The sequence below is a fragment of the Archocentrus centrarchus genome, chromosome 8, assembly GCF_007364275.1.
Source record: "Archocentrus centrarchus isolate MPI-CPG fArcCen1 chromosome 8, fArcCen1, whole genome shotgun sequence".
Taxonomy (NCBI): Eukaryota; Metazoa; Chordata; class Actinopteri; order Cichliformes; family Cichlidae; genus Archocentrus; species Archocentrus centrarchus.
This window is the reverse complement of record NC_044353.1, coordinates 13,911,773-13,981,781: the sequence shown is the minus strand read 5'-3', so window position 1 is coordinate 13,981,781 and position 70,009 is coordinate 13,911,773. Positions and strand designations below refer to the sequence as shown.

General features: G+C 42.0%; 6 protein-coding genes across 9 annotated transcripts in view; 1 reads left to right on the top strand and 5 right to left on the bottom strand.

Annotated features, from left to right (window-relative positions):
* The window catches only part of cdr2l (cerebellar degeneration-related protein 2-like), a 6,986-nt gene extending 2,806 nt beyond the window's left edge, over positions 1-4,180 (top strand). The window contains 4 exon segments of the mRNA XM_030736191.1: positions 1,608-1,756; positions 2,110-2,274; positions 2,525-3,228; positions 3,231-4,180. Coding sequence (XP_030592051.1) covers positions 1,608-1,756; positions 2,110-2,274; positions 2,525-3,228; positions 3,231-3,463 — 1,251 coding nt within the window. The 3' untranslated portion in view covers positions 3,464-4,180.
* arhgdia (Rho GDP dissociation inhibitor (GDI) alpha) lies at positions 4,178-17,641 on the bottom strand. 2 transcript variants are annotated; one of them, XM_030736193.1, is made up of 6 exons: positions 17,545-17,641; positions 8,887-9,088; positions 7,104-7,187; positions 6,575-6,651; positions 6,363-6,426; positions 4,178-5,887 (listed from the first exon to the last, which is right to left on the bottom strand). In XM_030736193.1, the coding sequence occupies exons 1-6, from the start codon at positions 17,620-17,622 to the stop codon at positions 5,685-5,687; spliced, it is 708 nt and encodes a 235-aa protein (XP_030592053.1). In that variant the 5' UTR covers positions 17,623-17,641; the 3' UTR covers positions 4,178-5,684. The 2 variants fall into 2 exon arrangements, with proteins under 2 accessions (XP_030592053.1, XP_030592054.1); XM_030736194.1 differs by lacking the exon at positions 17,545-17,641 and adding an exon at positions 10,344-10,453.
* A 1,406-nt stretch (positions 17,642-19,047) lies between these two features.
* Positions 19,048-22,128, bottom strand: alyref (Aly/REF export factor). Its single transcript, XM_030736192.1, has 6 exons — positions 21,747-22,128; positions 20,180-20,338; positions 19,929-20,076; positions 19,754-19,817; positions 19,471-19,663; positions 19,048-19,371 (listed from the first exon to the last, which is right to left on the bottom strand). The coding sequence occupies exons 1-6, from the start codon at positions 21,990-21,992 to the stop codon at positions 19,357-19,359; spliced, it is 825 nt and encodes a 274-aa protein (XP_030592052.1). The 5' UTR covers positions 21,993-22,128; the 3' UTR covers positions 19,048-19,356.
* A 2,518-nt stretch (positions 22,129-24,646) lies between these two features.
* Positions 24,647-28,170, bottom strand: mcrip1 (MAPK regulated corepressor interacting protein 1). Of its 2 annotated transcripts, none has more exons than XM_030735903.1 (5): positions 28,069-28,170; positions 27,339-27,434; positions 27,080-27,198; positions 25,519-25,623; positions 24,647-25,413 (listed from the first exon to the last, which is right to left on the bottom strand). In XM_030735903.1, exons 2-5 carry the CDS (start codon positions 27,344-27,346, stop codon positions 25,349-25,351), a joined length of 297 nt encoding a protein of 98 aa, XP_030591763.1. In that variant the 5' UTR covers positions 27,347-27,434; positions 28,069-28,170; the 3' UTR covers positions 24,647-25,348. The 2 variants fall into 2 exon arrangements, with proteins under 2 accessions (XP_030591763.1, XP_030591764.1); XM_030735904.1 differs by having other exon boundaries at positions 27,339-27,429; positions 28,069-28,165.
* A 3,180-nt stretch (positions 28,171-31,350) lies between these two features.
* On the bottom strand, positions 31,351-33,631 carry ppp1r27a (protein phosphatase 1, regulatory subunit 27a). Its single transcript, XM_030736374.1, has 3 exons — positions 32,887-33,631; positions 32,491-32,641; positions 31,351-32,134 (listed from the first exon to the last, which is right to left on the bottom strand). Exons 1-3 carry the CDS (start codon positions 33,320-33,322, stop codon positions 32,014-32,016), a joined length of 708 nt encoding a protein of 235 aa, XP_030592234.1. The 5' UTR covers positions 33,323-33,631; the 3' UTR covers positions 31,351-32,013.
* Positions 33,632-44,335: 10,704 nt separating this feature from the next.
* On the bottom strand, positions 44,336-58,423 carry pecam1a (platelet and endothelial cell adhesion molecule 1a). Of its 2 annotated transcripts, none has more exons than XM_030736850.1 (15): positions 58,303-58,423; positions 58,166-58,189; positions 56,915-57,208; positions 55,317-55,613; positions 54,980-55,243; positions 54,577-54,858; positions 53,726-54,025; positions 53,361-53,639; positions 52,993-53,125; positions 52,821-52,885; positions 52,622-52,675; positions 52,330-52,419; positions 52,195-52,251; positions 51,554-51,576; positions 44,336-44,615 (listed from the first exon to the last, which is right to left on the bottom strand). In XM_030736850.1, the coding sequence occupies exons 1-15, from the start codon at positions 58,352-58,354 to the stop codon at positions 44,475-44,477; spliced, it is 2,355 nt and encodes a 784-aa protein (XP_030592710.1). In that variant the 5' UTR covers positions 58,355-58,423; the 3' UTR covers positions 44,336-44,474. The 2 variants fall into 2 exon arrangements, with proteins under 2 accessions (XP_030592710.1, XP_030592711.1); XM_030736851.1 differs by having other exon boundaries at positions 44,336-44,612.
* Between the last annotated feature and the right edge of the window lie 11,586 nt (positions 58,424-70,009).

Sequence of the window (70,009 nt, the reverse complement as noted above, 5' to 3'; positions counted from 1 at the left end):
TGGGTGAGGTCTGGAATTCAGAAATAAGCAAGGCATTGACTGGACTGTAGCATATGTTGCTCCAAAACCTGTGTATAACCTCACTGGACACTTGGTTAGGTACACCTTGCTAGTACCAGGTTGGACCCTCTTTTGCTTTCAGAGCTGCCTTAATTCATATCTTTGACAAGGTGCTGGAAACTTGGTCCATATTGACATGACAGCATCACACCATCACACCACCAGCCTGAAGCATTAACACAAGGCAGGGTGATCCATGCTTTCATGATGTTATGCTGACCTGGTTGCCATCTGAATGTTGCAGCAGAAAATTGAGTCTTATCAGACCAGGTAATGTTTTTCCAATCTACTATTGTCCAATCGTGGTGAGCCAGTCTGAACTGTAGCCTCAGTTTCCGGTTCTTTGCTGGCAGGAGTGGCACCTGGTGTGGTCTTCTGTTGCTGTAGCCCATCTGCTTAGATTAGCTTAGACGTGTTGTGCATTCAGAGATGCTCTTCTACCTTAGCTGTAATGAGGTACTGTTGCCTTCTTATCTGCTTCAAGCCCTCTGGCCATTCTCCTCTGACCTCCGGCATCAACATGTTTTTTTCACCCAGAGAACTGCTGCTCACTGGTTATTTTCTTTTCTTATTTTGGACCACTCTCTGTAAACTCTAGAGATGGCTGTGTGGGGAAAATCCCAGTAGAAAACAACCATGCCACATTCAGAGTCACTTAATTCACTTTCTTCCCCATTCTGATGCTCGGTTAGAACTCCGGCAGGTTATCTTGACCAAGTCAGTATATGTAAATGCATTGGGTTGCTGCCATGTGCTGATTAGATATTTCCATTAACAACTAGCCGAATAGGTGTACCTAACAAACTGGCCAGTGAGTCTTTCAGCATTAATGATGCCTTTGCTGATATGCAAGTTACCCTTGCTATTTGCATTAATGTGCCCCCATACCATCACGGATCTTGGCTTTGGAACTGTGAGCTGATAGCAAAGCTGGACAGTCCCTCTTATCTTTAGCCCAGAGGATGCTTTTCTCCATGAGTTCCAAAAATTTCACATTTTGATTAGTCACACCTCAGGACAGTTATTCACTTCACCTTAATCCATCTTATTGAACTCAGGACCATGAAGAGAGCTGTGGCTTCTGTTTCTTGTCTGTTTTTTTTTTTCCTTTGAGTTTTTGGGTTGTAACCTTCATATGAGGATGCAGTGACAGCTGTGTTTTTTGGAAGATCACAGCCATGTGATGGTGTTTTTCTCTTTAATTCCTTTTAATTACATTATTTGATGTACATTTTCCAGTGTCCCAGCTTTTTGGAAACATGGATGTAGATGCCTCTTACCTTACACCGTAGAATTATTTCTCACGTTTCTGGCTGGCAGTTGCCATGAAATGAACTCAATTTTTAACTGAAATCAAGCTGGATCTCATTTTGTGTGAACTGTTAGTTGCATAAATGTGTGTATTGTTATAACAGATTTGTCATTTGGTTTAGTTTGCATTCTTACTAATATTTCCCCCTCTGCTTCCAGTACCACTCTGTTCTCCAGATGAAAAACATTAAGTCGCTAATCCTCTCATTTTAATAGAAAATATGCATCTCTTGCAGTACCTCTCCAAGCAGCTGGAAATGTTGAGGGACATGAACGAGCAGCATGCAAAGGTGTACGAACAGCTGGATGTGACGGCCAGAGAGCTGGAAATCACCAATGAGAAGCTGGTGCTGGAGAGCAAGGCATCGCAGCAGAAAATAGACAGGTGACCCACAGCTGCTCTTAGCCCACACGATTAAACTGTCACATTTACTGTGTAAAAACAGTGAGCCTGATGTAACGATCGCTTCGCAGTCATTTGCAGAATAAGGCTCTTGCTGTGCTAACGGACCACTCCCTCTACCTGAGCTGCTACTTTTTAAATAATCAGATTTGAATAATCAGGCATTAAATTATGCTGTGTCACTGGGCGAAAGGCTAAAAATACTTTTCAGTGGTTCTAAATATTTGCATTCTTTGTTTTGTAAGACTGACTCATGCTGCAGAGGACTTATTATGACATAAAACAGAAAAAATGTTGAACTGTGTGTTTGTGTGTGTCTCTGTGTGTGCGCACAGACTAACTGGAACCATGGAGACCCTACAGAGTCAGGTAGACAGTCTCACAACTCGGGTTGAGGAGTTGCGAACTTTGGAGGAGCTGAGAGTCCGCAGGGAGAAGAAGGAACGTCGCAAGACCATCCACTCTTTCCCCTGCCTCAAGGAGCTATGCACTGCTCCAAGGTCACTAAGTGTCAGGAGTTTATTTGGATCACAGAGAGCAGCATGAGGCTCTGTAGTGAGGCAGCAGATCAGCGCCTTGTTGGCATTTTAGCTGTCTCTAGTATGGTGCTAATAGTAACTGATTCTTATGGTTTGTCTTATTGCAGCTAAACTTTATATGTATTTATAGTATGACTGTGCAGGGCATATTTAAATGAGATCTGCTACAAATCCAGCTCATTTAGTGTTATTTATTTATTTTTTTTGTAAGATATGAGGATGGATTCATGCTGGCCAATCCAGGTAGTGTGGACCTGGCTGAGAGACAGCCACTGGATGAGGAAAACGACCGTTTGAGAGACATCGTCTCGTCCCTACACTCAGTCATGGCCGCAGAGCGGTCCAAGCGGGAGAGTGCAGAGAGGGAGTGTGCTGCTGTGCTGCAGGAGTTTGAGCGCCTGGAACAGCGACTCTTAGGTGCTGAAGGCTGCCAGCTGCGGGTTCAGGAGCTGGAAGCTGAGCTCCAGGAGATGCAGCAACTCAGGAAGTCAAGGGTGTGTCTGATTGGAGACATGGAAGACGGCCTAGAGAATCTACTCAATAATGGCCCTGAGACAGACACTCCAGAGGAGGGCGCAGGGGAAGAGGAGGTAGGTGAGGGAGGTGCTGGAGAGGCTGGGGGAATGGGGCAGCAAGGAGGCCCGGTGAGAAAAAGCTGCAGCGACACAGCCCTGAACACCATCTCAGCTCGTGACGCGACAGGTAGGCGGCAGGGAAGTTACGCCCTCCATGCCAATGGTGTGCGCAAACGGGGCATGTCCATCCTGCGGGAGGTGGATGAGCAGTACCACGCTCTGCTGGAGAAGTACGAGGAGCTGCTGGGGAAGTGCAGGCGTCATGAGGAGAGCCTTTGCCATGCTGGGGTGCAGACCTCACGGCCAGTCTCCAGAGACCCCTCGATGAAGGAGTACAGCATGCCACGGCGGGCCCTTCAACATCCGGAGATGCTGTCGCCGCCCCTCCCACGCCTCCCCAAACTCCTTCCACCCCAGAAGCACTGGAGGGGATCAGCAGGCAGGTGGAGCAGGTGGACAAACGGTTGAGCCAAAACACCCCAGAGTACAAGGCCCTGTTCAAGGAGATCTTCTCCCGACTGCAGAAGACAAAGAGCGACATGAACACGAGGAAGAGCAGAAAGACTAACAAATGAGGTAACAGGCCCTGATACGACATGCACTAAAAACATCTTACTTTACCTCACTGTTTAAAAGGCTTCTTATTTAACCTTTGGCCACCCTTCAGTTTAAGGACTGCTGTATGCTGTTTCATATCAAACTGCCAAAGGGATGAAAAACTGCTCTGCTGTTGTGGATGAAATGCATTTCCTGACTGTAAATGACAACCTATCAGAACGGGGGGGTGGGGGTGGTATTGTGATGTATTTGTAACTGAGGTGTACCGATGCAGAAGTTACTATTTTGCATTTATGATAAACACTAAAGCCAAATAGGCCAACTTTCAGAGGCTTTAAAACTTACAGCATTTAAAGCATGCATTTGACTAATAACACTAAAGAAATGCAAAATCTGTCTTTAAAATTAGATTAAAAAAAAAAAAAAAAATCACAAGCTTTTGAATGGCTTAAAGGAGCATTTTGAACTCATTGGACGGCACACATCCTTCAAAACGGCTGCCCAAGTGTACCTCCTGAACAGGCGGCGATGCTTCTGCATCTTTTTCAGGGATTTATTTAATCATTTCCACACTGTGCTGCCACATTATCAGTAGTTCCTGTAAAAGGCCACTTTAATGTTTCCTGTTGATTAAAATAACAACTGCATCGACCACGTTCTCTTTTTTCTGCTTACAGCTCAGGGAGGAAGTTTGTTCTGAATAAAACACGACACACACACACACACACACACCCAGTCTGAACACTTTAATGTGAACACAGATCAGTAAACTGTAGGTAATACAAATAGCACACATCGAGTCTCACTCAACCCACAGAGGAAAAACATCAGTCCACGACACGTGAGAGCTGAACAAAGCCAGACAGACTTCACTCACAAACTTATGGAGTGTAAAAAAAGAAACACACTTTCATACAGCAGGAAGTGTTAACCATCAGTGTCTGGTTAAGGACTCGGGTGTCTATTCTGGTTCAGAAGTCAATTTATAGATGATGCCGAGTGCTGCCGCATCAGCAGATGCAGCACGTGGTTGGTTGGAAGAGTCTGGAGGCACAGTCAGCAGTGGTAATTGTTAACTTGAGTACAAGGTGAGCGGTTCAATAGGGAACTGAGGTAACGCACTGGATTTGATGTCCTCGGGAACATAAGAGGAGACTGGGTGATATAAAGCTATTAGTACAACCCCGGACTCTTAGATTTAGAGTTCATTTATTAGATTTTAAGAAACCTACAAAGTACTGAAATGAAGGTGTTGGTGAATAGAGCTGATAATGATTGACACCCTACATGCAACGGCTTCAACAAATCAATCACAAAACCTGAAATAAAGATATTAGAAGTCCTCAGTCCTGATTCCCTGCCAATGTAATACAAGATCTGTTAAAACAGGCTCATGATGGTCTGGCAAATATAGCATTTAATAATAAGAAGGCAAATGGCTCAACTAGGCTGTCTATTTCTTTTTGTTAAGGCCACATGGCTGCTAAGAAAAACAAAACAAAACAAAAAACTGCCAAAATACCCTGATCGAGAAAAACAGCCACAACTAAAGCAAGGGAATGCAAAGGGGCTTAGAGGTAACTGCTTTCCCTGTTCTCTCAGCAGTTTGCTGGATGCTGAACTATTTGGAAAAAAAGAGGTGGCCTGAATTCCAAATAATTTAACAAGACCCAAGTACAAATAATCAGCTCAAAGGCTTTAGGTGGGCCGTGTCCAGGAGTTGTGTCCAGCAATCACTGCTCAGTGACCATACAGCGACTGTATGCATACAGCACTTTAGCTTCCTGTACAAAGCTTTCCAAGGCAGATCACGGTAAATCGTACAAAACAGTCTGAAAAATAGGAAGGAAAGGAAGTGATAGAGGGGAATTTTTTTTTTTTTTTTCCTATTTAACAGATAATATTTTTTTTCTTTTTAAACAAACTGTAACCTAAACAAATCTGGAGTGAACATAACTTTTCCCCATTTTTACGATTTCATTCTTATAAAAAAAAAGGCTGGCCAGACAAAAATCAATCAGCATTGCTGTGGGAGGAATGATGAAGTGATTGGAATTAGAGAAAGATGAAACTGCAGGAGTGGAGTGGAGTGGGGGAGCTGATGGACGGAAAGAGCAAAAGACTAGAACGATTCAATATCCAGAGGGAGATGGAATGATAAAGGAAAAAGAAAAGAAAAGCAGAACAAAGCAGAGGAAGACGTTGATGGACCAGCAAGTGAGTGTGACGGGAGGAAAATCAGTCCTTCCAGTCTTTCTTGATAGCGATGCTCCATTCCCAGGAGAGATGGTCGTTTTTGTCGTCGTCGGTGAACTTGGACTTAATGTTGTAGGTGCCGCGGGCCAACATCCCTTTTGGAGCTTCCTCCATCGTGGTGAGGAACTCGTAATCCTCGTTTGGTCTGGGGCCGTAGCTGCCAACCATGTAATCGGACTTGTCAACTGCACAGGAAAAGAAAAGGGGACGCAGGGAACTTATGACTCACAGGTATCTGCTATGTGTAACCCTCACCAAATTCAAGTCACTGAACTGAACCTCTCTACCAAGTCTGTTACATTTTGGAGCCTTTTTTTGTGTTTTGACAAACGTAATTATCTGACAGCTGTATTATTCCTCCTGTGTCCCAGTTGTGGTAAGTGAAACTCACAACTAGCCAGGCTCTGATTGTGCTGCACTTGAGATCTTAGGAAAGTCAAAATAACCTGTAGAACAACAACTTGTCTTATACTTTAAAAATCTGATCAAACTTGTTAGTTTTTCCTTTGTACAGATTCTGGCAGGTGGATCATTCTGCTTGGCTTGCTGTAGGTTATTTACAGCACAGCAAAAAAAAGCAAAGAGGAGGTACTCTTATAACAGCATTTCTATGTCACAATCCAGCTCTGGAATTGCACAGTGAGATTTGAGCAGCCTTACCTTTAACTCCTTTCCTGAATATTTGCTGCATGTACTTCAGGCCTGACACAATCTCTTTGTTGACCTGCAAAAGGCAACAAGAGTTATATTCTTCAGAAAGGCCTCTGATGACGAGAGAGTGCTTTGCAACTGCAGTTACATCTCCAACAGCAACAAGCGCGGGATGTAAACAGAGCGCAGTGGTGAGTGTGACAAACACCAGATGCGCTCACCTTGAAGCAGATCTTTATTCTGTACTCAACTCCCTCCTTCAACGGAAACGGGTTCTTCTTGAAGTTCTCCAGGTCCCCTGGCAGAGAAAAGCAGCACAGTAGAGACAGAAGAGTCAAATCAGTGTCAAATTTGGAACAATGACTTCTTTCCAGTTTTATAAAATCACACTGCAGGCTCATAAAAAAATAGTTCTTATGAATTTAAATTTTCAGCACCCTGTTGTAAGAATACTGACCACCAGGGGGAACAATGTCACAAGCCTGTGTTTTGTTAGAGGGGGGCGAGAGTGTCAGGAAATGGCTCGTTAACCTGACTACACAGGAATCAAGTTAACACTAATTAGAGGCCTAATGACCCAGCAGGCCTGCACACACACACACACACACACACGGTTGGGACCACTGGTCTCAATTAATGCAACTATGAGACGTGTATGACAGCTTCACTTCTGCTCACTTCTTTTAGATACCAAGTGGACATCATTAGTTTTCAAACTAAAATCTACACAGACACATCTGCTCTACTTACCAGTCAGATCAAGGACCAGATTGTTTGGAGCCGTCTCGCATACCAGAACCATTTTTGTCACCTGGACGTTGGGGACAGTGGGATCTAAGACGAGAGAAAGAGGTCATAGCATTAGAAACACTCATTGTCACAGTATAGCACCAGAGAGAGGAGAAACTGGCTTGCCTATCTCATCAATTGAATAAAATAACACAAAACGTTCGAAGGAAGTGTTACAAACAGTTGTACACCAATCTCTGAGAAACACGTGGATTACACTGGGTATTAATCAAAGCGGCTGATAGAGATCCAGATTTTTCCCAGCTCTGAGAATCCCCGTGGTATTTCTACTTCTGTGTTTAACTATTTAAAACTGAACGCTTACATTGTATTTAATTTCAGTGAAAGTGGTCTGAAAATTAAATAACCGTATCTCGCTAAACACAAAGTGTGATTACCCTGCGAGTTATAAAAGACATAACCTCCATCTTTCATGCTTCCAAACCACCTGTAATCCGGAAAAGAGCTGCTTTACTTTCCACACAACAATCTGCTCTACTTTCACTAATACTGTGCTAGAATTAGTCAGTTAAAGCTTTTGAACTAACAAAGATTTCAGATTATCAGTACCAATATACTGTATGACATTATATATGTATTTTTTTTTAATATCAATGAACTACTTTAATAATAAAAAATTATGAAAATGGCATAGAAAAGACTGAGTTGACATGGGGCATATTAAACTAAGGTATGTCCTGTAATTAGCATCATAAGTGTCTAACTTGTAATCATCAGTGTGTACCACACTGAACACAGACCAGAAGTTTAAGGTCCACAGGACTGTAGCCAGCCTTCCTGGACGTGGTCGCAAGAGGAAAATTGATGACAAACTGAAGAGACGGATGATACGAAACCAAAGAGCCCAGAGCAACTTCCAAAGAGATTAGAGGTGAACTCCAAGGTCAGGTTCATCAGTGTCAGATAGTGATTGAGGAAGCAAATGCATATAGAGAAGCCACAAAGCTTCCGGGAGAATGTCCTTTGGACAGATGACACAAAACTGGAGCTTTTTGGCAAATCGCATCAGCTCCATGTTCACAGACGCAAACGTGAAGCACACAAAGAAACATGGAGGAGGGTCTGTTATGTTCTGGGGCTATTTTGCTGCATCTGGCACAGGATGTCCTGAATCTGTGCAGGGTACAATAAAATCTCAAGACTATCAAGAGATTCTGGAGCAAAATGTGCTGCCCAGTGTCAGAAAGCTTTGTCTCCGTCCACAGGTCATGGGACTTCCAACAGCATAATGAAGCAAAACACAGCTAAAAACAGCCAGGAATGGCTAGGAAACAAAACACTGGACTATTCTGTAGTGGCCTTCTATGAGCCCTGATCTAAATCCTATTGAACATCTGTGGAAGGAGCTGAAACATGCTGTCTGGACAAGCATGCTTCAAACCTGAGACAGCTGGAGCAGTTTGCTCATAAGGAGAGTGCCAAAATACCTGTTGACAGGTGCAGAAGTCTCACTGAAAGTTACAGAAATCATCTGATTGCAGTCATTGCCTCAAAATATTAAGTTACGTGCACCATCATTTTGTCCAGGCCAGTTTTTTAGTTTGTTTTTTAAAATAATTCTGCAAATATTTTTATTTATTCTTACTTTTGTCCGTTTCTAGTTTTTTCCAAGTATCACTGACCTAACCCGCAAAAAAAAAAAAAAAAAAAAAAAAAAAAAAAAAATCACAGTAATTGTTCCTGAAATCATCGTGCATTTAAGATTATCGACATAGTTACCCACCATCAATCACAGCAGCAGCAGCGCCTCCCAGCAGTGCCTCTTTGTACTTCCGCAGACTCTCGTCATCTTGGTCCAGCTCCTGGATCTCCTTCAAGCTCTTCTGGGCAGGTGGTTTGTAGTTGACTGAGGAGTCAGTCTCTGCGTTGGCTGCTGCAATTGCTGCCAGCTCCTCTGGTGTGGGCTCGTGCTCTGCCATGTTGTGCTAATCACAGCAGGGAAAGTGACAGGAGAGAAGAAAGGTTAGATGACAGGAAAATAAACCAATAAACACTGAAAAACAGAGGTTCATACCACAGGCTACTTCTCCTTTTTACTCTTGCTGTGAAGCAAAGCAGCGCCTGGTTGTTAAGAAATCCAGCTGTTTTCTGGATTCATTATCCAGAGGGACAACAAACCTTGACCTGGGGCGCAGCAGGCTAAAGCTGCAGGTCATGAGGGAAGAAACAGTCTGTTCTAATGCTTTAATACTCCAAATGCTAAACAATGAAGCAATAGCACGTGGCCTGCAAAAACTTTCACTTCACAGCAACTTCTCTGTCAAGAGAAGGGGAACAATCCACAGACCCTGTCATGCACAGTTTCTTCTTCACGCACAGGTGAACAGCTGGCAGGCTTAGCTGACAGCTATGGTGAAATAAACTGTTTAAAGGCAGGCCAGTTTGGTGCATTGGTGGAAAATTTCACATTACTTTTGGCAAGAGGCAAACTACTTTCATAGCTCCATTGTTCTTTTTACACCTCAATGTAAGCTTGCGCAAGTGCACACCCAGGCAGACACGAGCCAGGACACGTGACACTCGAACCCTCGCAGTCTGCTTGGCTGTGGAGCCAGTTTCCCTGAGGCCACAGCGATGACATACAGCAGAGGCTGTTGGTCTAAAGCTGATGGTTATCAGAGCGCCGAGCTTTCTAGTCTCTCCGGCTCAACAGCAAGAGAGAAACAGCAGTGCTCGCGTGACTATTTACACCCAGCTGCGCTGTCACAGCTACTGCTACAACAGTGATCCTGAGCAGGCAACAGCACAACCACATAAGGAGACCTTCGAACACAGACCGGCTTGAGTTACGCAATTTATAACATCTGGTGCACAAATGCAGAGCTGATCGGCACACGCAGCTGGAAGATGGCACTTCATAACACTTGTGTGAGGTCTGTTCTGCAAGCAGAACAACATGAGAACAGAACCTGCAGTCCTTAATGAACTGACAGCACTTTTCTGGTCTCAACCACAGAAAACTCTTGTATACTGCAAACTACATTCACAACCAGAGTGCTTTACTCTGTGGACTTTAAACAGTTCATGTATCATTAAAAACATGAGAGGTCAGAGGTAATTTGAAGGTTCAACTCCAACGACCAGCAACAAAAACACAGCTTTGATGCAATGTGCCCTTCGAGGCGAATATCAAAGCAACTCTTAATTTCTTACCAAATTAGAAGAAGTGTCACTACTTACTGTCAAACGAACAGGCAGCACAGCATCTTTCTGGTCAGCCACATGAATGTATTTATTAATCTGAACGTGTTGCTTTTTCCTGTCATGGGCAGAACATTCCTCTTAGGCAGCGAGCAGCTACATCCTCAAATAGCTCAGCCTGTATATTTGCATGTTGAAAGAACTTCCTGTACTGCACTGAATTTAACCATGCACAGACCTACAGGCCCACACAGCAGAAGAGCACGTATCACTGTAAGGAAACAAACATTTAAAAAAAAAAAAAAAAGTGCAGTATGTGCAGAACTGCTCAAGTAAAAAGAGGAAGGTTAGAGCACAAACTGCTTCTTCTTTAAACTCTTAATTACACATGCTACAAATACACAGGCACTGACTCACATTTAACTGTTGCAAATCAGGTTAACCTGGGAGGAATTGGCACAGGCAAGCTAAGAAATGTGGATAAAGCAAACACACAAAGAAACCCAGCAGACAAACAACCATAAGTGATGACAGCTTAAAAGGCCAGTTTCACCTGCTCAGCACAGGTGGTTACTCTCAGTAACAGAATACACACCTCACACAGCCTCACCAACCACAGCAAACCACACTCAGCAAATGGACAGCACAAAAAAAAAAAAAAAAAAAATTGGTTTGTTGCTCCGTCTCCCTGCCTAACCCTATTCTCTGCTCTATTGTGCTGCCATTTACAGTTGCAAATTTGCCAAACAGGAACTGAGAATGCAGCACAGTTCCCGCGACGCCCTCTCCCCAAAATTGGGCCTCTGTGCTCCCATAAAAGCACAAATTCCTTTTATCCCAGTAGCTTGCTGTTTTGACCTGTCAGCTGTGTGTTTCCTGGTCAAAAATAAGAGGGGGAGAGGAAAGTCAGACCAGATATCACAGTGATGTGTCATATCACTCTTCAAGGCACAGGTTGTTTTTCTCACTTCCTTTTCTCAGCTCTCAATGTATTCTTTGTGAGTTTTGTGCAGTAAGCAGCACTGTGACTGCAGCATACCATAGAGACACTAAGCAGGAAGTGCTCAGTCACAGAAGACCCGGTATGTTTCTCTACTGGAAGCTATTCTGAAACTTTTTTTCAACTCAAAAACTTGTATTTCCCAAATCTCAACTGAGTATATAAATGCATTTTTGGTGGTGGTGGGGTGTGTTATGATTAGATCAACACTTAAGCTCTGGGATGAAATGATGACTGAATCTAGCTGAAGAAGAATGAGTAGTTTAACCAACTACTGCAGCCTGACCAGGTTTTGAGATTTTTCTCCAAATCTCTGAGAGCCCTTGACAGCTCTTTAACATGCCATTATTATTTTTTTTCCATGTACTCTATATAAAATATGGACATTGCTAGCATGATGTTACCCACTGGTTACTGAAGCCAACGTGAAACCTCAAACTGAGCTTCTTCCTTGCTAGCATTTTGGCGCTCTGAAGCCGGATGTGATGAGTGAGCATGCTCGAACTTTTAAGAAATCACAAGGTTGTCACACCCTGCTTTATTTTCCATTTTGACTCCATTGGGGGGGGGCTCATCATTTAAAAAAAAATGAATCTCATATTACCTGAAACTAGCAAGTGAGGCCATAAAATCCTCACGGCATTGTTCATGGAGGTCGTAAACCACATGAAAAGTAGGTTTCTTTTATGAAATCAGATTTGCCCTCTGCTGGCCAAAAGAAAGAACTTCTAAGACATTTCCTGCTGGATTCTCTTTTCCCACCTGGAAGTTGTCCATCTTTTATATACAGTGTGTGACTAGTCACCAGCTGTGATTGTTTTAAGCAAATGCCTGGATGGCTGAATGTGTTTAGACAAGGGTTTCACAGAAAAAACATGTTTATGGTTCACAAAGGAATAGTTTCCACATTGTCTCTAATGATACTAAGCCTTGTATGACTAGGCAGGCAGCCATTTCTGAACAGCATCTGATGAAGCAATCCCAGTGCAGCAAGTGAAATTTCCTTGAGGTCTTCCGCTGTCAACACCACCACATTTACCAACATAAACGCTAAAAAAAAAAAAAAAGATGTTTCTAAGTGTCACAGTCAACCACATCCCCACAAGCTATTATTTTAATCAAGTGTGAAACTGTTGATTCAGCAAATTAAGAAGGACCACGGGCTCCATAAAATAGATTAGTTTTAACACTGGCATCACCACCCTCATAATGACACCCTTTCTTCTGGCTCAAACCATGTGGCTTGCAGCTAAGTGGCTACATACTGAGCTGACAGGAAAAGGCTCCGTCATTGTTCTGCCTGCTGGGAATCAGCACTGAGGTCATGAGATCACATAAACCCAAACTGGATGTGCTGTTCCACTTTCCCTTTTCAGTGTCCTAACCTTCACCTGCACTGCTTTCTCCTGCAGGTGGATAATCTCTCCGCTCGGCTGGACTAAGCAGCACAAATTTACAAGCATCCCGGGCTTGGCAGGAGCCGAAGCTTGAGATTAGGCCTGCTCCTTAGCAACACTGAGCAATAAGGTTTTTCAAAGGTGGGATTATGGATCACAAGGCGTTCAGGGCCAAGAGAGGGAAAGCGTCTGAGTGGAAGCGCCACTGATGACACATCAAGAGGCTTCTCTTTAAATGTGTCATTAGTGACTGTGGATGTTTTTGAGGTTAAGCAGGCACCAGGGAATCCCTGTGGGATGACACAGGCTCTTCAGATGTACTAATGTTTTTATGTGTGGCCCCAAGATTATTAAAGAACTTGATGTTTTAGCAATAAAACAATCAAAATTAAACCAACTTGTGTTATTGTGTTTGTCTTCACCTTTCAGGTTGGATTACCCATAACGTTAGTCACTTGTGAAAAAAAATACAAAGTCATTCCTTCACGTTCACTGAAGGACAGAAACACTGGAAATCAATTTATTTATTTATTTATTTTTTTTTAAATCAATCAAATAAAAACAGCCTAAGTTACAGTCAGCTTTTTATTCTCTACTAGAATAATTAGTATTGGTTGGACATCATATTGATATTAGTAGTGATTTACTCTGAATTTTTCTGGTTTACTTTCAGAAAGCACCATGAATGGTCTTAAATTTCACTACACATTAAAATGAATGAAAAGGTTACTAGTTAAAATGGTTAGGGAGTTTAATCTACTAAAATTTAACCTGAATTTGAAAATCACAGAAACTCATGGTTCATAAACTGTTTACCTAAATTGTTGTCAGTGGGTACTTTGATGGTGACGGCATTGGTGTTAACTCAGCTGGAGTTTGTGCAGTCACATAATCGGGTTGGTGCTTTCACCACCTAACCACTCATAAATATGGGTTTAGAGCCACAGATTTCTCATGACAAACTTTTTGCTTAGATTTTTGAGCACATATGAGGAATTTATAATCCCAGGTCAAAGCAACACAGCTACTGCAACCAAAGCGAGCATGCAAAGATGGCAAAAATGTGTTAGTAACAACCTTTCACTGTCACTTCCCCATCAAATAAAGCTATGTAGATGTGACTATAATGACAGTCATGTATTCTATTCAATTAAAAGGCTGTGTAGGTGCATTATTATGACATACAAGACAAATTTAGCCTCATTCTTTCACAGGAGCAAGCAGTTCAAAGGTAAACTTACTTTAAAAACAAAGTTCAACAAGTTGTCTACAAGCCTTTGGAGCTCTCTTTTCAAAGGACTATGTGACTATGCAAAGTCTATAGAAAAATAAAATTGCTTATAAATTGTTTGCAGCGAGCAGGAACAGAAATGAGGACATCAAGTTCCTTCTGTTGACAATCTAACATTATTGCTATTCAATAAAAGCCAAAGGGCTTAAACACCCTGATTTTTAGAGTCACTATGTGCACTCCAAGTCATTAAGATTTATCATCTCATATATAACCTGCTTGGTGGAGTCTGGAGATGCAGCATAAATGATGGTGACAACAATGGGCTAATGTGGAGGTTACCCCTGAAGTTACCTGGATAAGCCACTTACCATGCTCCACAGTACAGCCCTCTGGCCGTGGAAGATTTGATGAAATCTTATGAGTTTTGTTTGGAGCCACAGCTAATGCAATAGATGCTGCTGTTCAGGTTCTTCACTACAGCCAAAGGGCAGCAGCGCAGCAGGAAAACAACAAATGGCACATCAAAGAGTGAAGCAGAGACAACACCGACCTGCTAACCGGAAAACCCTGAACGAGGGCCCGTTCAGCAACTCAAAAGTATGCTGCTTTCATCTGCACACAGATGCAGGCATCTTAGGAATATTTTTATTAGCGAGACTTTCCAGCAATAATGCACATGTGGCAGCAGGCATGGAAAAAAGGTAAACTCATATGAGTTTTGCTCTTTAGTGAAGGCTGCTTCACTTATTAATCAAAAAGTGGAAGCATTACCACTGATAATTTGTAGCCTGAATTACTGTTTTATGACACAAAGCACAGATTTACCTCAGAGACAACAACAGGACATGAACACTGCTTCACTAAACCTCTGTGAGGTGACATTTAGCTCCTGGCTATAACTCTCTGCTATAAGGTGATGCTTTGATCCTGTCTGCTCTCTGTTCTCGCTCATGCAGCTCTCACTGTGCCTGAGACCTTTGGAGCCCCCCAACACACACACACACTTACTTGTAATTTGCTTAAGTGAGTACTTCTCTGGTTTAGGTGTGCCACCAAAGTCCTAATCATTGACTCAAATCTACACAGTGTGATGTGATTCTAAACCAGCTACCCTGCAACTGTAATACAAAGGGTGCTGTTGTAAGACCACATCCTGCATCCAGTGTCTTTGTAGTTAAAACACTTTTCATGCATACAGACGAAAAATATATAACACATATCAGACAATCTAACTATTATATAATTTCACCATTATCTTGATATAATTTATTTCTTTCCTCTGTAAAAAAAAAAAAAAAATGGTGCAAACAGCACGCCAGCAGCAAACAGCAGGACTGCAACTGCAAGAATTAAGAACTGCACCACACGTAACACAAGCCCACCTGCATACTGTGCATGCAAGTAATGCCGAACCCCCATGTTTGATGAAACCGATTAGGCAGCAGCACATGCTTTTCAATACAAGCAAGGATGCCTTGCATGACAGGCTGCGACAGGGCCATTTTGTCTGTCAAGAAATTACTGCAAGCTTCCTTTTTCAGGCGCGCTTGATGATTCATATCCTTCAAAGCGCTAAAACCACAGATCTGCACAACTCATCTTCTTACTGCTAACCTGCGGGCCTAACTTAAGCTTTAAAAAAAAAAAAAAAAAAAAACGTGAAGAGATATAAATGCTAAAAAGAATCCCTCTGTGTGAAGCCTCTGGGGGAAAAAAAAAAAAAAAATCATGCTATGTCCAACCAAGTTGTAGAGGGAGTGCTAACATACCAAAGCTTTGAGGAAGTGTTGCAGGGCTGATGCAATGAGGGGAACCAGATATAGACAAGTGGGTAACATAAAACAGAAATGCAATGAGATGTAGGGGGAAACTTAAACATATGAGCAGCAAAAATGAGCAGCACAGAGTAAGGAGCGGCTGTGAAAGAGAGAAACAAAACGTGCCTGAATCTGGATCCCCAAGAAGGCCCAGGGTAAATAGGAAGCTTTAAAATTAGCTGGTGAGAAATCCCTGCGTACAGTGGCAGGAAACTGCGAGTGAATGGGAGAGCCAAGGTGCCTGTCACGGTGAAAGGTCAGGGCTTACTCCCCTGTTCCTCGGGCGTTTCAGTACATGCCCAGATCCACTCAGCCTCCACCGGCAACAGTCTGGAGGGAGGGAGCGGACTACTTGATGCAGGATTGCAGCTCTGAAACGGTTGTCTTCGAGAGGAGCCTCGATTTGGATGGTATGAGCAACCAAAAGAATTTAACAAAGACACTTCAGGGGCTGCAAAACTTAAGATTTGAATTTAAAGTTCTGGATGCTGAAAAAAAGCCAGCCCTTCCTCTCGCAGTGTGGGAGGCTAATACTAACGCACTGCATCAATTCCTGTGAGACTGAGCTAGAACGGGAGAGGCCACTATCGCCATTCGTCAAAGCTGGCTTAGAAAGTCCACAAGAAGTGTTGGTTAAAATCTCTTATAATATGAACTGACAGGGGAAAACGCATCAGCTACTTGTCATATCAGCTCAAAACTATGTCCTAAAAGTGGAGTGGGAGTCAGTTTTTTTTTTTAAGTTCAGTCTTGTGGTTTTGACCCTTGCACTCCTCACTGTGAGCTGCTGGAACATGTTCGAAGCTTATATCAGTGTCAGGAAAACACAACAAAAATGTTAAGTACCCACCCGATTTTTTTTTAACGTCTCTAGGCCTCTCTCGCCTCAACACCAGAGGAAATAAACTGCTGCAAGGCACATCCGCCCGCCACTGGAAGCTCGCACAGTTTAAATATCAGGTGAAGTAAATGAAATATTCGTGGCAGAAGTTTATTAAACAGAAAGTTCTCGGCCTTCTATGAGGAAACACACAGGAAGGAAAGGGGGGGCTTCAGGGTTTGGGTGATCACTGTGACAAATCACTTGCCAGCCATTCAGCCAAAGCGCACACAGCTTAACTATCACACCAAAAGTGCGCAAAAGGTGACAAGTCATCGATTTCGGCGCATTTGATCGACGTGCACCCATTTATTGTCTGCAAATAAACGCCTAAATAGTGGCTGCTTCAAAGTGTAAGCTAATTCAAATTTTAAAAGAGACAGAGGAGTTCCAGGAAGTGGTTGAAAATGTTCCTCATATAAAGCACATTATCATGGAGTATTAAAACCGACTAAACGACTCCTTTGAATAAAACCCCGGGTCCACTAGTGAACGATTTCACTTGTGTGTGCTTTTAATTGCAACGAGTGACATTATTATTCGTTACTTAACAGTCCAACCCTGTCAGCTCGGATCGACCTCAACACCCGGAAATTCACAAGTAACCGACTGCTTCGGACAACTTTACAATAACTTCGCCGTAATTTTAAGGAAACAGCATTAGTGCAACAACGGGACAATAATTTATGATTGAAAAAGTAGTTCCCCAACCCAATTGCTACTCTTCGGTAAACAAATGACCGCTTTCATGAATTCACGTTGAAGCAGTCATTTGGTCGTTCCTTTTTTCTTAGCAAGCGCTGAAAATCGATTGAAATTCGCCGTAGCAGCTTACGAGTGTATTGTGACATCTATTTAACAGGTTTAAGCAAGTTATACTAAGAATTAAGTGAGCGTTTTATCAACTCTTACCGTTATACTTGCTGTTGGCTGAGACAGTCTCCTGTGAATGGGAGTGCAGTGAAGCGGCGGAGGAAAATCTGAGCACATGCCGCTGACGGGCACAACGTCCGGCCTTCCCCCTTCAAAATAAAAGCCTATTTAAAATATATTTTAGGATTATTCTACGTATCTCTCCATACACAGTTATGACACTATAAATTTAAAATTCTCCACAACAAATTATTTTTGAAGTTCAGCTATGAATTTGAAGTGGTGCTTTAAAGCACTAGTAATATTAAGTACAATTCTGAAATGTATTTTAATTACTTGAGTAGGGTGATTCTATTTTTAGTTCCTTTATCATATATTTATTGCTACCGGTTGCTTTTATACTTTCAGATTTGACCATCTTATGAATTAGATGCAATACTATAAAATAACAGTAGCTAAAATGGTCTCTGGAGCTTGAAAAAAGGTGACTGGACTTCTTCAGGTCGCCTTTTTCCAGCTCCAGACTACCATGACCTCGATGACTGACGTCCTATACAGACAATAGTTAAAATGAGCTTCGAAACCTAACTGTAAAACTACAATCATCCACCAATAGCCCACAAGCTATTTATGTAACACTCTTATTTGTACAATGGGTAGATTACGTTTTCTGAATGCAGTCTGATTATTTGTTATATTGCGGTATTAGTGCATTACAGGTTTTGTTATACAATTCTGAAACCTCTCAGTTATCATATTGTCGATTGTTTCTGTAAATAGTTATATAACAATGAAAAACAGAATAAGAATATATATAAAAGTTGTGCAGACACTTTCCACACGCAGAGAAAAACCATGAAAACCTAACCGGAAACTCTACTCGTGAACATTTCACACTTTTTGCCCCTCTTCGCTTCCGGGAAATATGCTAAGACACGCGTGGGCATGCAGAGACGGTTGCCTTTTGAGGCTGACTTTAAACTTTGTTCACTTCGCGCCCACTTCATTTCTAAGTCACTTGATCACATCTATATTCCTTACACCAAGTTAGGATATAATGCGCGCCGGTGTGCATGGTGAGCAGAGCAGATTTTTTTTTTAAACTTATCCATGGTTGAGCAGGGTGACATCTAGTGGCTGCACAACGTCATTATAAAGTCTCCCATTTCTTGCGCTTTATTGTGTGGCCGACACCACTTATTGCATGTATTCTGCTTCTTCACTTCATCCAAAAGATCCACCATGTGCTCTGCTCTTAAAAGATTTTTTAAACCCAAATGGGCACTTATGCTTCTGTTTTACCCCCTTTAAATGGCAACTGCTTAGCAAATCAAATCAGTATTTTAAAATTTTACCAGGTTTTCCAAACAGTGCAAATGTTTATTCCAAAATACTGAAACATGTGCAAATATTGTCCTTTAATACAGACACGTGAAATCTATTGAATACATTTTATAGTGGGAGGTCTGGAGATCTAAAAAGGTTACATACCAGATTTTTTTTTAATGTGCACAAGTAGACATGGACAGAAAAACAGGACAGTTAATGTGGTTAATATGCACTGCAGGTTTTTATTACAAGTGTTTAACTACAGGGTAGAAGAAAGAACAGTGAAAGCCCAGTTCCATAACCTACAGTCAAAACCATTTTTCATCAGAAAAAAAAAAAAAAAAAAAAAAAAAAAAAAGATACTGGTAAAAAACACTTCGGAGCATTTAAAACAAGAGGTGGGAGCAATATTTTCAATCACAGAAGACGACCAAGTGTAAAATATTCTGCACATTTTGTAACAACCACCCTTCTGTGCAGACAGGAAGGGACGACGACCCACAGAAGCTTGTTTTTGTTTTTTTAGCTGGTGTCCATCTGAGAAAACAAAGCAGGCGTTAATTAGTCATCTGGCAAAAGAAATAAATTGCCTGTTACTCAGCATAAACCTCATTTACAGGTTTCAGGTGAACCTACCCTGGCATTGTAGGCATCTAACTGGGCATCGAGCTCCTCTGCTGACAGCTGCTGCTTGCTGCTACCCCCACGGCCACCTCGTCCTCTTCCTCTAGCACTGCCTGCACCACGCCCTCCACGGCCTCTCTGCATGCCTCCAAAGCCACTGCCGCCACCACGATTTCTGTTCATGCCTCCACCTCCTCTGTTTAGACTGAAGACAAAGCAGCTATCAAGCACTGGAGTCCACAATGTCTTGCTACCCCCCCCCCCCCAAATTCAATATTCAGCAATATTCACTTACCCCTGCATTGGCCGTCTCTGTGTGTCAATCTGTGATGTGACGAGCTGTATGTTCATGGGGCGTCCTTAACAAACAAAACAAAAAAAAAAACCCACCATGAACCTCAAACTTCGCGAAAAGCAGCCAACTTGAAATGTTTATGCTCTTAAGAGTTTACACTGCATGTAAGGCTTACCATCAAGTGGGATCCCATTGTACTGTTTCATGGCCTTGAGCGCATCTGCCCTCCTTTCAAAGTGGACATCTGCAGTTCCCAGGCTTCTTCCTGATCGGTCATAATGAACCGCAGCCTTTTTCAGAATCCCAAACTCAGCAAAAAGTTCCTTAAGAAAAAAAGAAAAGAGGCAAAACATTTACTTTTTACCCCACACAGCTGAGTACAGCAACCCAAACTAAGTAACAAAAAAAAAAGCATCTTCCAAGTACCTGAATATCTGCATCTGAGACCCCAAAGTCGAGATTGGACACAAGGAGCTTCCCTCCAGTTTCCACGCCAGCTCCTCCGCCACCTCCAGCAGCACCATTGAAGCCGCTGAAGCCGTTGTCGAACATGTCGTGCTGCCACTTATCTGGAAGCTGTTTAGGCTGCAACAGACGAAAGAGAACGCACCTGCTGACTTCAGGATCCCCTTGCCTCTGTCATTCACAGAGTCCACACGGCTGGGTGTTGGGGCAAGCAGGGGCTCCACTTCCAACATGGCCAGGGTGCTCAGGTCCCCCAAGAGGATCCCCAATATTCCCTGCCCACCCCATCACTACAAGCAAGTGAATCACTTCATACAGAAAAAGACATACAAGACACACAATTTTAACTAAAAAAAACAAAATAAAGGCAAGGGGATATGATGTATATAACCTCTATATGTACACACTTTGGATACAATTTAAAAAGGTACACGTCTATTCGATGACTAAGTCCAAACTGACCAAATTGATTTTGTATCCCAATCCCACCCACAATGTCTACACTAAAACCCAACAACCTCCCATGCTAGCTACAAAAATTGCCCACTGTTCTCTTGCCATCTGCACCTCCACCAAAGGCCCTCCAGATATGATCCTCGATAGGAGGGGGTCGCCATCTGAAGCAGCGTTGCCTCCAGCGTTGCACCATGTTTTCCTGGCCTGCCCAAGAGTTCTTTAATAAGCCACGACAGGGGCTTTCATGAGGGAGAAATGTCCATAAGACGAAAGTGTGGGGAGGGGGGATGTAAACAAACGAAAGGGGCCAGATACCCCCACCCCCGCTCCTCCTGAATGAGCGTGGATTATCTGAGCGTCCATTTTGAGACACGCCATTTTGACTGGGGCTTTGTTTAGATATTCATTCACACTTAAGGAGTGATGATCTGCCTTACATGAAAACTATCAAGGTGTGGTTGAAGTCCACTGATCCATCCACAAGCAGCTGCCACACCGGTTGAAACGCCACCAAACAGGCTTTGTTGAGAAAAGCGGCGACCACTCCCGAACAAAAGGCCGTCTGGTCGCTGCGCTGGGACTTGGCCAAAAAAAGAAAAAGGAAAAAACAAAAAACAAAAAACACCATGCTCCCATGAAAGCAGTGGAAAAAAACATCTGCGGGACGAAGTGGTTTCTTTTCCCCATCAATCTCACACAAGGGGTGGAAAAGCACCGATATGGACCATGGACGACTAGCTCTAAATTAAGGTGCTTGATTCAAAATGGCGCCGCCGAGGCCTTCCCGATCCAACTTTAGCTAGTTAGCCGACACGGCTAACAATTCCAAAAGGCCTCCTCTTGAAAAAGGATGCGACACATTTGGGTTGTGGGAGAAGGGACACAATATGCATACAACTTCCATTAATGCATAACCGCAAACTATAGAGCTCTCCTCCGAGGGGGGAAAACCCAGCAGTTAGCGATCATTTTATTCGCTTGACTAGCAAGCTGGCTAGGGGATTAGCTACAGAACGACGTAACCCAGGCATTTTCAGCTTTGCCGAAGGCTTTTCCTTCAACTTTCTCATACCCTGCTGTAAGGCGTTGGTCTGCCTCTAGCGCGTTTGGGCATCTGTCGGTTCCTCATCGGGCCGGATCCGCCGCCTCGGCCTCCAAATCCTCCACCGCTGACTCCAAGACGTCCGGGGCCTCCTCCTCCTCCACGGCCGCCGCCGCCTGCACCTCCGCGGCCTCGACCTCTTCCACCCCGGCCTCCACCTCTTTTCCTGTTCTGTTTGATAATGTCGTCTAGAGACATATCCATTTTATCCGTCATTATGCTGCCCCAATAATGCTAACCTATTAATGTAATGTAAAAAAAAATACAGCCCTAGACTCGAATGGTCCCTCTCCCTGCCCTCTACTTTCTCACCGACGACAAAACACAATGAGCCGACGACCGCTCAATGAAGAAAAACAGTTTCGTTACGTAGCACACGCAGGAAAGCGTCATTACGTAGTAGGTGCGATCTGTCCAATCAAATGTCGGCATAAGCGAGTTATTGTTTTGCTACTTAGCTTAATAGTCGAAACTAATCTACAACTATTCAGGTAATCGAAAGGTCAGATGTCATAATTTTACATATTTTATATTTCACTGTGAAATATGAAATATGTAAAATTACATATTTCACTGTGAATGTGATTATTTGCACTTTTGAGTACACAAACTAGACAAGTAAATGTCAGCTTGAGCTGACAAACTAGGACAAAAACAGGCAAGAATGGATATCAAAATCATCAGCTGAAGTTCTTGAATCTAAAATAACCTGAAAATACAGCAATGTTTGTCTCATATGTACGGCTTCGTTGAATTCGTTAATTTGTGCATATATTTTTCTACGTACTTTCCATTCAGTTAATTTATTTGTAAAATAAAGTAGTTGCAGTGTAGTCTGGCGCTATACAAGGTTATTATAGTTAACAAAGATGAACAAAAAATAAAACTGTGTGAAATCACTGAAATAAAAACGTAAATTTACTTAGTTTTGGTCAGTTTGAACAAAATTAAGCATAAGGAAGGAGTGGTGCTTACATTTTATTGAGAATAAAATGTTCAATAGTGCAGCAGATACTGTTGTGGTTACTCATCATGAACATGAATGTCATGGTAATGTTGGGTAATTTTGAGCTGATATTTTTCCAGTGGTACTGGTACATTGCACAAAGTGGATGGAATAATGAAGAAGGAGGACTACCTCAAAGTTCTTCAACTCCACCTCAAATCAACAGCTAAGTGGTTGAAACTTGGACACAGGTGGGTATTCCACCTGATACCAAAAAAAGAACAATTCAAAGAAATCATCAAAGGGCCAAAATTACCATCACATTCATGCCCATGATGAGCGAATGGAAACGTCTGACCGCAGCTGTAACTGTAACAATCTTTAATGTGCGCTTTGGATACAGGCACCAAAACATGTGTTTGTCCCTCTGGTGCCATTAATTTGAAGATCCCACTACTTGAATGATCAAAATAGCCACCATTTTCTAATATGTTTTTTTTTTTTTTTTAATGCTTAGGAAACAACTGTTTACCACAGAATTTCAACTCTTAAATTTCAGAAGTGCCCAAGTTATGGCACTAATGGTCTGATGTCAGCTGCAAGCTACACAGTACTGTGCAGATTGAGGTTACCGCACTGATAGCACTGTGATACATTCAACTAGGTTTGGCTATTTAACGAGGTCTACATTCATCCATTGCAATTCAATAAATTATTTAAGACCCTTTTACCCTTGGTTATCTTCTGCTGGCAGTCTGTAAATTCAGATACAGCTATCTAACTATCCATCGATAGGTTGACTTTACCTCTGGAATATCATCGGCTCCACTGGGATGCGTATGAATTGCAAACTTTTTAAATCTCCCACCTGGCAAATAACAAACAAGAGTCTTCCAAAGAACACGGTCTCTGCTCAAAGGCTCGCAGAAAGTATATTCATGTATATGAAAGTAAACAAGTGTTGAGTTTACTATTTAATATTTACAAATAGAATTGTCTATTTTATACATTATTTTGTTCAATATTGATATCTGATATAGGAAATACAGAGACAAGACAGCTGAGAGACAAATGAATGATGTTAGGATTGATGTCAGTGATGAATGCAGGATGAGAGGAGGTAGGGTTATGGTTCTTGTGCGCTGCAGTTGTATTCTTCAATATGCACCTATCCTCCGAGTCTGAAGACAATGTGTTGCATGATTAGTGAGATACTGAGTGACGGACAGCGAGAATGAAGTGATCTGTGTCTCCCTGCCTCGCATCAGGCAACACAAAAAACTATTTAAAAAAAAAAAATACTGTCAGCCACGTGTTACCCTTCAGCCTCCCGGCGGTAGACTCATTAAGTGGCATGAATCCTCTGGAAGTACAAGTACTAGAACACATAATTACAGGGCTTAATAGATCTTAATGGGGTGCATATGAGCCTCAGAGACTTGAGTATGGCTAAATAAGAACCAGCAATAAGAAATGCTAAAATCATAATAAATATAAATCACTGAGAATACTGTCACTTTCTGTGAATGGCATTATTATAGTAAGAACTAAGTCATCTGAGACTTGTAGTAGGTCACCAAGAGGACAAGGCCGCTGAGATTCGAACTTGTCTGAGAGTTTTTGTAGATCCATCTATGGTATCGATTTGAAAATCCTTGGTGACATTTTTCTCCAGTTATCGCATTCACAAAGTTGAATGTGGGATGATGACGACAGCCCGTCAGCCTTTTCAGGTTGAGGGCTAAAAAAAAAAATTCAGACACTAATGAAACCTAAAAGAAAACTGAACAATTTTTAAGCAACAACTCCGGAAACTAGCTGAAACTGAACCGAATCAAAGCCAAAATTAAATCTAATGGCAAACACCAACTCTAATGTGATGAAAACACAGTGAAGTATTTATGTAGAATCATTACAAGCGTGATTAATGTAAAAGTCTTTTATTCAACATTTTGTTTCAAGGCTTTGGGTAGGGAGGGTTTAACAAGGGCAGCATACTTGGGGAGGCCCTCTACTTAATAAAGTCCGACCAAGGGCAAGAAAATGTATAATAAAAATGTTGGCTTTGTTTACACTGTGTTTTGGCTTTTAAAACTCGCCCATAAAGTGTATGTCCAATGTGACAGTTCAATTACTTCTACAATTGCTCAATCAACGATAAACAAAATAAAACTACAAATTAGAAGTCAGCCCTTTCATAGTTTCCTCCCATGTCACATTAGTAGTAGTAGTAGTATCTTGTTTAAGACTGCAGTCTTTTGCGTCCTGTGGAGACAAAAAAAAGCTGACATACAAAGTCGGCAAATTTTGATGAACGTTGGCATCGGTCCTGTCCACATAAAGAATGCGACTGGAAAAAACAGGAAGTGAGCGAGCAGGGGAGAAATCCAACTTCTTTTTCGTCTTAGTCAGTACTCGAGGGTAAAGGAAGAGACGGGCAGGGGTTGCTGTGGTCCAGAGTTTAGAAATTAGATTTGCATTCTGTGTTAGACTGGCCAACAAGGCTAACTTTCTGGCTGACAGAGGGCTGATGGAGGAAAAGTTCCAAAGGATAATGGGTGAAAAGAAAAACAAAAATCAAAACAAAACAAACAAAAAAAAATAAACAGGGTCATGAAGAGAAAGACTAGGACTTTTTGGAGTCTTGTGTGTTGCGTTTTTTGAGGTCACTCAGGTCCACTGGTGTGAAAGCTGCAAGAACAAAAGGAAAACAAGTAGTTAACGGGCAGGTCCTTTACCGCTTTAAACTTTTAGTATGACGGAGAAATAAAAAAAAAAAAAATCATTGGAACTTACAATGTAGGTTAGGATTTGGGTTCTTCTCCACATACTCCTGTGGTCCACGGTCATTCCGGTCACTATTTTGTGTTGATCTTATGTCTCTGAGCACACACTGCCAGGCTGCAAAATAAGTAAAGACAAAGAAGACTTACTTCATGATGCATCTGTCATTTTGTAACATGCAACCCCCATTTCCAGACCTTTCAAAGTGCTTCAGTGCCAATGTGGGAAAATGAATTTTTTTCTATTTTCAACCATCATCAATAAAGTGTTTTTAACGATGATGGCTGGAAGCGATCACTGAACTTAAAGCACAGTCTGTAGTCATGAACTAAGCATGAGAACTACATTATTTGATACTAATATTTTCTCAAGTGCCCTGTGAAGAGTTTGACCTAGAGTAGCACTGCGTTAGGGTTCATTTACACCAAAGCACTTTGTCCTATCTGAAAACACAAGGTGCTCATCAGGAAACACTCAGCTGGGGGTGTTAGAGAACACTTTGGACCCACAGGGTTTTGCTTTTTTGCTGTATCCAGGTAAACGTTGGTGTAGTGGTTGTGCAGCCCCTCCTTCACTGTGATTGGACAGCTGGATAAAAAGCACTGAAACGGGAAGAAATTCCATAGCCTGCACAGCACCTGGGGTCCCTGAGTGTTAGTTTGTAGGTGCAATGCAGAGCTTTTAAGATCCAGATCTACATGTAGTCGTTTACTGTCATAGTGTCAAAAATATGCAGGCTACTCTTGGTCACAGCTTTGTCCCTGCAGACAGGTCACAACAGAATGAAACGTTTCCACCGTTTGCTTCTCATCTATGCTTTTTGGTCTGATTTTTGTGTGTGTGTGTTTTTTTTCCTCTTTTTTGGAAATGTCTGCTGTGGTTCCCTATTTTATTCAAACTTTCAATCAGGACACATATTGTCTTTTTGGAGGACTGCACACAAGTGTGTCTCTGTAGCCTAATTTTCAGCAGTCATTCTCTTTGTGTAGCCAAAGAGCTCTGCACAAATACAGGACCATTCATCAGCCTGCCAGCTGGATCCTATTTTGCTTGTTTCATGCATGTGAATAGACAGAACAAGACTTAAACATGGCTGTCACTCCACATTACCATGCTGATCTACAAGTAGCAGCGACATGCAAAGATACTGATGTTCTATTAGACAGGTGATGACTGTGACAGCTTTGGTAGGCCACAAGGATACACATGACTTCTGGTGAATGATACTAAAAGTAAATATAAACCATGAAATTCATATGAGGGGATGGACGGAGATTCACCAAAAATGGTAAAAATGCTGTATCACTCTTTAATATAATCAGTTTTCTTGCTCTAGAAGCTGTTAATTAAATTTAATGCCCAGTGAAGTCCACTTAATAGTTGTTACACTGTTATGTACAGGACAATTTAACAGATCCACACTATATCATTAATTTAAAAAAGTTTTGAAATAATCTTTATTTTCAGGATTAAATTAATTCAACAGGGAATTCAGTTCTCAAAGGCTGCATTTAAATCCAAAGTTCTGTCTTGAAGAAAGTTCAACACATCGCTGTCAGGTTAGCGTACTCACTGTCGTGTATAAAGCGCACGTTTTCTTCATGTGCTGGGGTAAAGAGCTCCCCGCTGTTAGTAGGAGATCTGGGGCTTGAAGTCCTCTTGTAACTGTTCACCATCCTGGGAGCTGATGAGCTTCACAACACATGAAAACACCAAAATTAGCAACACAGCACACACTCATTTCCTTGTTTACTCTACACTAAAGCTAATGCAGTTCAAAAGCATTGATTAAACACCATCCCAGATATTTAAGTGCAGGTCTTTTGTCAAACCTGGTCATTCTGTTTGCAGTCTGTACTTGCTCCTCGCTCCTCTGTGGTGAGTGGAATTCAAGTATATACAAACGTTCAAAAGTCCTCACCTCTGTCCTGCCAGTGAAGAATAGTGACAGGTGTATTATTAATTATTCCACACACGATCTAAGAAGTCGTTAAGCTTACTGTATAGGCAGTGGCAAAGATGTTTAGTGCTGTTAGCTAGCTTCTGACTAACTCCCTTAAAATAGTCTATCATGAGCTCAGGTTACATCAGTAAATAACGAGTATATCATCGTTGCAGAGATTAACTCATTTCAGTAAAGCTAATGTCAGCTGTGCGTCTGAAAATAAGCACAGATATTGACGTTAGCGAAACAAGGAGCCATTGTTTACGTTTTGACTCCAGTAGCTTCAGCAGTGCTAGCATCGCTTTACACACCGAAACCCAGCGTTTTAGCCATCGATTCTCACCAAAAAGCATCGTATCTGAAACATTCTGTGCTTTACAGATATATATTCCCCAGCAGTTATGTCTTCGGGAGGTAAATAACAACAGATTTTTCGACACGAGAATTTAGCATGTAGCTAGCTGCCTGCTGAGGTTCATTGTCTTGTCGTAACGTTAGCGTGTAACAGCTATAATTTCATTCATCTTACTAGTACAACATCGTTATTAGAAAAAACCACGAGCGCAACAGCGTATTTCCAGCTGCCTGCTGAATGAGTGTTAAGATATCCAACAAACCCGTGTATAATCGCTCCTGTGGATATCTTTATTCAGAGACTGTACGATGATAGAGCTGGCTAAAACGTTGCCAATGCCAACCAAACATTTCCGGGAAAACAAGCGGAAGTGATAGGGCTCCCAAACCCGATGACTGACAGGATCAGGGTCATCTGGTTTGGGAGAACAATACAAAGAATAATACTACTATTAATACTACTATTACCACTACTGCTGCTAATAATAACTACACCAAGCAGTGTGTGTGATTGTTGCTGATTGCAGACTTGGTCTATTACACACACACGTTTATATATATATATATATATATATATATATATATATATATATATATATATATATATATATATATATATATATATATATATATATATAGACAGTAGAGAGCAGAGAGGAAAGCGAGGAGCAAGTGAAGAGAAATGACACACAGGAGGTCATCCATGGCAGAATCAAACCCAGGCCCCTGCAGCCTTGCATGCAGCATACTGGTGTTGTGCCAAAAAGTGATTGTCTGCCAAAAAGCGATTTCCGGTATTTGCCAAAAAAAAAAAAAGAAGATTGGCTGTAATTAAACAGTTGTAAATAACTTTTTGGCCTAAAATTTGCAACATATGTCACACATATTGATTATGAATGATATCAAGTCATTTTGAGTGAGAAACAACACTCCTGTCACAAAGTTGAAGCTGCACTTTTTGGCAAAGAGACTTTTAGATATATTTTTTTTAATCTGTCACTGACAGTAATTTATTTTTGAGAGAGATCTGACTGAAAAGGGCAGCAAAAATGACAACAAATATAACATCACAGTTCTATAAAGATATTTGACCTGGCCAAAAAGTACCATCTTGATTATAATGTAGATACAATAACGCAGAGTCATAAAGATACCTGCAAAATATGATGGAAAATTTGTGTTTTTACTCTAATAACCTCTGTATACCTCTTGGGTATGTAATTATAATTTTCCTGTACAAAGACTGAGTGTGTGAAGATGAGCAAATAACTAAAATGTAAGCCATGCCCAAGGTCATGATGCAGGTTATTATTTACATGCTGATGCTACATGGTGGTGGGAGCTAGAACTCCCCTCAGCTAACAGAACAAGATTGTATCCACACAATGAGTATGTTATTATTTTGTTCTTTGGTCAGTGCTGGCGCAAAGACTGTTCATGCTGTACTGATCCCTTTGTAAAGGTTAAATCTTTACTTTCAGTGAATCATCAGAAAATCAGTTTGGTTTTGGCACTCAGTTTTTTTTTCCACCACACAAAACAGGTCATTTCTTCATTTTATAAGCCCTTCATAAATTCTATTTACTAATCCTATTTACCAATATACGCAAAGACATTACACTTAAAAAGCACACAGAAACATCGGTAATCACTTTATGGCAGACGATCACGTTTTGGCATTACACTGGTCTTCCACTGAAAAACTGGGTTCCTGTGGGTCCCTGTGAAGGTGTGCTGTTGTCGGCTGGACTTTGTTGCTTCCTCTTCCAGCAGAAGGGAAAAAGCGTTTGAATTTTATATAGTAAAAAAAAAGAAAAAAAGAAGAGCCAAATACAATATTTTATTTTGAAAATCTCAAAACAAGGTGGTTGACTGTCACAAGTCATGGACTACCTGTTTAGGCTTGACTCTGCCTGGATCAGCTGGTTGTTGTCTTTGGGAGGTTGCAGAGTATGACTATGGGGGACCAAACCATGCAACATCAGCAGTCATAGCATGGCTGAATAGTGTTTCTTCTGCCTCTTCTTTACTTTTTTAAATTTTCATACATCACCTGTTATTAATATAGATACAAATATATCGGTGAATAGCTAATATTGGTTGGGGGAAGTCCTGATATAACTTGCGGGTTTTGTTTTTTCAAAATCTCATGAACAGCAAATGGAGTTTGTCAGTGCTGCTGCACTGGCGTAGTCAACTAACTGCTTTTATTTTTGGAAAATTCTGGAAAATTTAAAGCAGACAGGTCTTCAAATATGAAAGCAGGGACTTTTATTTTGAAAATTTTGACACACACCTGGTACCTCAGCGGCTTGAACTTGTGTTCTGACTGAAGGCCACCAGATGGCCTAGAAGTCAAACAAGCACAGGCCCTCTGAATCTACAGCAGCGGTTTCTGCAGTGCAGGTGGGAATGGGAGAAATACTACTGAGAATGAGGAGCGTTAAACTCATGCTAAATTACTGGGTGTGCATACAAGGCCACAGCAGAGCTAATCCTGCAAACGGTATTTCAGCTCTTCTGCTGCAGATTGGAGATCCTCTGGTTTGGTCACCTATTCTTGTCCATCCACTTCTCTGTTTTACTTCCTTCCTTACTGAATTATTAGTCTCCTGGTTTTGTGTTCAGCAGGGTTTGTATCTCATGAATTATCAGTGATGCTCACTGACCAATGGACACAGCTATAAATTGGTTGAAATGACTGTAATAAGTCCATTTCAAGCAGGGCCCCCTTTGTGTGTGTGTGTGTTTGTGTGTGTGTTTTAAGAACAAGAGAATGGGATAGAAAAAGAGGTGGTTCCTGTGTTTCTCCAAAAGTCCTTGATCAAATTATAGTGTGTTTCTGTGGGGGAGTTAGATGGTGCTCCTCTCGCTCAAATGCCAACAAATCAAAAAGTCTTAGACTGCTGGCTTTGAGAAAGCCATTGTTTGAAAGAAGATGAATTTTCCTTTGATGACCTTGAAGTTGATGCCCAAAGGGTGAAAACTGTGGGCTCAGCAGAAACTCTGAGAGAAATTTTTCAATGTTTTTGCTTCTCCCACTCTGTCGGTTGTTTAGTGCACTCTAACTCCTCCGTTCACTTAAATGGGGAGAGGTTTTTTCAGCAACATAATGAGAAAACCACAAAACGAAGTAACAGCAGTCGTCTCACTGCTGAGTTGGTCAATTTGTTGCTTATATGCTACATGATAACACTACCATATGCTGGAGATTAACGTCAATAAAAACAGAGTGAAGTTCTGTAGAACCGAGTGATTTACCTTGCAAATGCCCTTGTTTTCTGAAGAAAACTATACCACAGTCATTTGCTCCATCCATCCATCCATCCATCCATCCATCCATCCATCCATCCATCCATCCATCCATCCATCCATCCATCCATCTTCTACTTATCCAATTCAGAGCTCCAGGATGGGACTGGAGCTTATCACAGGTGTCATAGGGCGAGAAAGTCACAACAGAAATTCAGTCAAATTAATAAAAGGTTTCTTTATTTATGAAAATATACAAAATAATGACAAAAAATTCTAAGACTTACATTGCTGGCATTTATGTACTTATAACATAATGAACAAAAGTAACATATTCTGGACAATACTACAGCTTTACAAAAGCTTGTACAAGCTTGTACTTGTACAAAGCGCCTCCGTTTGTGATTTATGACTGTGAGTGAAGTATCAGTTATCCATTTTGATGATGCTCTCACTGCCCAGCAGTAAAGAAACTCTTTCTATGAGACACAATTTTCTCGGCCCAAAGTGAGTTTGCAGAGTTCAGCCAGCAATGTAAAAACACATCTGATAAACAATTTAAACTGAAGTGCTCATGAAAATCAAACATTTCTTCAGAACTGAAGAGACAGTCAGAATAAATGTGACAAGAAAACTTGCTGGAAATTTTGCTTCAGTGACATGTCTGTGTTGCGAGACGTCACAGCAGTGACGCTGGTAGCATGACAGATACACAAATAAAAGTAAAGTCAAAGACAATGAAATAAAGTAAAATAACCACCACCTGGATTATTAATTTTAGGCAATAATTTACACTAACACACCTACAGGGAATTTGTACTACAGTTTTGAAACTAGCAAGCAGAATCTTGCTTCACAAGATCAGTCCTGTGCTGCGGCAGAAATGTTCTGCTCCGGCTCCTCGTCTTCTTTTTGTAGCCGTTGCTTGTTTTCCTTTGGACCCTCTCGGTATCCAATCACACGCAGCCAGTCTCAAACAGTTTGGCCAGGTCTTTACAGTCTGGGTCAATGAGGTCTGCGGGCTTCTCTCCGCTTTCATTCTCTGCCTCTGTGCTGGCTCCCATTGACAGCAGGTATCTGAGGAGAAGATTAAGTAAATATTGATATACACATAAAAGATCCACAGTTTTATAATATATATACACACTACAGCGTATAGATACATAGCATAGTTAATCATATAGGAACGTTACGCTTCAAAGTCGTAACAATGAACCTGTATGTCTTTCGGATCAGTTTATGATATTGTTAATTCTCTTCAGTTAATTGTTTCCCACCCCTAATAATCAAATGCTCTGTAGGCAAAATACGTTTTGTTCACATTTTTATAGAATATATGCATATGTTATAGAATTTCAAATTTCACATTAGTATGGGTTTAAATACCTCCAGTTGTTTGGTGTGCACATTTGGTTACAAAAGTCATATGTTACCTGGCAATTTCTGGGTAGCCATCGCTGCAGGCCATGTGGAGTGGCGTCCAGCCATCCTCGTCTCTCTGATGGACATCGGCGCCATATTTAACCAGCAGCTTCACCACATCCAGGTTTCCTGTTAGCACAGCTTCATGTAGTGCTGCCATACCTGCACACGCAGCAACAATCAGTCCCCTCCAGCAACACTGCTGTTCACAGCAGTGCAGTTAGTGCACTGTTTAACATTAAAACTCTTAGTGAGTTCAAGCTAGTTGTATTACTTTTAAATGAAAAAATGCACATATTTATTTTTTTAGAGATTTTGGCTGTGAATACCCACAGATAAAAAAACAAACAGACAAAAAAAACAAAAAACAAAAAAAACTGCATAAAAGCTGTGGGAATATCGCTCACCTGAGTGGAACACTGTATCCACACGAACCTTCCTCGCTCTCATGAACCGACCAATCTGCTCCAGATCTCCTCGTCTAACAATATCCTGGAAGATGATGTCATTGGGGAAGTGCACTGTTCTCTTTGTGGGTGTTACGGGTATTACAGGTGCAGGCTTTTCTTGTGCTTGTGTGCCATGTGTTGAACTGAACCTTGACCCTTTGCTGTATGAAGGGATGTATGTGGATGCGGCTTTATAAGTGGATGTGTGGTGTGATGGGGTGTAATATGTTGTGCTGTACTGTGTAGGGGTGTACTTTGATGTGGACGTGTATGTGGATGTGTATGGTGATGGTGTGTAGTATGAGGGTGTGTAGTGGGTGGAAGTGTGGTAAGTTGGTGTGTACTGTGAACTGCGTGCATATGTTGACGCTGGCACACGGTAGTTGTACTTCATGCCTGCAGTGGTTGCAGCCCGTCTCCCTCTAGTCTCTTAGCTCGGGAGGAAAGTGAGAAATCCAAGGGAACACAACAATCCAACAAAAAAAGAGCAGTATCCTTTGCTCTGTGTCCTATTTGTCCTCTCCCTACTTGTCCTTTATCCTTTTACTTTAAAGCTGGGACAGATCCTGTCAGCACTCTTCAAATCCTTTGCTTTATTTCGCTATGCCCACATCCACTTCTTTTAGCTTGTATGATCATCCTTTTCTCACCAGCAGTTCACTGAATTAGAATTTAGTCGTAGCACAGTATGCTTGCTGTTGCACAGAGCCGTTATCTGATGGGAGCAAGTGGGAGAGGATCCTTATATATCCACTGTAGTGCTATTTCAAGGTCCAATATCCAGTGACTTCAGCTTAGAAATGAGTGGCCCCTGTACTCCTCCTCCCACTGTGGTCACATGGCCACTGACACTGCACCCACCCCAAGATCATAAAAAATGTTGACAACCAAAATGTTCTCTTTGCTTGAGACATTAAACGTCTCCACACAAACATCTAAACTATGGTAAACATCACAAGTAAATATTGCCTGAGAAAGAAGACTGTACCTCAAAGGCACATCCTCGGTGCCAGGTTGTTTCCCAAGCAGTTACATGTGTCACTTTTCTAAGAATCACTTTGGTTTGGTGGCGCATTGCAGGACAAATAAACTGAGGCAAGCATTAACATGTTGTTGATCTGTCTGCTTACATTATATATTATAGTGCAATGTAATTGTAGGTATACTAGAAATAAACTTTTCATTGCTTCTTAGTGTTTTTCTTTGCATGTCTATGTTCTTTCTCATATTACCCATTGACTTGCAGGACACCTCGTACTTACCCTTTGCATCCTAACTAGATACACCAGTAAAGTTCATCATCTGAAGAGGTCATCTGTGGGTGTGCAGTCATGACCAGCTGAGGGAGCAATGATATGCAGCCTCTCCCCTCAAATACCACTGAAAAGTCACATGGTTGAAAGCAGTATAGCTATTTACAAGAACTTTTGCTACACAGAGAAAAACAAATCTGCTGAAAAGTGTCAAACAGAAAAGTCTGATCAGTCGCACGCACGTAAAACCCATGAATTCAGTTTATACGCAGGATGTTTAAATGTGGAGAACCAGATTCACGCCGTGGAGCGACATGCATGCTGTACGTGTAAATGGTGGTGGAACGTTATGTTAGTGGCCCCAGCTGTCCAGATTTCTAAGAGGGGCAGAGCTGGTTATAACTGGTTCACAAAACCTTTGGAAGTGGACTTGGGCATTTCATAGATGCTGCCAGTGTAACAGAGGAACCAGCTGATAGATGCTAATCTCGGGTTTTTGATATTCCATGTTGAACCATTCAAGCTACACACGCTGAATGTTTGGACTTAATATTTTTGCTGTTTTTACACTGTGTGCATTTGTGTGTGTGTATAGGCTGTCCCTGTCCCTGAACAATGATAATACACCTTCCAGCTTCTCCTGCTCTGCTATGCGTCAATAATCTCACCAGAAGAAACAGGCACCAAATGTCAGAGTGAGGTTTCACACTTTACAGCTTCTCGCTATACATAGAGTCAGGCTGCCTTTTCACTGCCTACCTGCCCTTTAGGGTGCATGTTATGATCTGTCAAATTACCAAGCACTCAAGAGACTGGAGACTGATAGGAAACTGACTATTCTCATCTTCTTCTTGTCTTTTCAGTTTGTTGGCAATATATATATATATATATATATATATATATATATATATATATATATATATATATATATATATATATATATATATATATATATATATATATATATATATATATAAAAGGTTCCCCAGTTAGAACCATACATTCCCTGTAAAGTCCCCTTGGTTCAGGGAGATTGTGCAATTCCATTGTTTTTAAAGTCTTTCTGTGGTAATATAAATGTAATCTGAATCCCCTGATCTCATAGATCAAAACACATGGCTCATCTTTTCATGATGTAGCAATCATCTCCTGTCATTAAAATATAGTTAAAACATCAGAGAGCACTTTTTATGGATTTCTCTTCCAGTATAAATGGATCAACATTCAATTGTGTGGCTGAATTTGTTGAACTGCAAGCAGCAGTCTTCTAACATTTGAATAACGCAAAAAACGAAAACAAAAAAAACAAAACAATGCTTCCAGATTTTGCTTGAATAAAAACTTGCGCTTTAAAAAAAACGAACAAAAAAAAAAACAGCCAACCTAAATCACACTGCATAGACAGCCACATTAAAATGCTAAAGTTTCTAACCTATGAACTACATAAAGCTGAACATTTCTTAATCTGTGTTGTTTCACTGTCCTACAGAGTCTGGGAGCTTTACAGCCAGAAATAAGCAGTTCATGAGAAGGCCATACATGCTGCAAAAACTGTCAGCTATGTTTTGCCTCTACACTTGCACACCTCACATGATGCAGGTAAGCGGCAGGTTGGATGTGATGTCTAAAAATAAGAGTTGTGAAGCATCCTGCCTGTGTATAGCATGTTATGAATGCAGGCTGCCATCCTCGTAAACAGTGTTGTTTAAAAAGGTCAGTGTAACACAAGCCACATATATTTTTTCTTGATAATTCTGACTGAATAATAATATTAACTCTACACTATATTTAGTTGGTAGGTTACAGAGGGTCTCAGAAAAAAGATTTCAGAAAACAAGCACTTCCAATTCTTGCCTGTTCCTCTCATTAGGCTATAAAATCCTTTTCTCATAAACCACCCTGCTGTCCTGGACATATGCAGTCCCATGGGTGACAACAGGGGCAGTGGTATGTTTCAGACCTGGATCACTGGATGGTAAGCACTGCGGGGATTAGTGTCTGTCTGGATCTCTACGGCCCCAGTGAGGAATACTCACTCTGCCTGAAAAGTATCCAATTATGGCACGCGCAGTGGGCTGAAAAAAAAGGGAGCTGGAATCTAAATCAGGATGCAGTAATCCTTTGTCATTTAGTGAAAAGAGTGCTGTAGAGGTGGACCTTGGGAAAGTCAAAGTGAGAAGCACCAACAAAATACATTAAATCCTGTTTGCTTGAACTGCATGAGTGATATTCAGTGGCAGCATAAAAATAAATAAATAATGATTTCTAGATATTTAGGAGCTAGCTAATTATACATCCACAATAATTAAAAGTCTAAAACAAATTGAAATATAATCACAACTCTTCCAAATTATTATCTTCTAAATTTTTTGTGATGACCAAATAACAAAACTGTATTATGCCATAAAATTACAACTCCAATTCTAAAAAAAGTTGGGATGCTGGATGGGAGCATATGTGCTCTAAAACCTGAATATACCTTTCAGCCTGTTGACTTTCCAGATGTGCAAACTGCCAATTCCATAGGCACTGGCTGAATTTTTTATTTTTTTTTTTGGCCACAACATTTGTCAGATTTGCCTCCCTGCAACTTTGTCCACTTCCTGGAAATGAAAATCAAATTGAAGATCACTGTTGTGATGCGCTGGAGGCAATCCAGTGGCCACTGGAGAAACACAAGTACAAGGGGACATAGCAGGACTTCCATGGATTGCTCTAAAAATAGCAGCAGCACTGACAATGATCCAGAGGTGCATGAGAAAATGCACTTAAGTTGAAAGATTGGTCAAACTTATATTAGTGAAGGTTTTAGTTTTTGGAGGCCCATTTCTGGAACTTTTTGATCATACCATGTATATCTTGCCTACTACAGTTTGTCTCATTCAGTGATGTACAGTATCACTGCTGGAGCGCATCACACCCCCTATAACCTTCTCCTTTTCAGTCAGCAGCACAGTCAGTCAGTGACTTTGGAAAAACAGCCAGATAACTTCTCTCGATTGTGATATTTTTGCCTGAAGGTAATTTTGGCTGAAATATACATACCATATGTATTCTGACTTCAAGCTCAAATGGGATTCACTGACCGATGAGTCTCCACATGGAAGCTTGTGAGCAGATTAGATGAGCCAAGCAAAAGTAAATTGAGCTGTTTTTGCTGCAGCCCGACTGCCATCTGGCCCTACATACATGGCGTGACCCTCGTGATTTCCATGCCTCTGGACTCTTAGTTGCTGAAGCCCTCCAGTCACGAGCTCATAGTTTCCATTAGAAATGGCCCATATTCATTATTACTGAGTGCTTTTTTTGTAATATAATGCTGTTTTAAAACTAATAGAACCAAGTTTCACAACAACAATTCATATATTATAAAAAAATCACATTTTTTTATAATATATTTTATCAGACCCCTGTTCTTTTCATCTGTGTATCATGTAGTTTAACATAGTTTCAATTCACTGATTAAATTATAGGACACTGTATAATACTAGAGAGACACTATCAACCGGAACCAAATTCCTTGTGTGTGTAAACATACTTGGCCAAAATAAACCTGATTCTGATTCTGATTCTGATTAATGCCATGAATATAATTTAGACTTAAACATAACAGTTGCTAATTGCTGGGTTTGATTGAACACTGCATTCTGCTCTCAGGGAGTGTACACTTTATTAACTACTCCTTGCTAGTACTAAGTTGGACCCTCCTTTTCAACAAGATGCTGGAAACATTCATCAGAGGTTTTGGTCCATATTGACATGATACCATCACAGTTTGTGCAGATTGGTCAGCTTCACATCCACAACATAAATCTCCTGTTTCACCACATCCTAAAGGTGCTCTATTGGATTGAGATTTGAGTCCAGTGAACTCATTGTCATGTTCAAGAAACCACTTGAACACAATGATTTGAGCTTTGTGATATGGCGTGTTATCCTGCTGGAAGCAGCCATCAGCCATGGGTAAACTGTGGTCATAAAGAGATGGACATTGTCAGCAGCAATACTCAGGTAGGCTGTGGTGTTTAAACGATGCTCAGTTGGTACTAAGGGGCCCAAAGTGTGCCAAGAAAATACCCCCACAGCATTACACCACCACCAGCAGCCTATACCGTTGATACAAGGCAGGATGGATCCTTGCTTTCATGTTGTTTACACCAAATTCTGACCCTATCTTGGTCCATTCCCTAGGTGTACCTAGCAAAGTGGCATTAAGTGTACATAATAGAGTACATAAATACAACAACTCAGTTAAGTTAAACCCAAATTCCTACTGAATGTGCATATGCCCACAAAAAAATACTTCTTTTGCCTTTGTAGCCCCACATTACTAAGGCATCTAGTACAGCTTTTAAAAACTATCTCAGGATAGTATTCAGGGACTGTTTAGAAAAGCAATCAGTATGTCATCCAATGTCATAAATGAATGAGGGACAATACATCTGATAATAAAGCTGCTACGTCTGTGAGGGATGCTGTTGCTGACATTGTGTAAAGAATGCTTCCCTGCACAAGAGTTAAAAGCATGGCACGGCAGCTGTCCAGGGCACAGTGAGAGAATGAGGGATCAGACTGAGAGCAGATGGAAGCGGGAGCAGTTTGTGGGAGGATAGGGTTACCTTAGCTGAAGCCCTCATTCATGGAAAAGAAGGTCAGAGGTTAAAAAATGTCCTTACATGTGTCTAATCTTTTGATGCACGATTGCACAATGAGTCTGTATGTTTCAACATGAAAAAGACGTCTGTCCGGTGAACCTCCACTTTTTCTGACCAGGTTGCTCAAGGTTATGAAGAATTAATTTCCTGGATTTGGAAGAGCTTAAACTATTAAAGCTGGAGGGCATCAAACAGGTGGATGTACTAAATGTAACCTTTACTCAGCATACAAAGGACAATGGAGAATTATTCTTTTAGACAACCACATGACCCTGACTGCCTTTAGCTTGCAGCCTCGAGCTTTGATCCTTTCCAATCAGGAAGCTGCAAATTATATATACGCATTATATAAACGCCTTATTATGTCATTCATGTCACACAAGGGTCTTCTCCAGAAATACCAAGGGCCAGATAGGTTCCACAAAGTGGCCTTATGCATGATGTCCCACAAAACATTCTGAGTGTCGTGTCAAGAAGAAAAATGGGTCATTGAAAACCATCCGATATAAAACTCTGTTTTAGAAGTTTGTTTTAAAGTCTGTACAACCCGACTCAACTTATATGGGAAGACAAAGCATTTGATGCTTTAACTGTGGCAGCTGTGACCCTTACCCAATTAGTGTGACAATAAATAAATAAACTCACAATAATAATAATACCATATCAACATCAATAATACCGTATGAACACCTGCACTGGAAAGCAAACCTACAGGATCTGCTTATTGGGGTAAAAATTGGTGTGAGAACTTTTTTTTTAAAACACACCTCACAAACATACATTAAAGAAGTTTACTGCAAAACATAGAAAAACATACAGTGGAGAAAATAAGTATTTGATACACTGCCCATTTTGCAAGTTTTCCCACCTGCAAAGAATGGAGAGGTCTGTAATTTTTATCTTCAACTGTGAGAGTCAGAATTAAAAAAAAAGATCCAGAAAATCACATTGTGTGATTTTTAAAGAATCAATTTGCATTTTATTGCACAAAATAAATATTTGATACAATAGAAAAACAGAACTTAATATTTGGTACAGAAATCTTTGTTTGCAATTACAGAGGTCAGATGTTTACCATAGATCAGGGCTCTTCAACTCCAGGCCTCGAGAGCCCGTGTCCTGCAGGTTTTAGATGTGTCCCTGATCCAATACACCTGAATCAAATGGCTGAATTACCTCCTCAGTATGCAGTCAAGTTCTCCAGAGTCCTGCTAATGACTTCTATATTTGACTCAGGTGTGTTGAAGCAGAGACACATCTAAAACCTGCAGGACAGGGGCTTTCAAGGCCTGGAGTTGAAGAACCCTGCTGTAGATCTTGACCAAATTTGCACACACCGCAGCAGGGATTTTGGCCTACTCCTCCATACAGATCTTCTCCAGATCTTTCAGGTTCTGGGGCTGTTGCTGGGCAACTTTGAGTTTCAGCTCCCTCCAAAGGTTTTCTATTGAGTTCAGGTCGGGAGACTGGCTAGGCCACTGCAGGACCTTGAAATGCTTCTTACAGAGCCACTCCTTAGTTGCCCTGGCTGTGTGCTTTGGGTCATTGTCATGCTGGAAGACCCAGCCACAATCCATCTTCAGTGCTCTTACTGAGGGAAGGGGTTTGTTGGCCAAAATCTCATGACCTCATCCATCCTCCCTTCAATACGCTGCAGTCGTCCTGTCCCCTCTTCAGAAAAGCACCCCCAAAGAAAGATGTTTCCACCCCCACCCTTAATGGTTGGGACGGTGTTCTTGGGTTTGTACTCATCCTTCTTCTTCCTCCTAACATGGCTAGTGGAGTTGATACCAAAAAGCTCAATTTTGGTCTCATCTGACCACACGACCTTCTCCCATGCCTCCTCTGGATCACCCAGATGGTCACTGGTGAACTTCAAAGGGGCCTGGACATTTGCTGACATGAGCAGGGGGATCTTGCGTGCCCTACAGGATTTTAATCCATGATGGCATAGTGAATTACTAACGGTCATCTTTGAGACTGTGGTCCCAGCTCTCTTCAGGTCATTGACCAGGTCCCCCCGTGTAGTTCTGGGCTGATTCCTGACCTTTCTCAGAATCATCCTTACCCCATGAGGTGAGATCTTGCATGAAGCCCCAAACCGAGGAAGATGACAGTCACCTTGTGTCTCTTCCATTTTCTAATAATTGCGCCAACAGTTGATACTTTCTCACCAAGCTGCTTGCCTGTTGTCCTGTAGCCCACCCCAGCCTTGTGTAGGTCTATAATTTTGTCCCTGGTGTCCTTAGACAGCTCTTTGGTCTTGGGCATTGTGGAGGGGTTGGAGTGTGATTGAGTGAGTGTTTGCCAGGTGTCTTTATACAGGTAACGAGTTAAAACAGGTGCAATTAATACGGGTAATTAGTGCAGAATAGGAGGGCTTCTTAAAGAAAAAATAACAGGTTTGTGAGAGCCAGAATTCCTGCTTGATAGTAGGTGATCAAATACTTATTTCATGCAATAAAATGCAAATTAATCATACAAAGTGATTTTCTGGATTTTTTCTTAGATTCTGTCACTCACAATTGAAGTGTACCTACAATGAATCTGTCGGTCTGGCTACAGGATAATTTGAGGAATTATTTGAGTGCAAATATATAAAGACACACAGTACATTGAGAATAGGGACCTCTGTATATCAAAAATGAAGGAAGAAGGAAGCTGTGGTCCACACAATGACCTCACTGATTCATCTGAGGACCAGAAACAGCACTGGCTTCATAAGGCCAAGGCAAAGACAGGATATTCCCAGAATGCATTTCACAGGGGGCATTATGCTAATATTAGCACAACAGCCAATAGCAATTCAAGAGTTGTGCTCCAGATAAACGAGGGGCTGGATCAGGTTACGTGGTTGAGACACAAACAGCGTACGTGCAGCAATAAGAGAAAGTAGACAGAAGACTGTACTGGGCCTACTAGACTAATCTATCACTCCTGACACATGTATGTATAGCCAAACCCCTTTCCTTATCCAGTGCATGATGTATACCCTAAGTACTGATCATGTGACTGTTTTACTCCCTGGGGGTGGTGCCACATGCCTCCTTTTAATAGGAGTCCAAAAGGTCAGTTGGGTTACCTCATGGGCTCACACATCATTTAGGAGCAGTAGTAAATCCTCAGGCTGCCCCTGATACAGCTCAGCATCTGAAGGCAGAGCAGGACCATCCTTGGACAAAGTGTACAGTGACTGAAATAAGCTGTAGGAATGAACTCCAAGCTCTCACACACAGTTTTATAGCAAACACTCAGGTTAAAGTGGGTGTTGGTAACTTTGTGGTCTTGTCTTTCCATGTATCCAAATATAAAAAATAAGTCAAATTTCTCTGTCTGCTGTTTGATTACATGTCAGCAGTTTAGATACTTGATAGTGTAGTGTTTTACATACTGTGAAAAATGGTTTAGTCCTGGGAGGAGACACAAATCCCTTTGTGGCTGCATCAGGACGGCCATCCAGCAAAAAAACTCTGCCAAATCAAACACCTCTGTGGTGGTGAGCCAAAAGTAGCTCCAGTTTATTTCTAATGATACTTTATAACTCACACGTCTGATATTAATGTAACACAGTATCAGTTCCAGAGTGCCTGATCGCTGCAGCTCAGAATATACTGTTCTCTGATGTCAAGTTCATCCTCCTAGTTAAGTAATTTGATTAATATCGACTGAGGTGCTGCTCTATCCTCAGAGCAGAGTTGGGCGGTCATTTTAACACCTCTGAGGACCCCGCAGAGGCCAGGAGGCATGCATATCATTCAGTTCACAAGCACTTATGAGTTGGAAATGATGGAAACCCTGGAACTATTGTACCACACCCTGGTGTCATATATGTACACTTGCATGAAGTGAATAGAAAAATGTTTAGATGTGCTGGTGGAGGAGACTTTAGATATTTTTCTCAAATTGCACAAATCCAAAGACATGCAACATTCAGATGGATGGATATCAAAGGTTGTGCGAGTTGGTAGTGGAAGCTTAGTTGGTGTTACTGATTCCCAAATCTGCTGTGCAGTGTTCCTAAAAACCTCCAGTCAAACAGCAGAGCCTCATAATCCAAACTGTCGACAGCAGTTGGTACAAATCAAGTGAAACTGCTTTGCTCTCAAAGCAGCCACTTTGTAATTTGCTCAGCTGACGGGTGACAACCTTGCATCCACAAGGTGTCATGTTTTCAGGATAAAGTGAAAATGAGGAGCGTGAACGTTTGATGCCAATGAAAGAAGTCAAGCAAATCTACAGCTGCCTCAGATTCAGGATCCTGGTAAACATCCTTTTTAAAGCAGGTATTTTTACTGGGGATTTTTGTTGACACTGCCTCTATTTCAGCATGTCCCCTGTCACCAAAACAATACAGTTGTTTTTAAAAGTGTCAAATAGAGCTTTTCCTGCTGTCAAATGCCAAAATATCTGCTGTAAAAAAAAGGGATTTTGTTCATTTCAGCTCTCTGTCACACACTTAATGCAAGAAGTCTAAATTGTGCTTAATACAGCATGTCCACCTGATGGTTCTTCATCAATTTACTGCTCATTCTGGAGTGTTGTGGTTGCATGAAATGAGGGAAAAGAGAGGAGGAATATGACAGCCCCCAAACCAAAATTGCAGAAAATGAACTGAGCTCTGACTGTTCTCGATTACCTTGACTTACACCCACATTTCTGTAGTTTTAAAGGGGACCTGTGTTGGTGAAGTCACTCAATTCAAGAGGTTTGAGCAGCTTTTTGGTTGGTGGCATAAGGAACACAGGGATTACTTTAACATGCAATGACCTCATTATTTCAAACTTTAACAAAATGGTTAATAAGAGCAACCACTACTTTAACACTAGGTGGTTTTTCTGACTGTAATACATTATTTACTTAAATTTATAATAAATCAATATCATACAAATTAACAGAAAAATCAGCTCTGACTCATTTTCTTCATATATACACATATTTTTCTTCACATATTTTCTTTCTCAAGTGAAAAACTAACAGCTAATTCCAACAAATATAAAATGCTGGAGTCCAAACACCTCAAAGCATCCTGTATGCAGGCTTTGTTGCTGTTGTGCACTCAACAAAGCTTTGGGCATTTGCATAGCTTCACAAGAGCTCAATCAACAGGAGACTGACCTGAAAAAACATATCTGGTGCATGGAGACCTTGAATAGGTCCATGTTATATAATTCCAATTAAATCTTAGATAATGGAAAATGAAACTGATATCTCCGGATGTGGTGGCAGCAGAGAAAGCCCCTCTCACATTAAAGCAGCGTTTCCACACAGTGCTGCTGCCTGAAACCTGCCCTCTAGTGCTTCAAACTGAGATCACTGACTTGCAAACAGCAGTGGAGTCAGAATGTACTCCAAGCCAAATTACAGAAGAGGTTCATATCACTACTCTGCTGCTGAGAAAGACCTCTTACCCTGCAGCTGGAAAGACACACATCTCAATGACTTTTCCTTTTCCCATTCCAGTGAAAAAAGAAAGAGAAACACATTTAACAAAACCATTTATTTACTGATCAAAGCAAGTACATGTACAGTGTGGAATACTTTTCAAAGCATTACTGAAAAAATGAGCTTATGAGATCTGTGCGCACAAAGACTCTGAGCCACAAGCTGGATAAATATGAGAACAAATATTCTAGTTGAGTCATTCCCCATTGACAGTGCTGTTCATGCTAACACTGTTGTCATCTGTGTGGTCATCATTAACGCCATGGTAACCATGGTTATTTGGGTCACTGTGGTGATCGGTGTCATGATTCAGTTCTGCATATTCCACTGACACCTGCTGAAACATGACGGTTGTATGGATTAAAAAAATAGCCCTTATTTTCACTGGATCACTATACCCACATCAATCAGCATGACAGGCTGACTCCTCATGCTAAAGTACTGGGACTGATCAACAGGCAGAGCTTCAGTTGAAGGGTGAAAACCTGGTTTTGGATTAACAGTTAAATTTTTTTTTTTTTTTTTTGTAGACAAAAGCAAAATGTGAAAATAACAGTAGTGTGCATTGGCACTTTTTAGAAATGCGTTCCTAAGAATTTCTTGGCAGTTTCCTGCAGGTAAGCAGAAGGCTCACTGCACAGAATTATGAAATGTGGCACAAATTAAAAGGAAAATAATACAGAAATAAAAGATGAACTTAGAAAGCTCCAACTTCAGTTAGGCCGCCGTAAAAGCTGTTAACTGAATTTCACTAACAGATACAGTGTATCACACAAGTGAGTACAACCCTCACATGTCTGCATATTTAAGTATATCTTTTCATGGGACAACACTGACAAAATGACACTTTGACACAATGAAAAGTAGTCTGTGTGCAGCTTATGTAACAGTCTTCATGTAGAGCAACAATTCGTCTTTTAAGATCCTCAGAGAGTTCTTTGCCATGTTGGAACTTTCAGTGACCAGTATGAGAGAGTGTGAGAGCTGTACTACAAAACTGAACACACCTGCTCCCTATGCACACCTGAGACCTAGTAACACTAACGAGTCACATGACATTTTGGAGGGAAAATGACAAGCAGTGCTCAATTTGGACAAAAGTGAGTACATTAGGGGTGTACTCACTTTTGTTGCCGCTGGTTTAGACATTAATGACTGTATTGTGGTGGCCACATATATGCACATTTCACACCAGAATGCCCCAAGCTCTTATTGCGAAGAGAGAGACCGGAATAGATAGGGAAAAGGCGGGAGAGAGAGGCCTAGGATAAAAGGGCTTGACTCCTCCTTTTGAGGAGTTATATTTGGAGTTGAGTTGTTGTGAGTTTTTCCTAATAAAGCTGAGACCACATACCGGCTCGTGTCTCCTTCCACCGACTCCTACATTGGTGACCCCGACTAAAGAACATGTCTGCTGACGACAGCTCAGCGGCCGCTGTTTCCTCACCAGCCGCCGCCGTTTCCTCACCAGCCGCCGCCGTTTCTCCCGCTATTTTTGCGGCCACGGTCAAGCTCCCGGAGTTCTGGCAGCACGATCCAGAGCCTTGGTTCCAGCATGTGGAGGCCCAGTTTCACCTCCGCGGGATCACCTCAGACGACACCAAGTATTACCATGTCGTCGCGGCGCTGGACTCTGCTTCTACCCGCCGGCTGATGGGACTGCTCCGGGACCCGCCGCCTGCTAACAAGTATGGAGCGCTGAAGGAGAACCTGCTGCGGATTTATCAGCTTTCAGACGAAGAGCGGGCTGATCGCCTGTTGTCCCTGAATGGCTTGGGAGATGGTAAACCCTCCGAGCTGATGGAGCACATGCTGGCTCTGCTCGGCCCGGGCGACGCTTCGTTTCTCTTTACGCATCTGTTCCTGCGCCAGCTCCCCCCTCCCGTGCGCACCGCGCTAGCCAGCTCCGCTCTGATACGGGCCAAGGATTACCGCGGGCTAGCTGAAGAGGCGGACAAGATTTTGCTGGCATCCAGGCATTCCGGTGTGCATGCACTTTTACCGAGTGCGGCTCTACAAGGGACGGAGGCTAGAGAAGCTGGTGCTGTGGCCGCCGTCGCAGAGCGCCGGAGGAAGGAGAGCGTGCTCTGCTTCTATCATCGCCGGTTCGGAGTGAAGGCGAAGCGCTGCATTCCGCCGTGTACCTTCCAGCACCAGGGAAACGAGAGGGCCGGTGCTCACTAGCAGCTGTGTGCGCTGGCAGCTCGGACAAGCTGCTCTTCATTGAGGACACTGCTTCGGGACGCCGTCTGCTTGTGGACTCGGGTGCTCAGCGTAGCATCATGCCGGCTTCAGCTGCGGACGCCTTGGGACAATGTCACGGACCCCTGCTGGACGCGGCGAACGGTACCCCCATTCGCACATATGGAATGAGGTTGGTGACTGTGTGTTTCAAGGGACGTCAGTTTAACTGGGACTTTGTGATAGCGTCTGTGTCAGTACCTATACTCGGCGCTGATTTCTTGTGTGCTTTCAGGTTGTTGGTCGATGTAGCTAATAGGTGCTTGATAGATGCTGTGTCTTTTGATACCTACCCCTGTACACTTGGTAGTCCTCGCCCCCTGCCCCTCGCTAACATGCTTGCCACAGGTGATGAGTACCAGCGTTTGCTTGCCGAGTTTCCCACCCTCACGGTTCCCACCTTCTCTGCAGCCGTAGCTAAACATGGTGTGGAGCATTACATTACCACTGTGGGTCCGCCGGTTTTTGCGCGTGCACGCCGTCTCGATGCCGCGAAGTTAGCGATAGCCAGGGAGGAGTTTGCAAACATGGAGCGCCTTGGTATTGTGCGCCGCTCAAACAGCCCGTGGGCGTCCCCGTTGCACATGGTCCCTAAAGCTGACGGTGGGTGGCGCCCTTGTGGGGATTTTAGGCGCCTTAATAATGCGACGACTAATGACAGGTACCCGGTTCCCCACATTCAAGATTTTTCGGTTCATCTTGCGGGGGCAACTATTTTTTCAAAGGTGGATTTGGTGAGGGGATACCATCAGGTTCCTGTCCATCCGCGTGATGTGCCCAAGACCGCGGTTATCACTCCTTTTGGCCTTTTCGAGTTTTTGCGAATGCCCTTCGGTCTGAAGGGCGCGGCACAGACGTTTCAGCGCCTCATGGACTCCGTTTTGCGTGGTATGCCATTTTTGTTCGTCTATCTGGATGACATACTGGTTGCCAGCCCTTCCGCCGCGGAGCATTCAGTGCACCTCCGCCAGTTGTTTGAGCGTCTCAGTGAGCACGGTTTGATTGTGAATCCAGCTAAATGCCAGTTCGGTCTGCCGGCCATAGAGTTTTTGGGACACCTCGTTTCGCCCCAAGGGGCGTTTCCCCTGCCCGCTAAGGTGGAGGCGGTTTCTGCTTTTCCGCGCCCTTCCTCAGTGAAGCCCCTGCAGGAGTTTTTGGGGATGGTGAACTTTTATAACCGTTTCATCCCCCGGGCTGCTCACCTCATGCACCCTCTGTACAATGCACTTAAGGGCAAGAAAGGCAACCAAGAGATAGAGTGGACACCTGAGCGGGTGCAGGCATTTGACAGTGCCAAAGCTGCTCTTGCCAACGCTGCCCTGCTGGCCCACCCGTCTCCCGAGGCGCCTGTTGCCCTTACTACCGATGCCTCCGATTTTGCAGTCGGGGCCGTGTGCGAACAATGGGTGGGTGGTGCTTGGCAGCCCCTCGCCTTTTTTAGCAGGAAGCTTCGGGATGCGGAGAGAAAGTACAGTACGTTTGACAGGGAGCTCCTTGCCCTTTTTCTCGCGACGCGTCATTTCCGGTTCCTGCTTGAGGGCCGTGACTTTACCGCTTTTGTAGACCACAAACCTCTCACATTTGCCATGGCAAAGGTTTCAGAACCATGGACTGCACGGCAGCAACGGCAGCTTTCTGCTATTTCAGAGTTTACCACTGACATTCAGCACGTCGCCGGCAAGTGTAATCGGGTGGCTGACTGTCTGTCCAGGGCGCAGGTTAGTTCTGTGCATTTGGGAGTGGACTACTCTGCCATGGCTGCCGACCAACTTACGGATACGGAGATTCAGGCTTTTAAGGCGGCCGAGTCCAGTTTGCGTTTGGAAGATGTCTCATTTCAGGATAGGGGCGTAACCCTACTTTGCGACGTCTCATTGGGCAGGCCTCGCCCCTTGGTTCCTGCTTGCTGGCGTCGGCGGGTTTTTGAGGCAGTTCATTCTCTTTCGCACCCAGGAGTTAAAGCCTCAGTTAAGTTGGTAGGGGCCAAGTTTGTGTGGCCCGGCCTCCGGAAAGAGGTCAGGGCGTGGGCTTCCTCATGTGTTGCTTGTCAGCGCGCCAAAGTGCAACGACACACCAAATCCCCTCTGGAGCACTTTCCCATACCACAGAGAAGGTTCGAACATGTCCATGTAGACCTGGTAGGTCCATTTCCCCCTTCCCGGGGTTTCACCCATCTCCTGACAATGGTGGACAGGACGACTCGGTGGCCTGAAGCAGTTCCTTTGGCGTCAACCACCTCAGCAGATGTTGCTCGTGCGTTCGTCTCCTCCTGGGTATCTCGGTTTGGCGTACCGCTTGACTTGACATCTGACAGGGGTCCTCAGTTCACGTCTGAGCTGTGGACTGCTGTGGCGGAGAACCTTGGCGTCAGACTCCATCGCACTACCGCGTACCACCCGCAGGCCAATGGCCTTTGCGAGAGGTTCCACCGTACCATGAAGGCTGCCTTACGGGCTGCGCTGGTGGACAGCAGCTGGGTTGACCGCCTTCCTTGGGTCCTGCTGGGCCTGCGTGCGACACCTAAGGAGGACCTGCAGTCTTCTTCAGCCGAGCTGGTCCTGGGCCAGCCTTTGAGGGTTCCAGGGGAATTCCTTCCTGGTGCACCTGCTTCGGGGGCTGACAAAAGGAGCGGGCCGGTTTTCCCGGGGAATGATAGGTTTTTGGCCCCAGTAGCGGCGCATCACTGCCTTCCACAGTCATATGTGCCAAAGGACCTGATGTCTGCCAAGTACATTTTTATCCGCCATGACGCGCACCGTTCTCCACTTCGACCTCCTTATGATGGTCCATTCCGTGTGCTAGAGGTGGGACCTAAGGATTTTTTGGTTGAGCTGGGAGGTCGTCAGGAGCGGGTTTCGGTGGATCGCCTTAAGCCTGCTCACATGTTTCCGGATGGTCCTATTGAGTTGGCCCAACCTCCGCGCCGCGGTCGTCCTCCCGTTTCTATGCCTCACTCGGAGGACCTGCCCCCAGCTGCTGTTTTTTCCCCTGCGAGGGGGCAGTCTCGCCGTAGTCGGGGCTATGCCCCTCCCTCGTTTTCACCACCTGTGGTCGCCAAGCACAGCCGTAGTGGCCGCCTTGTTAAACCCCCTAGGAGATACTCTTGATGTGGTATTTTATTTTTGCTATGTTGAGTTAAAATGGTTGCTGTTTTTATTATTGTATTGTTTGCCATTCTGTGTGTTCAGGGGGGGCCTGTGTGGTGGCCACATATATGCACATTTCACACCAGAATGCCCCAAGCTCTTATTGCGAAGAGAGAGACCGGAATAGATAGGGAAAAGGCGGGAGAGAGAGGCCTAGGATAAAAGGGCTTGACTCCTCCTTTTGAGGAGTTATATTTGGAGTTGAGTTGTTGTGAGTTTTTCCTAATAAAGCTGAGACCACATACCGGCTTGTGTCTCCTTCCACCGACTCCTACAGTATATTGAATTATTTTGAGGGAAGAATAAATTTACACTGTTATATAAGCTGCACACAGACTACTTTTCATTGTGTCAAAGTGTCATTTTGTCAGTGTTGTCCCATGAAAAGATATACTTAAATATCTGCAGAAATGTGAGGGGTGTACTCACTTTTGTGATACACTGTACAGTACCGTGCAAAAGCCACCATGCATTTCTTTAGATTTTGCTTCTAAGTAGCCAGACTTTCTTGTCATTTTTAAAGTGGTCTTGAGCAATAGTTCTCCAGGCTTTCTGATGGTCTTTCAGAGTTTTTCTTCTCTCAGTCCTTGTACCTGACCATTTGTACCAGTTTTTTTTTTTGTTTGTTAAGCCACTGAACACTGACCTATGAATCATTCAAAGGATGAACTAGTGCTGCATGTAAACATAACAGAAAACTTAGCAAAGAACCAAACTGAAACTGTATCTTTAGGCACTTTGTTGCTAGCAGCCTTTTTTGCAGGCAGGTCTAAAAACATTATCTACAGCAGATGAACTATGTCTGAAAGTCATGTCCTTCCAGCAAAAATAAAATGGATGAAATTATCAACACAGGAAAGCACCATCAGACTTCCATTCACCATGTGGAAAGCATCTGATTGTTAACAGCTTAATTTTTCAGCATCACAATATAATCCCACACACACTGCCATATCAGTAAAAGCATGCCTGCATAGAAAAACACATAATGCACAATGCTTCCTAGAGCCCTAGAGCTCAGACCTCAGTGTTACCGAAGTAATGTGGGATCATCTCAACAGAGAACTGAACAAAGGGCAGCCAACATCCAAAGAAAAGCTTTGAATGTCCTACAAGAAGCCTGGAGAACTATTCCTGAAGACTGCTTAAAGAAACAACAAGAAAGCTGCCTGAGAGTTCAGGCTGTGTTGAAGAATAAAGGTGGTCACACCAAATATCGACTTTGATACTCATTAGAATCATACCAACTCTGTTTTTGCCTTCTATTTCCATATATAAACATACATGGAAATATCTAAATCATCTGAATATTTAGATATTCAGATTATTATTCATCACTTGATGTCGTGATAACATGAAGGGGCAGGAGGCACTGTAACAGTCTCAAAGGAGTGCTGTTACAAGTCCTCAGACTCATCAGCACTTAGCTGCCAAGTATTCTATCATGTTATCAGGGTTGTTTCTTCAAACTCTTGAAAGCTCCTCCAGAAGCACAGAAGAGGTTAAACAGCTGCTATCACAGTCCTCTTCCTAATGAGTAAACCGAATGTGATGGGCAAAAATGGAGTTACTGCCAAATCCGAAGCTTCTTTCCATGACATTTCCCATCTTATTGCCTACAAATCATCATGAATTTGTGCAGCAACATGATAAACCATTAAAGTGCTGAGTATTACATGAAATATAACACTTATACCACACTAATATAACACTTACTATAATACCCGTCTACAAACAATAAAAACTGACTGCACAGGTTTTCCACTTATTGTGCAGTGTTGCTGAGCAAAGACACAATGCAATCATGAGTGTGTGTGTGTGTGTGTGCGCCCCCCGTCGGTAGTATGTGCAAGCATAGTGAGTGTGTGCATGACGTGTGCATACTTACACCATCAGGCAGCGTTCGGACACCTGCAAAAACAAAGCCAGAGGACAAGCTCAGGAAATGAAAGATGTGTGTGAGGATTAAATAAGGGCTGTTTTAGTTTTTAGCACTTCCATGAAGAGCTCTCTATTCCCAAGAAAACAGAGCGCACATCACACACATTCATACTGTACATTCTTCTTAGTTTACATCTTCAATTCAGATAATTTGGTTTCTCCATATAATACATTAAGTTCTTAAGTCCTCTGTGTAATGTGTCCTGAGATGACTTAAGTTGTGATGAGGTGGTATATAAATAAAACTGAATTGAACTGTGCTACATCAGTTATTAGGTAATAGCAGTAAAACTGAACAATGGACAATAAATTTCAAACAATCAGGCATTTTGCTTACTTAGCCTTAACAGATGCACACACTGTATGACTCTGTTGTAACAACAGGAAGTTCTCTTTGACGAAAGCAGGAAATGGACACCTAGGGGACTGGGGCTTCTGTTTTAATGCTACATTCTTTCAGTAACAATGAAGATGTTTACAGTTGGGGTTGATCCTGTTTCCTGGTGATTGCTTTTTTCCTAATGACCTGATTTCTCTCATCGTGTAGTAGAAAAGAGGTCTGTGTGAAGAACAGGATGTTAATCATACCTTGCTGGGAGTTACGTACTTCACTATACACCGTGCCTGTGTCCTGTTCCTCTGGAACTGACATGGAATACAATATTTTAGGCCGAGCTTTGAAAAGTCAAATCACAACAATTTAAAATTCAGAGACAGTCTCACCTTTGTTTGGATCTGCCTGTCTTAGCTGCACCTCACTGTACTGAGGCTCTGGCTTTTCTGAAGTATTTGTACCACTATTGTCATCAGAATCTGTAACACAATGAAATGAGCAAACTTAAACTACATAACATTTATGTTTTTATTTGTGAAATTTTGCATTATTAATAAAAAAAAGGGCCGTGATGTTCTGACTGCCACATATGCAAAATTAACATATGGTTGGTTTTGGCGTCTTTCTGAGATTTGATCGCAGTTAAAATAAAAAAAAAAATAATAAATTTACTCTGCGTACCAGAGACTGATGCATGCTCACTCCAAATACTTTTCCCGATCATGCCTGGAGTTGCTGCACAGAGAGGACAAACACAGCACTGCTTTAATGCTTCAGAATCAATCGAGACAACATTTGTTTAATATTTATTTAGTGTGCGTTTCTGTTGAGTACAGTTTGCTTTGCGTTGCAAACATTGCACTAGAATGTGAAGCTTTACCATTTGCTTCATTGTACTCTGCCTGGGTGAGGCTCAGCCGCTCTACTTTGGTGCCGGCTGACTTCCTGAAACAAAGTAAACAGAAAGGGTACACAACAGGAGGATGTGTGGGCGCCATACCCTGGTAACCAACCTTTAAAATACTGATAAGAACATGAGCAATATTACTTACACTAACAGGGCGACAGGTCCTCTTTTCTTTAATCTAGGGAGGCGTTTTTTGAAGAAAAGGATGAAGATAAAGGCCAGTATGAAGAGGATGCAAAAGACTGCAATAAGACCCTTCTTCCAGCCAGCCATCTTCACTGCAGAACACAATTGAATGAGAGAAGGTGATGGATAGGATTGGTTATAACTTGATTACAAAACAGCAATAAAAATGTACTCACAACACTTCATTCTGCCCCAAAGCTATTACACACACACACACACACACACACACACACACACACACACACACACACACACACACACACACACACACACACACACACACACACACACACACACAGAGCTATTAACTGAAGATAAAACACACACCTCCAATTATGATGGTGGCACTCTGTTGGGTCTCTCCAGCTGGGTTTGTGCTCACACAGTAGTATCCTCCACTATGATCTCCTCTGACATTGTCCATGCTGTAGGATTCTTTCTGTTCCGAGGAGGTTCGGGAATGAAGGAAACCCTTTGTCTCACTGTACCAGGTAAAGTTAATGGGAGGACTTCCTCTCTGAACGGAGCAGACAAGACTCATGTTGCACCCCTCAGAGATGTCCCCAATTCTAGGAATAGTGGTCAACTGTGGTTTTGACACAGGCTCTGCACAGAGAAACATATGTGTGACATTTGGGCTCAACATGTTTTATATCAGTTTGATTGATTTCATGGCCATTGATCCAACAAACCTCTGATGTTGGTTGAATTCAATAGTTGCTGTCCTGTTCCTATCACTGGAGGCTTCTGCTGACTGTTTCTTGCATGGCAAAGAATGTTTTTTAAGTCTGACCTTTCAGTGAAGGGTGGGAGGTTGAAGATAGCCTTTTCACCCGGCATCCTCACAGTTTTGTTCTCATTTGGCTTGCGAGGGACGAACAGGGTGTATTCAATGGGCAGAGTGCCTCTCTTGCAATAACAGCTCAACTGGAAGGGCTTTCCCAACAACAGTGTACCTCCCTCCACAGCCAGCACGGGCTCAGAAACAGCAACTGGGAATGAGAAATGAGACAAAGTTAAACAAGACTGTGACTCTGCAGCCATGCTGGCAACTCTGATGCTGCATGGCAAAGCTTTGAGATAAATGCTGTTATGCTCGCAATGCTGATATGCTGATGTTAAGTTCCCATCATTGTATTGGTAATGCTCTGTTTGGTTTAGAGAAAAGAGCCAACTGGATAGAGCGTGCAGGAAGGAGGAAGGACAAATAATGCCTGAATTCACCGAGCAGTAATCACCAGCTTTCTCACACTGGCTCAGTCTGATGTCACGTAGACTTTATAATTTTGAGATGATGGGTTGAAGAGCATTCAGTGTCAGACATTTGCATTCCCTTTTCAGAGACAGAAATGTCTCCAAATCCCTCTAAATAAATATTAAACCTAAACCAAAGTAGTGAACTGACCAACAGACTGACACATTACATGTATGGGCACAAAGATAAATCCTGTCCCACATCTTTATTGTAACAACATAAAGCGTTTGCAGGATTAACAAAAGTCTGTGTGCCTTAATTTGAATTTTTGTGCCTCTGATTACTCACCTTTGGCCTTAACAGTATGTGTTTGGCTTTCCTTCATAATAGTGTGTTTCAGAGAAGCATAATTGGCTCTACAGGTGTAGTTGCCATTTGCAGAAGGCCGTGCCACAGTCATATATGTGTCAGCACCTGCGACTTTAACGTTATCTTTGTAGATCGAGAACTGCATGGCTTCACTTTCGATCTTCTCGGGATCATAAATGGAAACAGAGCAGGTCACTTTGAAGCGGTCTCCTTCAAATATGTCTGTGGGCTTCACAGCCAGCCGTGGCTTTGAAAACAGTTCTGTTGGAATTAGAAAACAAAAATTAAAAAATATATAATCTTTATGCCATGTATATTATTATTATTATTTTAATAACAGACAAGGCTTTAATGTGATAGAATGGAAAAACTCAATGCTCACCCTTGACTGTGATTGTTAGAGAGGCTTCTTTCTGCACACTACCCCACTCCGCTTTGCACACAAGCTCTCCAGAGTCACCTTCTTGAACAGTAAATGTATGTGTCAGTGCTCCAGCTTTGGCCTGCTTGAGGATCGCTTTGTCCTTTGTTAGGAATACTTCAGTGTTTCTTGGAGGGTTCACAACTTTACAGACCACCTCTATGAGATCACCCTCAGAGACATTACTGGTGGGAAGCACATTCATGATGGGGGTAATGTGGAGTGCTGTGAGACAAAAATCAGAAAAATCAGACACATTCTTCCTTAAGCAATTTGAGTTTTCCATGATAATAATTACCTTTGACTAACACTGGAATCTCTTTGCTTTTGTTGGACTGACGGGTCCCGGAAACCAAGTTGATTTCATAGCCACAGTACAGAAAGCCATTTCCAATGTGACTCAGTCTTAGCGTGGTCGTTGATGAGTTCCCCCCTGGTGATAGATGCTTTATTATCTCAGGTTTTCCGGACCTAAATCTCTTGTAAAACCGGAAAGTGAGGGGTCCTTTCTCCTCAGGAGCACTGCAGGTGGCTTTGAACTCCTCATTCTCATAGAATGAAGGAGTATCCAAATGTAGAGTGGGGATCTGCAAGCCTGAGGAAAGGAATCCTGACAGTTAAAAGGACATTCAGATATATAAAGTACATTTGTTTGAAGGAGGGATAGTGAATATGTTGGACAAAGGATGCTGAATATGAAGCTGCCAGGCAGGAAGAAACGCGGGAGACCACAGAGAAGATTCATGGTTGCAGTGAAGGAGGACACGCAGAGGGTTGGTGTGACAGAAGAAGACAGCAGCCGAAAGAAGAAGATTTTTCCTGTGTGGATATGAGACATATACTTGGATGTGAGAAACTACTTTATTACCAAAACACAATTCAGTGAAGACCTTCTAGTGTGGTTTTATAGCTCACACATTTGAAGACAAATTAAAAAAGTTCAAGTATGTATATTATTTATAGTTATATATTTTTTTTCATATTATACTACATATAATTAGGTCCAGAAATATTTGAAGCACTTACACAATTGTCAGCATTTTGGATATGACACCAAGAGTTTTAAGTTGAGGGGCTGAACTAAAATATCACACAAAATGTGTAGAAAATGCAGCACAGTTGTCGGTTTTTAAGGGCTCAAATGTCATTACACATTGGACAGGCAAGCCTGCCTAAAATGGGTTTCCTGGTTAGCAATGCTTTGCCGGGCCCTTGCTGCAGCTGTCTTCTGTTGTTGCTGTTTCCTTCCTGCCTTTCTGCTTTGTCTTCAGCACAGCTCATCAGCTTGATTAGGCTGAGACAATGTGCTTGACTCAGCCGCTGCAGGATCTTTTTCTTCTTTACCTTCAAAAACTCCGGGGCTGCTTTTGGAGTTTGATTTGGACCATTTGGGTGAATCTGAGCACATTCTACATTCCCACAGCTACAAAATGTATCCAGCTTCTATTGTCACATCATCAATAAAAACAGTAACTTGGTGGCATGCATCACAATATGTGTTACAGACGATGTTGTATATCCTGATTATGAACAATTACAAGGCTTCTATATATTTTCAGTTTTGTCCAAGAAATATTCCTGAGCTGGTCTGGCTGTTTCAGGTGTTTCTCTAATCTGGTCTTTCTCTTCTGGCTGCTTTGCACCTTGTTATGTTGTTATGCCTACCTACTGGAGAATGCTGCGCTGTTGGCTGGTTGTTTTAAAGCAGTTTGTTAAACTGAAAGGATCATTCACAGTTGTTATTATCTGTGGACTCTTTTTTTTCTTCTCAGTACCAACACCTTTAATTTAGCCACTGATATAACTGTAACCTAAATGAAAAAAAGACAAATGCAACAATATTACACCTGTTAAAACAAGTAAAACTAAAAGCAGTGGTTTCATCATAAACTCTACCTGTCACATCCAGTTTCTGGCTGGTGCTGGTTTTGCTTTTGTCCTTGACTGCGACTCGACATTCATAGTTTCCAGAGTCGGCAGCTCTGGCTGGGTTGATCTCATATACGACTGTGTCTTTTGTGACGTTGCTGGAGTAGATAGGAACATCGTCCTGTGTGAACTGGAAACTGTGTATCAGGTGAGGGATGTTGCTGTGACTGACGCTGACCTGGCAGCGTAGCCTCACCGGTGTCCCGCTCTGAACTGTGTTTCTGGGTTCGACTGTGAGGCCAACACGATCTATGATGTATGCTGCAGTTCCCAAACATCACACACAGACACACAAACATGAAGTTGGATGCGGGGAAAAAAAAAATATTTAACAAGCATCAGGGACTGAACCACTAACACAATGCGAGCGTCAGGTTAAGACTATGGGAAGGAGCTTCCTGGTCCACAAGCTGCAGTACAAAGGAGTAACTGGAGGAAGGAAAACACCTTATGAAACAGTGCTGACCCTTTACATCCCCTGGGAACACTGTGTGGATTCATTCAAACTTCGGTTCTCCCTCCGCAACATCAGCACAGTGAAAGTGGAAACAATCACTTAGTCCACATCCTAACAGTAGCCTATTGCTGTTAGTGCTGTTTGACTCAGTGATGTAAAGTGACTAAGGCAGTGAACATTCCTGCACATTCCTGCCGCGGTGAGAAATAGTACAACACACCTGGTTAGCTGGAAATAACAAGAAACACCCAGCCTAGCTGCTATCTCTGATGGTGACAACATCTGCCCCACCAGCATCTCCAGAGTATAAATCAATAAGATGCCACTTTAATAGCAACAAAGTGACATCTTACCTAAAGTATCTAAAGTAGCTTCAGAGACCCTGGCATTTAAAAGTTTGCATTTGTTTCAGCGAAAAGGTGTCCTATTAAGATGGTATCTACTTTATGATCACCCATTTAAGAGTTCTGGTGATGTTCTTTCATGCAAAAAGAAAATAAGAATATTTTAGAATTTGTATCTCCTTCTGTAAACTATAAAAATGTGTGAAATTCATTCAAATAGAAGCTGAATGAAAGATTACCCATCACCTGACAGTTAAAAATAAAAAATAAAAAAAAAATCACTTTTTTGGTGTAAAAATAGCATTTTTGTTGAACACAGAGAGGACTGGAAAACCTTAACTATTACAGTGCTGTGTAAACTGCAGTCCCCCTAGACCAAGTATTACAAAATCAGAAGGGTAATGCAGCTATACTTACACCCCTGTCCTCCGACACAATGCCCTGTATTTGAAGCAAAAAAAAACAGAGAGAGTAGGAAAAAAAACAAACTCAGGTGAAAATCAGATCACATTTACACAAACGTAACATCCTTCATCCTTAGGGTGGGTTCTTACAGATGTGTAGGAGGCTAGTTAGGAATAGCAGGCCGGGGGGTCTGGAACCCATCTTGGGTGAAAGTAGTTTGCTGCTGAAAGACTAAGACACATCTGCAAGGACAGAGGCCAGAAAGGGCAGTCAGACAGACAAGGGAGGACTTTTTACTTAGGAAGAGGTGGAGCGAATAGAAGGCAGCGGCGTTGCTAAGGGTATTCCTCGTCTTATCAAACAGGAAATGGCCATTATTTCCTCAGGCTCTGTACCATTGACTTTGCTGTTTCTATTATTAGGTTGAAAGAAGAGAAAATTCAACAACATGAAGAAAAGTTTAAGTCTTCTCACATCCTTCAAAGGTCTTGGGTACAAAACACATGGACGGGATTCCTTCTTTTGAGCATAATTCAAGCAATGAGAACCATCTTGAACTATAATCTATGACATTTTTAATACAGTGAAGAGAGAGAGAGAGCACTGCTGTTCTTCAGATAAAGTTAGCCCCTGAAATCCCCTGAATTTTGTCCTCAAGACAAGCAAATATATTTTTGTGAAACCACATTGAGTTCATGTGTTTAAAATGTGCCATACTAGATAGTCATTAGTCATATTTTGTTCCCCTTGAATCTACACTGGTAACATCCAAAACCTACAAACTTCTGGATTTCATGTGCAATCACTGGAGTTCTGTGTTTGTATGAGTTTTCTAGTCAACAGCCATTTTACTTTAATTTATCCAGATTATTCATACTGATATCTGGTACACTGGTTACTCTGCCATCTCTCTCTCTCTTTCTCTCATTCTTCGAAGAGAACTGTGTTATTTGCTGCTCACAGGTGGCACAAGTCATGCTTCAAAACATTTTTAATGATCATGCCCCCCCCCCCTGTCTTCAAGGGACAGTTGATCCAAAAATTAAGCAAAGCTGGAGGCATGAAAAACTGAAGTTCCTCTGGTGGCCACTTAAGAAAAGTGGGTCAGTCTTCATAGATGCTCAAAAAACAAGTTTACAGCCTAGCTAAAAAAAAAAAAACAAAGCAAAAACCAAAAAAACCCTCATGCATTTGGATATCAGCACTGGTTTAACTGGGTGTACTGGTGTACTGTGTGCTAGGCCTCATCATGGTAAACACAAATCCCGCAGCTGGTAAAATTATGGTGACAACGATAATTAACAGATCATGCAGAAATCCAGCGGCCATGTTCTACTTTCCTCGGTCAATAATTTCTTTTCTTTTTCTGATTTCTGTTATCAGCTGCTCTCAGTTGGGCTGTAGGATTGAAGTATGCCAGTACCCTCTCTCCAATGCGTAGTAACCTCTCACTAAAACTCCAATATGAAACTTTAATGTGATACAGCAAGAGACCTCCAAAACACAGCCATCATTTAATGTAAAAAGTAATAAATAAAGTAGATTTTAAGTTGAATCCGCACAAAAGCGTGAAAGATCAGCACCGTGACATTGAACATGTTCATTTTTCATACCGTATTACTCAAAATCACTTTAAAAGCTGATTGTTTTTATCCAAATAATAAATTGTGCTTTACACATTCAGCTAACAGGCAAAATATGCCTGATTGAGTCGTGGAAGGAGATACGAATTCCTTGGGGGTTGTGTCAGGAAGGATATCCGGTGTGAAAAACTGCCAAGTCAAACACGCAGAGCTACTGGCTGTGGTGACTGCTTGTGAATAAGGGAGCAACCAAAGGTAGCTTTTATTATTTTTATTTTATTTGTTTAATCACCAGCTTAATCCAGCAAACACAACTGCTGAAATCTGAACATGCTACATGCACTCTACGCTGTTTTATGCTGTCAGCTTAGCCTGCTGTAGAGAGTATAGTGAAATATAACCTGATAAACATCTCTAGTTTATGGAGACTATGGATGCTTGTATATCAGTATATTGCATATCAGTCAGTTAAATCTTAGATAATGTGAAAGGAAGCTCGTCTCCTGGTGATGACAGTGAAGGAGATCAAAGCCAGCTTACTGAAGTTTCTCTTTTTTAATGCTACAAACAAAAATGATTCTCACAGAGCAGATTGGTCCGAACTGTAGTCAGTATGAAACACCTCTCTTCCTACCTAGATTTCAAACAAAGACCCCGGCTGCATTAACAAATACTCCTTGTGTTTGGTTCAGGATCATATTTTCATTCCCCATTGTCAGTGGTATCAATGCAACATGTAAATGAGGCCATCGCTGATGCTGTGGTTTCCGTGGTTACTAAGGTCACTGTGTCATATTCCACTGACACCTGTCGAAACACGACGCATGCGTGAAGACAAGAAAAACCTTATTTGTGGTAGATCACTGAGTATGAAGATGATCAGCTAATCAAGTGTGTTTGAGTAAGCAGTAAGGATGTCACACACTGCTTCTACATTTTAGTTTAATTTTTGTTAAATAAATGATGACATGATGTAATAAGTCATGGGCTGGTGTTCATTAAAGACCTAATTTTAAGGCCTGATGTGTAAAACCTGTGAAAAAGAATGAGCAGTGACAGAAATAATTACTTGATACCCTGCTGTAATCTGTACGTTTGCTCACTTCCAAAGAAATTAAGTCTCTCTTTTTTCTATAGTAGTGTCCTTTTATAGAAGAGAGACAGAATATCAACAACCAAAAATCCAGAACAAACACATTATATAAAAGTTATAAACTGATTTGCATGTCATTGAATGAAATAATTATTTGATTCTCTATGAACCCAGCCAGAATTCTGGCTCTCACAGATTGTAATTGATTAAGTGTGAATGGTTGTCTGTCTCTCTGTGTTAGCCCTGCGACAGACTGGCGACCTGTACCCTGCCTCTCACCCTATTATAGCTGGGATAGGCTTTCTTCCATCACAACCTCACTAGAGTTGTCAAAGGATGTCAGAGACAAGACTGTAGACCTGCACTAGGCTGCAAAGGGCTACAAGGCCATCAGCAGGAAGCTTGGTGAGATGGTGACAACTGTTGATGTGTAAAATGACCAGTCACCCTCATTCTGGAGCTCCATGCAAGATCTTGCCTCGTGGTGAGGGTGAGGATAATCATGAGAAAGGTGGTGGATCAGCCCAGAGGAGTTTGTTAATAATCTGAAAGCCGCTGGGACCACAGTCGCCTACAACACCAGTGGTAACACACTACGCTGCAGTGGATTGAAATCTTGCACCACTCACAAGCCCCCCCCCCCCCCCCTCAATAATGCACATGTGCAGGCCCGTCTGAAAATGCCATAAAAATTAGAGACTGTTCGTTTCTTTGGAAGTGAGAAAACTTACAAATTCAGAAGGGGATCAAATAATTATGCCCCCCCCCCCCCCCCCACTGTAGTTTCTATGCACATGACTGTAGACATGTACATTGTATATAGTGTTATTATTATCATGTACATTGTATATAGTGTTATTATTATTAGTAGTATTAAGGTTAATATTGTTTGTTGATTTTATATATATTCTTTTCTTAATAGTGTGAATTATTATATCTTTATTTATATTTATAATAACTGCGGCTGCTGTTACACCCAAATTTCCCCTCTGTGGGACAATAAAGGCTGTTTCTTCTTCTTCTTCTTCTTCTAGACGCTGTGTAAAGGTTTTAGTAACCTGAATTGTTTAGATTAATTACATGATGTCATCGCTGAGGCATCTGATTGTGATCCAGTCTTACATTGACCACAAACATATATAGTGATGGCATGTTTGTGGCTTCATCAAATCACGGTTCATAAAGGAATGAGCCTCAGCTCAGTCTGACGTGGTCTCCTTCAAATATGTTTGTGGGCTCCGCACTCAGCCATGACTTTGAAAACAGCTCTGTTGGTTAGTTAGAAATCATTGCGCAATATGCATTTAAATTTTAATCCCAGAAAAGGCTTTGAAGCTAAGATTCTAAATGTCATGACATTTCATAATAATGACTTTATCTGTTAATTTTCCTTTGAAATGACTTGGTCCTCTCTTTCTTCTCTCAGCGGAGATGGATGTGTTTTTTTTTCGCTTCTCCACCAACCTCCTTATCTACCCCTGCTTTTGCTGCTTTGCTCCTCAGAGCCTCTCTTCACACATCCCTGAACTGGAAATTAAATTATGGATCTGGTCAGCTGGTCTCTCAGCACTACTGATGATCAAATTCTCATCACGAGGAGATTGGGAGAAGGAGAACCCTCTTTCCTCTGGTCCGACTGACATAACCAGCTGTCTACGTTATGGATTCCTGTGGAGGATGGAAGATAACGTGCTTGGCTGTACTGTCAATTGTGGACGTGGCATATACTGGTTTATTGATACCAGGATTTCTCCTGATTGGACTTGAGGATACCTGGTTTATTGTCAGTTCTAATTCTAATTCAAATTCTGGTTGTTTCATAGGTTTCTTTCTGCACCACTCCTCAGAGTCCCCTTCTTGAAGAAATAATTGATGACTGAAGGCTGAGGCTGTGACCTGCTCGAGAACCATCCAGTTCCTCTTCAGGAATACTTCAATGTTCTTTAGGGGACTAATCGCCACTTCACAGACCACTTCAATTCTGTCACCCTCAAAGACATTACTGGAGGGCAGCACATTCAGAATGGGGGGAAAGATGGAGCACTGCAAGAAAAAACCAACAGTAGTCAGACATGCCCTTCTTCAATCAAATTACTCTTTCCATTTTTGCATAACAAGACTTAATGTAATTACCTCAGACTGTCACTTGAATGTCTTTGCTTCTGCTGGACTGTCAGGTCCCAGAAACCAAACTGATCTCATAGTCACAGAACAGAAAGCAGTCTCCATTGTTACTTAGTGTGGTTGCTTATAAATTACCAGTGGTTGTTTGTTACTTTAGCCTCACCTTTATCCCACTGACACATTGTTATAACCAGCCTGCACATTTGTATGACCAGTGGATGAGACAAGCACACAAGAATCATCAAAGAGCACAGGTTGATCTAGAAGGTGCATGCACTAACTAAAAAAGCTGCCCTCTTAGTTTTTCCACGCTCCAGCCTTTGTGAAAGGAGCACAGATGTGCCTGCAGAAACGACAGAAACAACAGATTCAACAATATGTAGCCAAGCTAGGTTCCCAAGGAAATAGCCTACTGCTGCCACAAGATGGCAGTAATATACAGCATGAATTCAAACAAGCAATATGAAACCATTTCCAGGACACACTTTAATGAGCAGAGAACACTTTCACTTAGACTTCACCAGTAAAGCCGTGCTTGGCTTCCTGGATGCTCACCTATGAGTTATAGAGTGAGAAATTAATTTTAGACTTTGGAAGTTTTACTTTGAATTGAGAGCATTTACTCAACAAACAATGACATTTCAGCTTTAAGGAAGGGTTTGTAATCTTGGGAACTACCCATTTTAGCTTCCTTGAATAAATGATATTAATACTGTTTTAATGCAAAATAAAAAAAAAGAAAAAAGAAAAAAGAAACATGCCAGTTAACTTGGCATTACAACTTAATGAACTGTTAATCACAAAGTAGCTATACCCTAAATCATATGCTGGAAATGCTGATTTACATAAATTACAATTTATTCTCATAAACAGCTCACTGTAACGAGAGAGCTACAGAGAAGCTGTTGTGGCATCTGGATTTTGTTGAGTTAGACACAAAAAAGAGTTTCCTTCATTTTCCAGTTTGCACACCTACCTGAGATAACTGGCTGCTGGCCTTGGCAGGCACCAGAGGTTTCCGGTAAACACTCATTTACAGAAATAGCAATCCATTCTTTTGAGATGGTGACTGCTTATATGGCCACCTAGTGAGGAAGGAGACAAAAAGTTTGGCACAAGAAGGAAAAAAAAAACGAGGAAATGTTATTCAAATTCCTGCTGTCTGAAAGCTGTTAAAGATTGGTGATGTTTAATCAAACTCAACACCCAGTGTCACCTGTGACTAAAAATACCTTCAGTGAATCTTGGTGAGGAGTTTAAAATATCAAACAGGCCAAGAGTGCACAGAACAATACTCACTTCCCTCAAAAGAAGTTGTTTTTTTTTTTTGTGTGTGTGTGTGTGTGATGTAAAAATAGCTTAGTTTTGAAATACAGGGATAACTGGATAACACTGATTGCTGCAACGGTGAACATACCACAAACCACTAAAGCATTTATTAAACAAGTCATACACACAGTGTAATGGAGCATTACTGTCCTTTATTTGATAAAACAGAGAAAAGTGACATTATTATCCTTTATCATGGGTCCTCACAGATGTGTAGTAGTAGCTGATCTCCAAACAAACAGTGTATCTGTACGTTGTTGCTTGTAAATGAACTTTGCTAAACAGTTTTTAGTGCAGTGGTAATATGTTTGTATTATTCATTTGTTTGGTGTTTATCAGCAGCTTGTTTTGCAATTTATACAGTGAGATAATGCAAAGCAAAAGAATAACATCATGAATTAACACATTTGTATTTTAAAACATGAGCGAAGTGACACGTGACACGGGCCTGGGATAAAGCACTCATAGGGTGGGGTTATTGCTACTGAGGGTAATGAGAGACAGGAGTAGCAGCAGGCTGAGTGCTGTAGCCCACATGCTGGGTGAAGGTGGTCAACCAAGATTAATAACATACAGCTGCAGGAGGAACATATAACAGACTTTCTGCCTGAGTGGACAGTCAGAAGCACAAGAAGGACCTTACTTGGAGAGAGGTGGAATGAATGGATACAAAGGTAGTGGTGGTGTTTGGGGCAGGGGGTAAGGTGGTCCTTGTCTTATTAGTCATATTCCTTATGGTGCTTGACTGAGCAGGAAGCAGCTGTTTCTTCCATTTTCGACCATTTAAAAAAAAAAAAAAGTTTTACTGTCAACATAAGTTCACGGTGACAACTGTGACATTTCTGGTGCAAGGAAGAGAGAAAGCGCCGCTTCTCCGCTGGGTATTCTAACTAAAACAAAAAGCTCATCAGAAATTATGCAAGAACCTAAAGGCCATGTTCTACTTCTCTTGGCCCATTACCTTACTGCATTCTCTTTCATTATTAATCTCATCTGCTGTTCTCTGTTGAACTGTGGGAATCTCTAATTAAAAACACAGTGTTTTGACAACATGATCTACCACTTTATAACTCATATTTGGTTTTCTCTCCAATACTCTGTAACCTCATGTTAAAGCTCTGATATGAAGACTTTAGAAGCTGCCAAGTGGCAGAACACTCACTAATGATTTATATATGAAGGACACCATCAAATGAGTAATTCGGGGATAAATATGACACATAAGAAAATTCAGAATGGCTACAGCTTGGGACGTTGATCTGTCAGTTCTTCTACTGTTCTGTTGTGTGGATAAAAGTGTTCATCTGTTAACAAACGGTGCAGCTGTCCCCATCAAATAAAGGCCCTAGGGCTATGGGGCTCCTATCAGAAACAGAAAAATGCACCTTTCAGTGGAGTGACATAGTTTCACAGGTAATGTTTGGAGTGCATTGAATCACAGACTGCAACGGCAATGTGAAGCTTGGTGTGCAAATATCTCCAGGTTATTGCATTTGTACTTAAAGAATGGTTTTCTTTATTGGATGTGGAGAATCTTGCAGTCCTTACCTTTGACCACCATGAGGTGCTGAAGATTAACAGAAAAACAGGTGATTCAAAGCTCTCATGGTGCATTCCCCAGCTTTATCTCCGTCTCACAGTGCCTTTCATTTTCACCATATCGTAAGAACAAATATAAATAGCCTTTACTGACACCGTGGTGCTGCAGAGGTAGGCTAACCTTTATGACCTTCATGTTATTCCAGCACAGAGCTTCCAATATGACCAATGCCGTTAATATGGCAAATCCTGAATTTTGCACGTAAAGAGTCTCTTCAGGTTGTTTATTTGTCTATGTGTAGCATCACAAAAGAGGACTCAGTTACTGAAAGCAGTAGCTTGAATTGCAACTGACATAACAAAGCAAAGCAGCATTTGGAAGTAGGTCCATTAGAGTGCATCCTACTGTGCTTTCTAATCATCATTTAAATAAGAGCTGTATTCTTAAATAGGAGCACATTAGTTTGGAGCATCATACCCACAATTTATCCACAGCTTTTTTTCTGGCTTCCACAAATAAAATGTCAGTTTTTTCAGATGAAACTGGTTCAAATTTAAAGGGGATTTTCAAAATAAGGGAAAACTATGTGTTTCCCCCTATTTTTCATGTGAGATCTAGCATGAAAAATAAGGAAAGAGCATGCCTGCATTTGATCTTCAATTCAGCAGTTTTTAGATAGTCTAAAGTCTCCTTAAAGGTGCTCAAAGTGCTGGTATCTCTTTTTATTCCAAAATGTACACTTAATATGATCCACTCTGAAAGCTGTGTATACCTGGTTTGTATTAGTTTATGGACGAGCATGCAAACATACGTGCCCATCATTTAGCAGTAGATATACCTGCAATCAGAAAGCTTCACCATAAGCCATTGCAGGAAATAGCCTGGCCTTGTGGAACATTCAGAGAGCACACTGTCTGAAAGCTTCAAGCCAGGCTCCCTACTGCTCTCAGCGGCTGGTCTCAAAGAAATCTTGCTGCTCCCTGCTCAAGGAATCAGTTTTAGTCTTTAGGTGTGTTGGGGCAATGACGTGATAATTTGGCATTTGTTTTCTTGATACTTTACAGTTGATACTTTGAAATATCTGTCTAAAAAAACTACAATCCAACACCACCACCAACCAAAACATGGTGATCTGCGGGAAATTACACTGTCTTCTGCCTGCATGTGTTTACTGTATTTTTACTCCTGTAATGAGTGTGTTGCATTGAAAGGAGTGACTGATGGTGGCCATAGCAGTACCACTGACATGGTGAGCTATTGATGGGTCCAGGTTGATGGTGTGTTTGATGTCTTTGCTCTGGGATTTATAGTGGCAGCACTTCTCTTAACCGTCGTCCGACCAACACATTTAACATACATGGACTGACAGCTGTGGTCCCTGGGAACCCAAAGAATAACTTACTGCAAGAAGCAAATATAACATCAAAAATAATAATAACAAACCTTTTTTTTTTCTTTCAGAGCATTATTAGTTATCTAATTAATACCACCCAAAAAAGAAATTATTGTTATTATTATGAACATTTTTTGCAATACACAGCCAGCCAGCCAGCCCAGTAATCTCTCCAGTGTGTCCTGGATCTGGGTTAGAGTTAGGGTTGGCATGCTTAGCTCTCTCTTAACCAACAGCATCCACATTACTGCGGATGCTGTGCCAACCTGTCTTTAACCTTCTTCTCACTTGTGAACAGGACCCTAAGATACTTAAACTCCTCTACATGGGGCACCAACTCATTCCCAACCAGGAGTAGGCTGAGAACCATGGCCTCAGACTTGCGAATTCTCATCCCAACTGCTGGCAAGCTAGAGGTCATGGCTTGATGAAAAAAACAAAACCACATCATCTGCAAAAAGCAGAGATGAGATCCTGAGATCACCGAACCCTCCACCCTCCATCCCTTGGCTACACCAAGAAATTGTGTCTATAAAATGTATGAACAGAATCAGTGACAGAGAAATGAGTCTGACTTATTTCTGGCAATGTGAACTAAGCTAAGACAAGTAAAGCTAAACACACACTTCAGGCAGTTAAGCACACAGATTCATGCTATGTTCAGGGCATGCTGGCAGTTGCTACTCTCCCTTCCCTGTCTTTGGTACTTTAATTTGAGACCCATGGCAAACATTAACAGACTAATTAGTTCCATTTATTAAAGCTTCATAGGTGGAATTGGGTGGTTTTGATTGGGGTCCCCTGGGACCCCAAACATTTGCATTTTTAAAAAACACTAATCAAAGCAGAAATGGAAAACTGTGATGTGACATCATTAGAAATAAATTGATTTACAATGTCATAAAAATTGGAATGATTAAAGCAAGCAAACAAACAAACAAACAATATTCCTGTATGTAGGAAGTTTTCTATTCAAGAAGGGTCATCAGTTTAGTTTCCTCAACAGAAACAATGAGTACACATGCTCTAACTTGGTGTAACATCAATCAGTTTATAAGAAATATGAGATGTTTTCTTTCTTGCCCAAATTCCTAAAAGCTCCATGTAATCTGGTTTCTTTCACAGTTGGTTGATTTGTGTTGAGAACATTTAGAAAAGAAATGAAGTCACACTGTATGTGCCAAATCCATGAAATAAATGTTTACAGCTCACTTTACCCACAAACAGCATTACCTTCGACAAAGACTAATTCTGCATGTAAAAAACCAATCATGGATCACAGAGGGCTTTGTGTATGCAGAAAAGAGGGTGATGAAGATAATGAGCTCCTGCTGTAAATTACACAATCTACCACAACACGTGTTGCTCAAAAGTGAATGAGAAAATGGGGAGATGATATAACAAAAACAAAACAAATGCAGACTTCTGGTTTATCGAGGCCTGTGGGAAATGTTTCTGAATTGTAAAACAGTCTAAGATGTAAAATGGGAAGTGTGTTTCAGTTCTGAGGAAAAAAAATCTGCAGGCCCTCGTCTTAATCAGCTCCCGATAATATCATATACTGTATATACTATCATAAATTGAAACAAAGTAGAAGAGAAATGTTTATATAATGCACTGTACTGTATAAAAAGATATCCATTTGTCTTTGTCTGTAGATCTCACTGCCCGACTTTGCCCCTGCCCACTGGGACATGTTGACTTTACAGAGCCACTTTCCATTTTCTCTTCACTGGCATGGTGTGTTTTGACAGAGTTCAGGCAGTTGAATCCCCAGAGACCTTCTGCACCCCATAGTGGGCAGGCTGATCCAAGACTGGGAACACAGTTGATGAGCTATGACACAGAGATGTTTCTGCCTGTGGCACAACAGCCTGCAGGAGGCAGGAAGCATGTAGCTACAAGGCAAAACTTTGAGGCTGCCTGTTTTCTACACAGCCTCATGCCCAAGCTCACCTCCATCTTCCTTTTAGCAGCTGCCTCTTAAAAGGATATACTTATTTATTTAGATAGCTTTCAAATTATTGCTCCTATCTTTTCAATAAATCTTTTTTTTACTAAAAAGACTTCATGACTTCCTCACACTCTTTGCACCTTTTTGTCCTACTCACTCCACCCACCTCACGGCTGCTGAATTAATAATAAATGATGTGTGAGGCTTGACTGTGACAGGCTCTCTGCATCAACTCTCTCAGGGTTGCTGGGGGAGAATCAGACAACGCTCCAGGCCCTGGTACAGCAGTGGGTTTACAGTAGGACAATGAGGCAGAGGGGACACGGAGAAAAGTCATGCTCACTGTTCCGTACTGCAGAACATTAATGGTGAGTTTTCATGGGCGTGTGCATCACAGCACAGCTGGTCCGCTCCTTCAATACAGCACCGTGCAACCGGTGTATGCAGTCTGCAGACGGCACCATCTGAGCCTCCACAGGGGGCTGCTGTTCTCTGCTGTGGGCTAACTCCCCATGAGAACCTGGATCCTGCGTTCTCATGCTGGTTTGAACATGAGCATCATTTCCACCACCCCCCCTCTTTAGTTGTTGATAAACCCATGTTAGATCCACCCTGCTGAAGTGTCCTTAAGCGGTAAACCACAGGGGTGCTATTCAGTTGCCGATCCCGGTGAAGTAGAAAGAGGCTGAGAGAGAGGGCCACAACCGTACATAGACATCAAAATGAAATCTGGCCTGTAACCCAGTCACTTCTTTTTTTAATTTCAGTCTCAAAAATAGCTGCTTTTGATTGAGATAGCTCTGAAGCTGCAACAATCTGCAGCTACAGCCAGTGACTTAC

Coding starts and splice junctions, on each gene's coding strand:
- ppp1r27a (XM_030736374.1), bottom strand. CDS start 33,322: ATGAAGTACAACTACCGTGTGCCAGCGTCAACATATGCACGCAGTTCA. Junction 32,642..32,886: donor GGATACAGTGTTCCACTCAG/GTGAGCGATATT, acceptor CTGCGTGTGCAG/GTATGGCAGCACTACATGAA. Junction 32,135..32,490: donor GGCTACCCAGAAATTGCCAG/GTAACATATGAC, acceptor TCTTCTCCTCAG/ATACCTGCTGTCAATGGGAG.
- alyref (XM_030736192.1), bottom strand. CDS start 21,992: ATGACGGATAAAATGGATATGTCTCTAGACGACATTATCAAACAGAAC. Junction 20,077..20,179: donor TCTCAGATGCAGATATTCAG/GTACTTGGAAGA, acceptor TTTTTTCTTAAG/GAACTTTTTGCTGAGTTTGG. Junction 19,664..19,753: donor CAGAGACGGCCAATGCAGGG/GTAAGTGAATAT, acceptor CTTTGTCTTCAG/TCTAAACAGAGGAGGTGGAG.
- pecam1a (XM_030736850.1), bottom strand. CDS start 58,354: ATGGGTTCCAGACCCCCCGGCCTGCTATTCCTAACTAGCCTCCTACAC. Junction 53,640..53,725: donor GAATTCAACCAACATCAGAG/GTTTGTTGGATC, acceptor TTCTCTGTGCAG/AGCCTGTGTCAAAACCACAG. Junction 52,676..52,820: donor AGAGTACAATGAAGCAAATG/GTAAAGCTTCAC, acceptor CTCTCTGTGCAG/CAACTCCAGGCATGATCGGG.
- mcrip1 (XM_030735903.1), bottom strand. Junction 25,624..27,079: donor CGTGCGCTTTATACACGACA/GTGAGTACGCTA, acceptor CTTATTTTGCAG/CCTGGCAGTGTGTGCTCAGA. Junction 25,414..25,518: donor CCCAAATCCTAACCTACATT/GTAAGTTCCAAT, acceptor TTGTTCTTGCAG/CTTTCACACCAGTGGACCTG.
- arhgdia (XM_030736193.1), bottom strand. CDS start 17,622: ATGTGCTCAGATTTTCCTCCGCCGCTTCACTGCACTCCCATTCACAGG. Junction 9,089..17,544: donor AGCCAACAGCAAGTATAACG/GTAAGAGTTGAT, acceptor TGCTGTGATTAG/CACAACATGGCAGAGCACGA. Junction 6,427..6,574: donor GAATAAAGATCTGCTTCAAG/GTGAGCGCATCT, acceptor TGCCTTTTGCAG/GTCAACAAAGAGATTGTGTC.